This window comes from Zea mays, chromosome 8 (genome assembly GCF_902167145.1).
Source record: "Zea mays cultivar B73 chromosome 8, Zm-B73-REFERENCE-NAM-5.0, whole genome shotgun sequence".
Taxonomy (NCBI): Eukaryota; Viridiplantae; Streptophyta; class Magnoliopsida; order Poales; family Poaceae; genus Zea; species Zea mays.
In genome coordinates this window covers 127,652,838-127,724,493 of record NC_050103.1, presented here as the reverse complement: position 1 = coordinate 127,724,493, position 71,656 = coordinate 127,652,838, and the positions used below count along the sequence as shown (strand labels likewise).

The 71,656-nt window shown below is 45.5% G+C and overlaps 2 protein-coding genes across 6 annotated transcripts; both read left to right on the top strand.

Annotated features, from left to right (window-relative positions):
* Positions 1-54,893: 54,893 nt before the first annotated feature.
* On the top strand, positions 54,894-57,237 carry LOC118473137 (uncharacterized). 2 transcript variants are annotated; one of them, XM_035961798.1, is made up of 3 exons: positions 54,894-55,063; positions 55,194-55,382; positions 57,048-57,237. In XM_035961798.1, the coding sequence occupies exons 1-3, from the start codon at positions 54,947-54,949 to the stop codon at positions 57,093-57,095; spliced, it is 354 nt and encodes a 117-aa protein (XP_035817691.1). In that variant the 5' UTR covers positions 54,894-54,946; the 3' UTR covers positions 57,096-57,237. The 2 variants fall into 2 exon arrangements, with proteins under 2 accessions (XP_035817691.1, XP_035817690.1); XM_035961797.1 differs by having other exon boundaries at positions 54,894-55,084.
* Positions 54,931-61,881, top strand: LOC100217045 (uncharacterized). Of its 4 annotated transcripts, NM_001143417.1 has the most exons (7): positions 54,931-55,084; positions 55,182-55,382; positions 57,048-57,238; positions 59,409-59,741; positions 60,962-61,033; positions 61,340-61,412; positions 61,477-61,848. In NM_001143417.1, exons 4-7 carry the CDS (start codon positions 59,584-59,586, stop codon positions 61,528-61,530), a joined length of 357 nt encoding a protein of 118 aa, NP_001136889.1. In that variant the 5' UTR covers positions 54,931-55,084; positions 55,182-55,382; positions 57,048-57,238; positions 59,409-59,583; the 3' UTR covers positions 61,531-61,848. The 4 variants fall into 4 exon arrangements, with proteins under 4 accessions (NP_001136889.1, XP_020397522.1, XP_008654507.1 ...); XM_008656285.4 differs by lacking the exons at positions 54,931-55,084; positions 55,182-55,382; positions 57,048-57,238 and adding an exon at positions 58,291-58,966 and having other exon boundaries at positions 59,409-59,539; positions 59,673-59,741; positions 60,977-61,033; positions 61,477-61,881; XM_008656284.4 differs by lacking the exons at positions 54,931-55,084; positions 55,182-55,382; positions 57,048-57,238 and adding an exon at positions 58,783-58,966 and having other exon boundaries at positions 59,409-59,539; positions 59,673-59,741; positions 61,477-61,881.
* The last annotated feature ends 9,775 nt before the right edge of the window (positions 61,882-71,656 follow it).

The window sequence follows — 71,656 nt, the reverse complement described above, 5'->3', positions numbered from 1 at the left end:
GACATCTCGAATTTTTGAATCATGATCCTACTAAACTCTTCACAAGTAGACTTGTTAGTAGACCCAAATATGATATCATCAACATAAATTTGGCATACAAACAAATCTTTTGCAATAGTTTTAGTGAAGAGAGTAGGATCGGCTTTACCGACTTTGAAGCCATTAGTGATAAGGAAATCTCGCGGGCATTCATACCATGCTCTTGGGGCTTGCTTGAGCCCATAAAGCGCCTTTGAGAGTTTATAAACATGGTTAGGGTACTCACTATCTTCAAAGCCAGGAGGTTGCTCAACATAGACCTCTTCCTTGATTGGTCCATTGAGGAAGGCACTTTTCACGTCCATTTGATAAAGCTTAAAGCCATGGTAAGTAGCATAGGCAAGTAATATACGAATTGACTCAAGCCTAGCTACAGGTGCATAAGTTTCTCCAAAGTCCAAACCTTCGACTTGTGAATAACCCTTGGCCACAAGTCGGGATTTGTTCCTTGTCACCACACCATGCTCATCTTGCTTGTTGTGGAATACCCATTTGGTACCTACAACATTTTGATTAGGACGTGGAACTAAATGCCATACCTCATTCCTCGTGAAGTTGTTGAGCTCCTCTTGCATTGCCAGCACCCAATCTGAATCTCTTAGTGCATCCTCTACCCTGTATGGTTCAATAGAGGAGACAAAAGAGTAATGTTCACAGAAACGAGGAACTCGAGATCTAGTAGTTACCCCCTTATGTATGTCACCAAGGATGGAGTTGACGAGGTGATCTCTTTGAATTGCTTGGTGGACTCTTGGGTGTGGCGGTCTTTGACTCTGAATTTCTTGATCATCTTCCTTGTCTTGATCAACTTTATCTCCCCCTTGATCATTGTCCTCCTCTTGAGGTGGCTCATCCTCTTGATCTTCATCTTCATTGTCCTGAGCCAGATCCTCATCTTGACTTGGTGGAGATGCTTGATTGGAAGATGTCGGTTGATCTTGTGCTTGAGTGGGCTCTTCGGATTCTTTAGGACACACATCCCCAATGGATATGTTCCTTAGCTGAAAGGGAAATGTGCCCTTGGGCCATTTCTAAGTATTTTGGTGATTTAGTGTCCAACACAAGTGCTTAAGTGATAAACTATACCAAATGATGGATAAGGTGCAAATCAATACAAAGGTATGATTTTGGACTTAGTACATTGGTTTTTGTGTACTAACATGTTTGTCTAAGTGTTAGAATTAGAGAAAATACAATTGGAAAACTGTGGCTCGAAGCAGCCAATAGTCTGCTCAGTCTGGGTGCACCGGACAGTGTCCGGTGCGCCAGGCTGGCTCTAGCGAACTGGCTGCTCTCGGGACTTCGACGGCGGCGTACGACTATAAATCACCGGACTGTCCAGTGGTGCACCGGACTGTTCGGTGAGCCAACAGTCGGTCGGGCCAACGGTCGGCCGCGGAATCCGCGCGCGACACGTGGCAAGTGCCAACGGTCGAAAGGGGCACCGAACTGTCCGGTGTGCACCGGACAGTGTCCGATGCGCCAACGGCTCCAAGACTGCAACGGTCGGCTTCGCCAAATAAGGAAAGAGATCCACACCGGACAGCGTCCGGTGGTACACCGGACTATCCGGTGCGCCAGGCGACAGAAGGCAAGAATTGCCTTCCTGGAATGCTCTCAACGGCTCCTAGCTGCCTTGGGGCTATAAAAGGGACCCCTAGGCGCATGGAGGAACACACCAAGCATTCTCTAAGCATTCCTAAGCACCAAGACTTTGATTCCGCGCATTTGATTCTTTGTGATAGCAACTAGAGCTCCATTTGAGTTGTGAACTCGTCGGGTTGTGTTGTGAGCTCTTGTTGTGACTTGTGTGCGTGTTGGTACTCTGATTTTGTGTCTTGTGTGCGTTGTTCATCCCTCCCTTACTCCGTGCTTCTTTGTGAAAATCAAAGTGTAAAGGCGAGAGGCTCCAAGTTGTGGAGATTCCTCGCAAGCGGGATATAGTAAAGTGAAAGCAAAACACTGTGGTATTCAAGTGGGTCTTTGGACCGCTTGAAAGGGGTTGATTGCAACCCTCGTCCGTTGGGACGCCACAACGTGGAGTAGGCAAGTGTTGGACTTGGCCGAACCACGGGATAAACCACTGTGCCATCTCTGTGTTGATCTCTTTGTGGTTATCGTGTTGTGCAAGTTTTCCTCTCTAGCCACTTGGCTTATTCGTGCTAACTCCTAATCAAGTTTTGTGGATTAAGTTTCAAGTTTTTACAGTATCACCTATTCACCCCCCCTCTAGGTGCTCTCAATTGGTATCGGAGCCGTTCTCTTCAAGAAAGGGACCAATCGCCCAAAGAGATGGATCCTAAGGGCAAGGGGATGGTGGTCAACGATAAGGAGAAGGAGTCCTTTGTCAATGATCCAAAGGAGGACAAGCCTACTGACTCGGGCTCGAGCCACAAAAGAAAAGATGGGAGGAAGAAGAAAACAAGGCGCATCAAAGAGATAATCTACTACGACAGCGACGAATCCTCTTCTTCCCAAAAGGACGACGACAACGACTATGAGAAAAAGAAGACGGTTAATTCAAACTTCTCTTTTGATTATTCTCGTATTCCTCAAAGTACCAATGCTCATTTACTCTCCATTCCACTTGGTAAACCTCCTCATTTTGATGGATAGGGCTACAGATTTTGGAGTCACAAAATGCGTAGTCACTTGTTCTCTCTCCATCCTAGTATATGGGAGATAGTGGAGAGTGAAATGAAATTTGATAGCTCGGATACTCCTTTGTTTATCAATGAACAGATTCATAAAAATGCACAAGCTACTACTGTGTTGTTAGCCTCATTGTGCAGGGACGAGTACCACAAGGTGAGCGGCTTGGACAATGCCAAGCAGATCTGGGACACCCTCAAGATCTCACATGAGGGGAACGACGTCACCATGCTCACCAAGATGGAGTTGGTGGAAGGCGAACTCGGGAGATTCGCGATGATAAGAGGGGAGGAGCCAACCCAGACTTACAACAGGCTCAAGACCCTCGTCAACAAGATAAGGAGCTATGGAAGCACGTGATGGACGGACCATGACATCGTCCGCCTAATGCTAAGGTCCTTCACTGTACTTGATCCACATCTGGTAAACAATATTCGTGAAAATCCTAGGTACACCAAGATGTCGCCCGAAGAAATTCTTGGGAAATTTGTAAGCGGGCGGATGATGATCAAAGAGGCGAGATACATGGATGATGCATTGAATGGCCCAATCCACGAGCCTCAAACCGTTGCTCTCAAAGCGACAAGGAGCAAGGAGGCACTACCTAGCAAGGTGGCTCAAGTTGAGGCGGCCGGGATTAATGAGGAAGAAATGGCCCTTATCATCAAATGGTTCAAGACGGCGCTAAAGGGTCGCAAGGAGCACCCCAACAAGAACAAGACGAAGGGGAAGCGCTCCTGCTTCAAATGTGGTAAGATTGGTCATTTTATCGCTAATTGTCCCGATAATGATAGTGACCAGGAAAAGAAGAGTGGAAAGTGGGAAAAGAAGAAGAACTACAAGAAGGCGAAGGGCGAGGCACATCTTGGAAAGGAGTGGGATTCAGATTGCTCCTCGTCTGACTCCGACAACGAAGGACTCACCGCCACCGCCTTCAACAAGTCATCTCTCTTCCCCAACGAGCATCACACATGCCTCATGGCAAAGGAGAAGAAGGTATGTACTCGAAACAATACTACTTATGCTTCTTCAAGCGAGGATGAGTCTAGTGATGATGATGAAATAGACTATTCATGCTTATTCAAGGGCTTAGATAGAACTATGATTGATAAGATTAATGAATTGATTGATGCTTTGAATGATAAGAATAGATTACTAGAAAAACTAGAGGACCTTTTATATGAAGAGCATGATAAATTTGTTAGTGCACAAAATTCTCTTGCTCTAGAAGTTAAAAGGAATGAAATGCTTTCTTGTGAACTATCCACTTGTCATGAAACTATTTCTACTTTAAAAGGTGTTAATGATGATTTAAATGCTAAACTAGAAGTAGCAAATAAATCTAACTCTTGTGTAGAACATGTTATGATTTGCGATAGGTGCAAAGATTTTAATGTTGATGCTTGTAGTGAACACCTAGTTTGCATTTCTAAATTAAATGATGAAGTGGCTAGTCTTAATGCCCAACTTAAGACTAGCAAGAGTGAATTTGACAAGCTAAAATTTGCAAGGGATGCCTACACGATTGGTAGACACCCCTCAATTAAGGATGGTCTTGGCTTCAAGAGGGAAGTCAAGAACTTAACCAGCCATAAGGCTTTCATCTCCGCCAAGGAGAAAGGGAAGGCCCCTATGGATAGTAATGCTCAAAAGAACCATGCCTTCATGTATTATGATAGGAGACATACTAGAAATGTTTATAGAAGTTATGATGCTTTTAATTCTCATGCCATGGTTGCTTCTAGTTCTTCTATTATGCATGATAGAAATTTAGCTAGGAGAAATGTTATTAATCACATGCCTAGAAGAAATGTTGTTCATGTTTCTAGGAAAATAATAAATGAACCTTCTACAATTTATCATGCTTGCAATGCTTCATTTGCGATTTGTAGAAAGGATAGGAAAGTGATTGCTAGGAAACTAGGGGCAAAATGCAAGGGAGATAAAACTTGCATTTGGGTCCCTAAGGATATTGTCACTAACCTTGTAGGACCCAACAAGAGTTGGGTACCTAAGACCCAAGCCTAAATTTGCCTTGCAGGTTTATGCATCCGGAGGATCAAGCTGGATTATCGACAGCGGATGCACAAACCACATGACGGGGGAGAAGAAGATGTTCACCTCCTACGTCAAGAATAAAGATTCCCAAGATTCAATCATATTCGGTGACGGGAATCAAGGCAAGGTTAAAGGCTTAGGCAAGATTGCAATCTCAAATGAGCACTCTATTTCTAATGTATTCTTAGTTGAGTCGCTTGGATATAATTTGTTATCCATAAGTCAATTATGTAATATGGGATATAATTGTCTATTCACAAATATAGATGTGTCTGTCTTTAGAAGAAGTGATGGTTCACTAGCTTTTAAGGGTGTATTAGACGGCAAACTCTATTTAGTTGATTTTGCAAAAGAGGAGGCCGGTCTAGATGCATGCTTAATTGCTAAGACGAGCATGGGCTGGCTGTGGCATCGCCGCTTAGCACATGTGGGGATGAAGAACCTTCACAAGCTTCTAAAGGGAGAACACGTGATAGGTCTAACAAATGTTACTTTCGAAAAAGATAGACCTTGCGTAGCTTGTCAAGAAGGTAAACATGTGGGAAGCTCTCATCATGCCAAAAATGTGATGACAACATCAAGACCCCTGGAGTTACTTCATATGGACCTCTTCGGACCCGTCGCCTATCTAAGCATAGGAGGAAGTAAGTATGGTCTTGTTATAGTTGATGACTTTTCCCGCTTCACTTGGGTATTCTTTTTGCAGGATAAATCTGAAACCCAAGGGACCCTCAAGCGCTTCCTAAGGAGAGCTCAAAACGAGTTTGAGCTCAAGGTGAAGAAGATAAGGAGCGACAATGGGTCCGAGTTTAAGAATCTTCAAGTGGAGGAGTATCTTGAGGAGGAAGGAATCAAGCACGAGTTCTCCGCTCCCTACACACCACAGCAAAATGGTGTGGTAGAGAGGAAGAACAAGACACTACTAGACATGGCGAGGACGATGCTTGGTGAATTCAAGACGCCCGAACGGTTTTGGACGGAAGCCGTGAGCACGGCTTGCCACGCCATAAACTGGGTCTATCTTCATCGCCTCCTCAAGAAGACTTCATATGAGCTTCTAACCGGTAACAAACCCAATGTGTCTTACTTTCGTGTATTTGGGAGCAAATGTTACATTATAGTGAAGAGGGGTAGAAATTCTAAGTTTGCTCCCAAAGTTGTAGAAGGGTTTTTGTTAGGTTATGACTCAAATACAAAGGCGTATAGGGTCTTCAACAAATCATCGGGTTTGGTTGAAGTCTCTAGCGACGTTGTATTTGATGAGACTAATGGCTCTCCAAGAGAGCAAGTTGTTGATCTTGATGATGTAGATGAAGAAGACGTTCCAACGGCCGCAATGCGCACCATGGCGATTGGAGATGTGCGGCCACAGGAGCAAAAGGAGCAAGATCAACCTTCTTCCTCAACAATGGTGCATCCCCCAACTCAAGACGATGAACAGGTTCATCAAGAAGAGGCGTGTGATTAAGGGGGAGCACAAGATATTCATGTGATAGAGGAAGAAGCACAACCGGCACCTCCAACCCAAGTTCGAGCGACGATTCAAAGGAATCATCCCGTCGACCAAATATTGGGTGACATAAGCAAGGGAGTAACTACTCGTTCTAGATTAGTTAACTTTTGTGAGCATTACTCCTTTGTCTCTTCTATTGAGCCTTTCAGGGTAGAAGAGGCCTTGCTAGATTCGGACTGGGTGTTGGCCATGCAAGAGGAACTCAACAACTTCAAGAGAAATGAAGTTTGGACACTGGTGCCTCGTCCCAAGCAAAACATTGTGGGAACCAAGTGGGTGTTCCGCAACAAACAAGACGAGCACGGAGTGGTGACAAGGAACAAGGCACGACTTGTGGCAAAAGGTTATGCCCAAGTCGCAGGTTTGGACTTTGAGGAGACTTTTGCTCATGTGGCTAGGCTAGAGTCAATTCGCATATTGTTAGCCTATGCTGCTCACCATTCTTTAAGGTTGTTCCAAATGGATGTGAAGAGTGCTTTCCTCAACGGGCCAATTAAGGAGGAGGTGTATGTGGAGCAACCCCCTGGCTTTGAGGATGAACGGTACCCCGACCACGTGTGTAAGCTCTCTAAGGCGCTCTATGGACTTAAGCAAGCCCCAAGAGCATGGTATGAATGCCTTAGAGACTTTTTAATTGCTAATGCTTTTAAGGTTGGGAAAGCCGATCCAACTCTATTTACTAAGACTTGTGATGGTGACCTTTTTGTGTGCCAAATTTATGTTGATGACATAATATTTGGTTCTACTAACCAAAAGTCTTGTGAAGAGTTTAGCAGGGTGATGACTCAAAAGTTTGAGATGTCAATGATGGGAGAGTTAAGCTACTTGCTTGGGTTCCAAGTGAAACAATTCAAGGATGGGACCTTCATTTCCCAAACGAAGTACACGCAAGACCTGATCAAGCGGTTTGGGATGAAGGACGCCAAGCCCGCAAAGACTCCAATGGGAACCGACGGACACACCGACCTCAACAAAGGAGGTAAGTCCGTTGATCAAAAGGCATACCGGTCTATGATAGGGTCTTTACTTTATTTATGTGCTAGTAGACCGGATATTATGCTTAGCGTATGCATGTGTGCTAGATTTCAATCTGATCCAAGGGAGTGTCACTTAGTGGCCGTGAAGCGAATTCTTAGATATTTAGTTGCTACGCCTTGCTTCGGAATCTGGTATCCAAAGGGGTCTACCTTTGACTTGATTGGATACTCAGACTCTGATTATGCTGGATGTAAGGTCGATAGGAAGAGTACATCAGGGACGTGCCAATTCTTAGGAAGGTCCCTGGTGTCGTGGAGTTCTAAGAAACAAACCTCCGTTGCCCTATCCACCGCTGAGGCCGAGTATGTTGCCGCAGGACAGTGTTGCGCGCAACTACTTTGGATGAGGCAAACCCTCAGGGACTTTGGCTACAATCTGAGCAAAGTCCCACTCCTATGTGATAATGAGAGTGCTATCCGCATGGCGGATAATCCTGTTGAACACAGCCGCACAAAGCACATTGACATCCGGCATCACTTTTTGAGAGACCACCAGCAAAAGGGAGATATCGAAGTGTTTCATGTTAGCACCGAGAACCAGCTAGCCGATATCTTTACCAAGCCTCTAGATGAGAAGACCTTTTGCAGACTGCGTAGTGAGCTAAATGTCTTAGATTCGCGGAACCTGGATTGATTTATAGCATACATGTGTTTTATGCCTTGATCATGTTCCTTAATGCATTTTGTTGTTTATTTATGGTGCTCAAGTTGTACAAGCACTCCCCGGACCTCACAAGTCCATTTGCAAGTGATGCACATATTTAGGGGGAGATGTGCTACAACTTGACCCTTTGAGACTAACTGTGTACTTGAGTTTGCTTAATTTAGTCTTAAAGGAGGTTTGAAAGGAAAAGGTGGACTTGGACCATGCAAGACTTCCACTGCACCCCGATGAAAGAGTAACTACTTCCAAGTTCATCTTTATACTCTTATTGCCTTTATACTCTTAGTTGAAGATTTTGGTGAGGCAATGGGGTTAATGGGCCAAGATTGATCCCGTTTTGGTGCTTGATGCCAAAGGGGGAGAAAATAAGGCCAAAGCAAGAAAGGGATTAGCTACCACTTGAGAACTTGAGAATTTTGAAAAAAATAGAGTTAGAGTTTTTGTTTGTCAAAATACTCTTGTTTGTCTCTTAGTGTCAAAAGTTGGCCTCTTATGGGAAAATGGTTGATTATGGGAAAAGGGGGAGTTTTTGAAATTTTTGATCAATTTCTCTTGGAACAACTCTCTTTATCTTTCAACAAGTGTGTTTGACTTAGAGATAAAAAATTGAGTTTGATTTGCAAAAACAAACCAAGTGGTGGCAAAGGATGATCCAAATATGCCAAATTTGAATCTAAACAAATTTGAGTTTTCATTTGCATTGATGTTGCACTTCTTTTAGTTGCTTTATATTGTGTTGGCATAAATCACCAAAAAGGGGGAGATTAAAAGGGAAATGTGCCCTTGGGCCATTTCTAAGTATTTTGGTGATTTAGTGTCCAACACAAGTGCTTAAGTGATAAACTATACCAAATGATGGATAAGGTGCAAATCAATACAAAGGTATGATTCTAGACTTAGTACATTGGTTTTTGTGTACTAACATGTTTGTCTAAGTGTTAGAATCAGAGAAAATACAATTGGAAAAGTGTGGCTCGAAGCAGCCAAGAGTCTGCTCAGTCTGGGTGCACCGGACTGTCCGGTGGTGCACCGGACAGTGTCTGGTGCCCCAGGCTGGCTCTGGCGAACTGGCTGCTCTCGGGACTTCGACGGCGGCGTACGGCTATAAATCACCGGACTGTCCGGTGGTGCACCAGACTGTCCGGTGAGCCAACAGTCGGCCGGGCCAACGGTCGACCGCGGAATCCGCGCGCGACACGTGGCAAGTGCCAACGGTCGGAAGGGGCACCGGACTGTCCGGTGTGCACCAGACAGTGTCCGATGCGCCAACGGCTCCATGACTGCAACGGTCGGCTTCGCCAAATAAGGAAAGAGATCTGCACCGGACAGTGTCCGGTGGTACACCGGACTGTCCGGTGCGCCAGGCGACAGAAGGCAAGAATTGCCTTCCTGGAATGCTCTCAACGGCTCCTAGCTGCCTTGGGGCTATAAAAGGGACCCCTAGGCACATGGAGGAACACACCAAGCATTCTCTAAGCATTCCTAAGCACCAAGACTTTGATTCCACGCATTTGATTCTTTGTGATAGCAACTAGAGCTCCATTTGAGTTGTGAACTCACCGGGTTGTGTTGTGAGCTCTTGTTGTGACTTGTGTGCGTGTTGGTACTCTGATTTTGTGTCTTGTGTGCGTTGTTCATCCCTCCCTTACTCTGTGCTTCTTTGTGAAAATCAAAGTGTAAGGGCGAGAGGCTCCAAGTTGTGGAGATTCCTCGCAAGCGGGATATAGTAAAGTGAAAGCAAAACACTGTGGTATTCAAGTCGGTCTTTGGACCGCTTGAAAGGGGTTGATTGCAACCCTCGTCCGTTGGGACGCCACAACGTGGAGTAGGCAAGTGTTGGACTTGGCCGAACCACGGGATAAACCACTGTGCCATCTCTGTGTTGATCTCTTTGTGGTTATCGTGTTGTGCAAGTTTTCCTCTCTAGCCACTTGGCTTATTCGTGCTAACTCCTAATCAAGTTTTGCGGATTAAGTTTCAAGTTTTTACAGGATCACCTATTCACCCCCCCCCCCTTTAGGTGCTATCATTAGCGCGACGCACGGAGCCTCTTCATCATCTAGCTCATCAAGATCAAATTGCTCCACTTGGGAGCCATTAGTCTCATCAAACACAATGTCACAAGAAACCTCAACTAATCTAGTGGATTTGTTGAAGACTCTATATGCCCTTGTGTTTGAGATATAACCAAGTAAAAAGCCTTCTACAGGCTTAGAAGCAAATTTAGATTTTCTACCTCTTTTAACAATAATGAAACATTTGCTACCAAAGACTCTAAAATATGAAACATTTGGGTTTTTTACCGGTGAGGAGTTCGTATGATGTCTTCTTGAGGATTTGGTGAAGGTAGACCCGGTTGATGGAGTAGCAGGCGGTGTTAATCGCCTCAGCCCAAAACCGGTCTGGAGTCTTGTACTCATCAAGCATGGTCCTCGCCATGTCCAATAGAGTTCTATTCTTCCTCTCCACTACACCATTTTGTTGAGGTGTGTAGGGAGAAGAGAACTCATGCTTGATGCCCTCATCCTCAAGAAAGCCTTCAATTTGAGAGTTCTTGAACTCCGTCCCATTGTCGCTTCTTATCTTTTTGATTCTCAATCCGAACTCGTTTTGAGCCCGTCTTAAGAATCCTTTTAGGGTCTCTTGGGTTTGAGATTTTTCCTGCAAAAAGAATACCCAAGTAAAGCGAGAATAATCATCCACAATTACAAGACAGTACTTACTCCCGCCGATGCTTATGTAAGCTATCGGGCCGAATAGATTCATGTGGAGTAGTTCCAGTGGCCTGTCCATTGTCATTATGTTCTTGTGTGGATGGTGGGTACCAACTTGCTTTCCTGCTTGGCATGCGCTGAAAACCCTGTCTTTCTCAAAATGAACATTTGTTAGTCCCAAAATGTGCTCTCCCTTTAGAAGCTTGTGAAGATTCTTCATTCCAACATGGGCTAGTCGGCGATGCCAGAGCCAACCCATATTAGTCTTAGCAATTAAGAAAGTATCGAGTTCAGCTTTGTTAAAATCAACTAAGTATATCTGACCCTCTAATACTCCCTTAAATGCTACTGAATCATCACTTCTTCTAAAGACAGTAACACCTACATCTGTAAATAGACAGTTGTAGCCAATTTTGCATAATTGAGATACAGAAAGCAAGTTATAATCTAAAGAATCTACAAGAAAAACATTGAAAATGGAATGGTCAGGTGATATAGTATTTTTACCAAGTCCTTTGACCAAACCTTGATTTCCATCCCCGAATGTGATAGCTCTTTGGGGATCTTCGTTTTTCTCGTAGGAGGAGAACATTCTTTTCTCCCCTGTCATGTGGTTTGTGCATCCGCTATCAATTATCCAACTTGAGCCCCCGGATGCATAAACCTGCAAAACAATTTAGGCCTTGTTCTTAGGTACCCAAACAGTCTTGGGTCCTTTCACGTTAGAAATAAGCACCTTGGGTACCCAAACACAAGTCTTTGACCCCTTGTGTTTGCCCCCAACATATTTGGCAACTACTTTGCCTGATTTGTTAGTTAAAACACAAGATGCATCAAAAGTCTTAAATGAAATGTTAGGCTCATTTGATGCAGTAGGAGTTTGGTTTTAGGCATTTTAACATGAGTAGAATGCCTAGAGCTAGAAGCCTCATTCTTATACATAAAAGCATGGTGAGAAACAGAATGAGATTTCTTAGCATGAATTCTCCTAATTTTGTGTTCGGGAAAACCAACAGGATATAAAACATAGCCCTCGTTATCCTGAACCATGGGAGCCTTGCCCTTAACAAAATTAGACAATCTTTTAGGGGCATTAAGCTTGACATTGGTTCCCTGTTGGAAACTAATGCCATCCTTAATACCAGGGCGTCTCCCACTATAGAGCATGCTTCTAGCAAATTTAAACTTTTCATTTTCAATTTCATGCTCATTGATTTTAGCAGTTAATTGAGCTATATGATCATTTTGTTGTTTAATTAAAGCGAGGTGATCATGAATAGCTTCTACATTAACATCTCTACATCTAGTACAAATAGTGTTGGGGACTTGTTCTCAAATGCTATGAGTTAAGAACAAGGCAACACAAAATGTTAAAGGTTAATGCCCTTCGTCCTTCGAAGCATTATCTCCCTTAGGATATAATGATCTTTAGACGAAGATCATGAAGGACGTACCTTCATCATCGCAGTACATGTTAATGAAAGAAGAAGCATATGAAATGTGAGAGATAACATGAATAATCATATGACATCATTGATATATCTTTATTATATCATCATAAATAAACATGAACAATATTGAATTACATTTGTACCTTCGGCTTGACAGAAGGCAAAAGACCAAGCGTGAAGCACGAGCGAATACAAGTCAGCGTGAACAGTACGGGGGTATTGTTCATCTATTTATAGGCACAGGGCGCAGCCTGTGTAAAATTACATTCATGCCCTTCATGTTTACTATTGACTTAAGGACAATCCAACGAGGACTAGATAGCCTTTTCCCCTTTAAGTCGGTTCCTTTTTCCGCCGTTGAGCCGAAGCTTCCTTGCGCGTAGCTTCGGAGCTGGTTCAACCTTCGTCCCGACCATGCTTTTTCATATTGTGTACAACTTTATTCTGTGTCTGAAGGTTCCTGTACATATATTACACTTGGGAAACATTGTTAATCATGTTTTTGAGGACCTTCGGAAGACGAAGGCCCTGAACAGTAGCCCCTCGCAGTATTAATTTGTTATAACAACGAATTCAGACTGCGACGTGAACGAAGGCCTTAAGATGAAGGTCCGAAAAACACCTTACCTTTGCTAGAATAGCAATAGTCAATGACAGACGGGGCCCTCCAAGTTGCAACGCACTGGGCGTATAAATATGAACCCACACCGACAACATTTGATACGCCATTTCTGCCATTTGCTATTTTCTCAAACTTTTTAGCTCTTGCTCACTAGCTCTCGCCTGATTTTCAAACTTTTCAAGCTTCGGTTTAAAGACGTGTTTGCACCATGTCTGGGGAAAAGATGACTGCGGAAAAGAAGATGACTGAGTAGACGAAGCTAACTGAGAAGACGAAGTTGTTTGAAGAAAAGAAAGCTCTGGATCCTTTTATCGCCGGATTTTTTGAGTCTATGTCAAAAACGAACATAGAGAAGATTACTAAAGAGATATTGGAGGGTTTGTCTGAAGATACTAATGACAGTGATAGTTATGATGTGGAGAGTGGATATGAAGATTCTGAAGATTGGCCCTGGCGACCGAGCTAGTCTTCGAAAAATCAACTATTAAATAGAGTCATATTGACAACATGAGAGGAAGGTACTTTCGTGACATGTCTATCGTGAGAGTTGGTGGAGACAACATCGTCCCTGCTCTTGAGGAAAATGAAGTTGTTATTTATCGAAGCTTTTTGAAGGCTGATCTTCGGTTCCCTTTGAGCAAGTTTGTGGTTGAAGTGTTGAAGATATACCAGATCTTCTTTCATCAAATCACCCTCGAAGCTATAATTAGGATGGGGATTTTTGTCTGGGCTGTAAGTAGTCAGGGGCTGGAGCCAAGCGCGAAGTGTTTCTGCAGTATGCACGAGCTTTTATATGAGACGAAGGCTACTGGCAAAGAATAGTACCACAACAACTTCGGTTGTTATGGATTTATTGCTCGCCGTAATGCAAGCCACCCAGTGCCAACATTCCGGAAAAGATGGGCCGAGGCCTGGATGGAGGAATGGTTTTACGTTAAAAATGATTTAAAGAAAAGAGAAGACATTAAGGAAATTATCCATCTGGTCTCGCTTCTGCCTCCGAAGGCCGAAGGTGAATATTGATAGTGATGTTGAAGCGTGCCAGAAGGCCTTTAGTATTGTGTGCGCCTTTATTGGCACGAGGGATTTAATTCAAGAACACATATCCTTCAGGGTGTGGCCACTTGTGGAGAGTTGGGATGTGCCGAAGGAGGCTATTGTCGAGTCCAATGACAGAGGCCTAGTCCGATTGAAATATACCTTCAGATTTAGGGAAAAGTTTGATGAGCCAGATGATGACTGGTTGAAGTGTATTGAAGCTACCAGCGACGAGCTACTTGGGACATATTCCAAGGCTGAAGATAATGCTCTGTCCGCGGCCTTCGGAGGTCGGGGCAAGAAAAGATTGAATAGGGTATTTGATGCGATTGGCTTCGTATACCCTGACTACCATTACCTGCTACAAGGGCAAGGGAAAAAGAGAAAGACTGCCACTTCGGCCACCGCAGCTGCGCCGAAGAGCAAAAAGGTGAAGGTTCTGACCCACCGGCCGTGCTATATTGAACCGACCGTAGTGCCTAAATTTGGCGAGGGTACTTCTTCTGCTACCGAAGCAAAGCAAGTTGCTTCGATTATGTAGAGCATTGAAGAGCCGACTGTGGTGCTAAAGGTACCTACAGTCGCAGCAGCCGAAGCTAAGACTGCTAAGGCCGAAGAGCCACAGACGGAAAAATAGAGAAAATGCCTGAAATTTTGAGCCCACCAGCTGAGGCAAGTTTGCTGAAGGTGCAAAAGGCTCCTACCGCAACTCCCAAGAGGAGGAGAATGGCCAACGTGTTGGACGCTATCCTAGAGACTACGAAGGCCTTGAGCCCTGGAGCTACTAAGAAAGATGCTGAAGCTACCAAAGTCCAAGATGTGACCGAAGCTGGGCCTTCAGCGCCTATTAAGACGAAGGCCATCGCGCCTGAAGATAAAACTGATCCACAGGCTTCAGACGCTGGCATGGTAGAAGGGCCAGATGCGGGAGAAAGGGCAAAATCTCCTGCCCCCGAAGCCTCTAGCGAGGACGCTGATTATATTTATCGTCATGCTTCGGGGAAAAAGTTGTCCGAAGAAGAAATTCTGGAAGCCAGACACTATGCGCGAAAATTGAAATATCCAAAGGGAGCTTTAGTGTTTAACGGTACTAACGATGGCGACTTCTTATACTGTCTCCCGGACAACAAAGAAATATCTGTCTGCCGGGAGATAGCTAAGAGTATGGGATTCCCGAAGCTGGAAGATGGCCTTTCGATTTTGTCGAAGGATGATCTTACTGATAGCCTAGCATAAAACAGTATAAAGGTATAAAAAGTTAACTCTAAAGTTGGAAACGAAGTACTTCATTGTCATACTCAATTATTTCTTCTTCTTTATAGGGCTTGATTCTTAGTAATGCCTTGAGGGTGCAAAAGAATACTAAAGACGAGAGATGTGCCATAGCACTCAACAACCTTCGGACCGAAGTGATTGAGCTAAGAAATGAAGGTCTAGAGAAAGACAAGATTTTGATTTTATTGGTAGAAAAAATAAAAGAAGACGAGACTAAATACAATGCTCAAGCCAAAGCTCAAAAGGCTGAGGTTGAAGACCTTCGGAGACAACTGGCCGAACCTAGTGAGAAGTGCGCTCTCGTAGAGCATAAGCAAGAGATCAGTGAATACTGGAGAAAAAAGCTAGAGAAAAATGTTGAAGAGCTTCGCAAGTCCAAGGAAAGGTGTTTTGAAAAATCCTTGGATTGTGTGAAGAAAATAAAAGGTAGCTTCTCCAAAGTGGGCGCCTATTCTTCTGAAGAAAACTTCATACGAGGCGACCCCGAAGGCGTTGTTGAATGGATAAATGGAGAAGCTGAAGCCTTCGAGGAAATTTTGAGTGATTGTGGGGATGTTTACACGTTTTCTGGTGCGCGGGGAATCTCAGCTATTCTGGAGAAGGCCGGATGTGATCACGTTAAGGCCATAGCCCAAGCCGAAGCTGCCTTCTCCATAGATGATACGAAGGATCCTTCGGCCGAAGCAACTTTAATGGGCGGGAAATTTTATAACAATATCGGGGTGAACGGTGGCCGAGAGCTGGCCCACGAGATTATAAAAAAGAGTGAAAAAGACACCCACGACGCTCGAGCAAATGCAAAACGAACTGAAGAAGCTGTAGAACGCGAAAGGCGTATAGGTATTTGTCGGTACCCTAAATCAGGGGTACCCTCTCCTGCAACATGAAGGCATCGCACCCATGCGACGTCCCCTAGCCGCACGGAGGACCGCGCCTAACCCCACCGGATGGACAGGCCAAAGGACGCCACGTGGCAGGAAAAGACACCACACCCCAGTAAGGCCGGACCCCCACGAAAGAACACTGGACCCCTATATACGAGTCCGAAGCCTTCGGGTAAGTCCGAACTCCAGCAGGGTCCCGGAGCGAGGAGGACCCTGGTGTGTGCAGGGGTCCGGCGCTGACACGTGTGCAGGCCTCGCCTCCGCTTCCCACTCAGGCGGAGACCCGCTGCTTGTGGCCCATGACATAAGCTACCAGGCCGACCCTGACGAAAAGCCGCGTAGCCCCTGCATTTATTGAGGAAAAGACGCGCCGCCTGCCACTGCGCTGATGGGCGATGTGCCCTCTCAGCATTAAATGCGTCTCGTCCCATCCGCTGGCAGGCGGCGTCAAGGTCATCCAGCAGACAGCCCGTCTGCTGGTTCTACTGGTGAACAGTATGCCTGTGCTGGGCGGCGCGCTATACTCATCTACTCTTCCACCAGAAGCTTCCCCTGTACACCAAGGATACGCAGATCTTGGGCGTCAGGGCGCAAGAGGATGGACTCGACAACAGATATTAAAGGATCCAAGCACTATGTTCTTTATGTCCCTGGGCCCACATGTCGGGGCCCAGACCCTTTGTGCATGCCCCCCTTCAGCTATAAAAGGGGTGGCATGCGACGTTACACACACACGCAATCTCAGACTCGCAAGCTCATACAAGCCCTCAAGCAATACATCTCACAGTGGAGTAGGGTATTATGCTCCGATGGCTCGAACCACTCTAAATCCCCGTGTGTTCTTGGCCACTGCACCTTCTCTCCATCGATCAAGCGAAACGCCTAAGCCCCTCCTCATCTCAGGACTTAGGGCGGGTGCACTCCGCCACCCGGCCGAAGATCTACTCTCCGACATTTGGCGCGCAAGGTAGGGGCCTGGGCATTAGGTTTTTGCTTGATTTCTTGCCCAATCATGATGGTGCAAATCGTGGAGCACCGCGCCGAGACTTTGATAGATCTCACGGTGGAGGGAGAAGCTGCTTCCTCCACACCGCAGGCTCCCAGTCGTCCGGCACCAGTCACTCCTGTCGTGCACGCCGCACGGCAGCACACGGTGGTGCAAACATCCCGGACTCCATCAAGGGCGTCTCCGAGGGCGTTGTCAGCAGCCAGGGAGTTATTGTGACACCCTCCAAGCTCCACTGCATCACCAGGAGCCATGAAGCAGTGGCGGGACGACGTCGACCGGCTGCTCAGTATGGCGCATTCTACCTCGACCCGGTCGAAGTCGCGGTCATCACGACGCCAACACGAGGCATCAACATCGGTGTGCTCGCCCTCAGTGAGGGGCACGCAGGCCAATGATCTCCGGGCAGAGCTCAACCACAAGCGTGCGAGAGAGGATGCCCGGGGTATCTTTGGAAAGGGCGCGCGAGCGCCGTCAAAACATCAACGGGCGCGACCTCGATCAAGACTTCGCCGCGGTTGCACCGCAGACGCCAATGGGCACTCGGTCCCAGATGGGTGTCCCCTTGGCCGGAGTAGGCTGCGCCGCTCTGGCGGATCACCTCCGCGCGACATCCTGGCCACCCAAGTTCCGGCCACACCTGCCGGAAAAATACGACGGAACATCGAACCCGTCGGAGTTCCTGCAGGTGTACGTTACCACCATCACAGCGGCAGGTGGAAACACCACTGTGATGGCAACATACTTTCATGTGGCCTTGTCTGGACCTGCCCGGACCTGGCTCATGAATCTCATCCCGGGATTAGTCTATTCCTGGGAAGAACTCTGTGCGCGGTTCGTAGCGAACTTCGCCAGTGCTTTCCAGCGGCACGGTGTGGAAGCCCACCTCCATGCAGTGAGGCAGGAGCCCGGGGAAATCCTCCGGAAGTTCATCTCCCGCTTCACCAAGGTACGAGGTACGATACCTCGTATTTCTGATGCTTCTATCATCACGGCTTTTCGACAGGGAGTACGTGATCAGAAAATGTTGGAGAAGTTGGCCACACATGACGTGGAAACTGTCCCTACGCTCTTCGCCCTGGCCGACAAATGCGCTAGAGCCGCCGAGGGCCATGCATGGCACTCGGCCCCGCAAACTGGGGCTGCCCAGTCAGGTGGCTCGGGGGCCGCCCTCCGGGACGGAAAGAAGAAAAAGAAGAAGGACCGCGACTACCAGAGGCCACGGTCCACTGCTCTGGTGGCCATAGCAGTGACTAGAGGCTAGGGCGACCGCAACAAGCGCCCACGACCGCAGAAGAGTGGCAGCGGTCCATGCCCTGTGCACCCATATGGTCGCCACAGTGCAGTGGAGTGTCACGAGATCATTGACCTCACAAAACGCGTCAGCGAGCGGCGCGAGCAGTCTTCCAAAGACGGCTCCCCGCCTCGCCGTCGGCCCGACAAAGAGAAGGAGGACGACGGCGAGGAAGTCGCGGCTAAGCGGGACCTCGGGTAACAGTCGCCCGAGGGGGACCTGAAAGATATCTTCACCGGAGGCTCCTACTCCGGTGAAGACAACTAGACGAACCCCAAAGGGACTCCGTGTTCCCCGGTCTATGGAGCTGGAGCACGCCTTTCCTCCGGAGGCCCTTCCGGACCCCCCACGGGTCCGAGCTGCAGACAGGTATATGCAGAAGTGATCACTGCCAGAGGCAAGGGCTCCCGCGTCGAATACAGATGGGAACCCTGGGTCGGGGCTTAGCCCCACGGCAGATACCATACCAAGAGGGGTTCTGCAACTCTCCCCCAGCTAGGAAGGACCCTTCAAGGTAACGGGAGTGCACCGACCCAAGGGGAACCATCTAGCTACGACTGGAGGAGCACCTTACCCCGTGACCAAGTATCTCTGTAAGTTCTATCCATAGAGCAAGACTAAGGGGTCGAGTCTGTTTCCTTTTCTTGTGACTAGATAACGCATACGTGTACGACGACCCGGTGGGGCCTGCCCCCATAAACCCAGACTATTGGTCTGCACACATGTACGACAAGTTATAAAGAGAAACTACCCCCTCAGCTGCGCTCTTAAGATAGTTCCATCTTGCTGCTCCATGGTCCTGCCTCGCAGTTTTCCAGATAATACTTTTTAGCTAACCCACCCGTACGGTTCCCATCTGTCTGACATGGCGGCGTCCGAATTGAGCAGCCAGGCTTGCAGTTTAGGACCCCTGATGCGAAAGTAGGGAGGTCCGACAGCCTGGGGGCCGGCTCTGGAGAACGGGACTCCGTTCCATATGGTGGTCCGGAGCCCATGTAGCCGCTCAGCCAGGTCTGTACCGTGGGCCTGCATGCTCCGCCACCCGTGACAAGGACTTAGTATCTAGAGTTATAAGTCCTGCGGGTCCGACAACCTCAGGACCGGAGCTAGAGAACGGACAGTAGTCTCCTGGGGTGGTCCAGAGCCCATGCAGCCGCTCAGCCTGGTCCCGTACCGTGGGCCTGCACGCTCCACCGCCCTGCGACAAGTGTCCTAGTATCTGGAACCGCGACCCAAGGGGGTCCGGACACGCAACATGGCCACCCGAACTAAAACCTGCAGGTCTCGAGCATGTATCAAAGGGCGACTAATGTCAGACGGAGAACCCTATGAGGTGTACTACTAATGCTTCCTACCTAAAAGTTGTGTACAGATCCAGATCTCGGCGAGTCTGCCTCGCGAGGATTGTTGATGACCTTTTCAGGAACGCTAGCATCCAACCTCAACACATCAAGCCTGCATCCCAGGCGGGGGGCTAGGTACTAAGGAGGAGTCAACAACATCGCACACAACCGGAACAGGCGTTACACAGATAAGTGTTAAATGCAGTTCAAAAGACAATATTTATTTATTTACAAAAACAGGGGAAGGCTTGGGGGCCAGTTCTAAAGAACGGATGCCCGCTCCATAGGGTGGTCCGGAGCCTGTGTGGCCGGTTAGCCTGGTTCCGTACCCAAAATCCTGCACACTCCACCACCCTGTAGTGAGTGTCCTAGTATTTAAAACTAAAGACCTATGCATCCAACAACCTAGAGGTCCGGCTTTGAAGAACAGGCACTCGTCTCCTGGGGGGTCCGGAAACCATGTAGCCGCTCAGCCAGGTCCTGTACTGTGGGCCTGCATACTCCACCGCCCTGTGGCAGGTGTCTTAGTACTTGAAGTCACCATCTAGAGGGTCTGGGCACATAACTGGGCTTCCCAGGCTAAAATCCTGCGTACATACGTTATTACATTTTGCTTTCAAGCAGATGTCATTCCCTTACAAGCGGGACCCCAGCTTCATTTCTGCAGGAATGAACTACCTCCAAGAGCCACGCTGGAAGCTGGCTCCGGACAGCCCCACCAACGACGTTGACGACCTCTGCACCAGCAGCGACAACGACCTCTGTCTCGGGTGGCTAGACAGCAGCAGCGATCGCCTCAGGGCAAGCGCTGCTGCGAAAAGGACCTCGCCCCCGTCCTCCTATGGGGGGTAACAGCGAGGCCATTAAAGCCAAAGAGCTAAAGGACCGACAGCAGGTGGCACTGACGGTCTCGCCAGCGGAGGCAACCACCTCTGCTGTGGGTAGCCTCACCAGCGGAAGCAACCACATCAGCCCCGCTAGGGGCGGCGATCACCTCAGCACCGGTGGGCAGCGGCTGCACCAGTGTGCACGAAGAGGTCTTCGCTCCCGTCCTCGCTACGGGAGTGAAGGCAAGACCATCAAGAACGTCGTCGCCACCCCCCGCGACGTACGACGTCCTGTACAGCCTCCCAGTGTAGCCGGAGGGGCGGGAGAAGTCGTGGATGTGGCCGACCCGCGCACAGCGCCACCATCGCCCGTGCAGTGGACGGGCAGCCACGCTCCACCCCAGCAGCAGGATGCAGTGCCGAAGGCGGTGCCAGAGCCACCCAGGCCGAGAAGCCAGGCACGTGGCAGCTGACAGCGCCACAAACGGCGAACACCCTTCTCCCCCGGACACTGAGGGAAGAAGCGAGTCGCTACCCACGCGAGGGTGGAGCCTCAACCCGGCACACCCCCCTCCCCAGCACGGATGATGAACATCCTTGAAGCTGAGGGCAGGAGGGAGGCCGCAGCCCGGTTTGCTTCTACCCACCATAAGGCTGGTAGTCATCCTTCTGGATGACCACCGGCGGGGGACTGCAGCCGGGCTGCATGATGAAAATCCTTGAAGCCGAATAGTGGCGAAAGGATGCCAACCCCCATGGGGTTGCACTCCTCCAATGGCGGCAGGAAGAAGACAAGATCAGCGACACCACCACAAGCGCACACTCTCCGACGGTGAAGTCGCCGGAAGAGACGGCCTTGACACAGATCCTTCTAGAGAACACCGACGCACCCCATCTGGAGGCCCGAAAGGCGGAAGGGCGTAGTGGTCGCAAGAGGAGCGAGACATGCCTACTGCCCGGGGGATCGACCCCTTTTTAAAGGCAGATCCCCACACTCGCGCCCCTGAAGCGTCACGAGTGAAGTCTCCCCCAGCGTGCACCAGGGGTCTCACCTTATGACACGGGGGCCAGGCCCCGCATGTCATAAAAACCAACCCAAAGGAGGAGCGTGCGACTGTCCCGCGGTTACGCGCCCCTCCATTTCCGGAGCAACCAGCGGTCAGGAAGGCGAACTGCCGCGCAAGGGGCATGCAACTGCCCCACGATCAAGTGCCCCTTCATCTTCGCCGTAACCAGCGGTCAAAGAGGCGAACCGCCGCGCGAGAAGCGTGCAAACGCCCTACGACTGAGCGCCCCCTCTGCTCCGCCACAACTGGCGGTCCAACTCAGGGTCCAGGCCCACACGTCATGTAACCGGTGCGCCGGTTATCGTGTGCAAAGAAGCTGCACCACCGCCTGCGCCAATGCCTTGTCTTCTCGGGACTGTCATGGATTCTGAAAAGGTAATTTTTCAGAACCAGTGCAACGACTCGAGGCAGCCCCGCGCATGGCCAAACAGTACCGTTAAGTACGACGGACACGGGTCAGTCAGTCATGGGAATAGGCATGGTAGTTGGCATGGTCATAGGTGGGCCAGCAGTAATTGCAGCAGCAGGCGCACGGAAGCAGCGGTCTAACCACCAATCAGACTCTGGTCCCACCTGCAAGCTCGCATCCTCCCTTGAGGCGGGACCGGGGGCCACTGTCGGTACCCTAAATCAGGGGTACCCTCTCCTGCAGCATGAAGGCATCACACCCATGCGATGTCCCCTAGACGCGTGGAGGACCGCGCCTGACCCCGCCGGATGGGCGGGCCAAAGGACGCCACGTGGCAGGAAAAGACACCACACCCCAGTAAGGCCGGACCCCCATGAAAGAACACTGGACCCCTATATACGAGTCCGGAGCCTTCGGGTAAGTCCGAACTCCAGCAGGGTCCCGGAGCGAGGAGGACCCTGGTGGGTGCAGGGGTCCGGCGCTGACACGTGTGCGGGCCTCACCTCCGCTTCCCACTCAGGCGGAGACCCGCTGCTCGTGGCCCATGACATAAGCTACCGGGGCGACCCTGACGAAAAGCTGTGTAGCCCCTGCATTTATTGAGAAAAAGACGTGCCGCCTGCCACTGCGCTGACGGGCGACGTGCCCTCTCAGCATTAAATGTGTCCTGTCCCATCCGCTAGCAGGTGGCGTCAAGGTCATCCAGTAGACAGCACGTCTGTTGGGTCTGCTGGTGAAGAGTATGCCTGTGCTGAGCGGCACGCTATACTCATCTACTCTTCCGCCAGAAGCTTCCCCTGTACACCAAGGATACGCAAGAGGATGGACTCGACAATAGATATTAAAGGATCCAAGCACTATATTCTTTATGTCCCTGGGCCCACATGTCGGGGCCCAGACCCTTTGTGCATGCCCCCTACAGCTATAAAAGGGGAGGCATGCGACATTACACACACACGCAATCTCAAAATCGCTAGCTCATACAAGCCCTCAAGCAATACATCTCACAGTGGAGTAGGGTATTATGTTACGGCGGCCCGAACCACTCTAAATCCCCATGTGTTCTTGGCCACTGCTCCTTCTCTCCATCGATCAAGTGAAACGCCTAAGCCCCTCCTCGTCTCAGGACTTAGGGCGAGAGCACTCCGCCACCCGGCCGGAGATCTACTCTCCGACAGTATTATTTCTTGATTATTTAGCTTCGGTACTTGCTTCAAGGCTTCGTATTAATAATTTTCCTATTACAGCTGAACTATCCCTGCCACCAGAGCCGTATGATCCTCTAGCTGATTCAGAGATGAAGGAATCATTGGACATCCAAGTATGGCTGAATCCATTATTGATGAAGATGTCAATAAATTATTGAACGAAGTTGCGGAGAAAGTTCTTAGAAAAGAATAGATTTTATTGTAATAATATTGAAATGCTTGATGTATGGGACAATGAACATTAAGCTTCTATTGTAACAAAACTATGTGACATTTGATGTATGTAACATTGAATCGAGAATGTAAATTATTGTAATTTATTTCTTTGCGATGCATGAGACTTACATACATACCATTTTTGAGCCTTCGGTGAAAAAACGCCTTCCCTTCTTTTCATGCTTCGTAAAGAAATAGGTCCCTTCTTGTGACAAGGCTGATAAAACTGTATTTCCTGAAGCTTACTTCGTGCCTTAGCACATTTTCATTTTGACGAAGCATTTGCCGAAGATTGACTTCGTATTCGATTCTTGTGTCGTTGATGCAATATGATGTATGATGTAATGTTATGCGAAATGATGTGATGATATGATGCAAAATGATGAGGATGCCGAAGACACACAGCCACACGCCCACACTGGAACACACAAGCTCTGCATCCCCTTAGGAACGACTTTTGAGCTTCTTCACCTTCTATTTCAGTGATATAAGTTCTGCATCCCCTTAGGAACGTCTTTTTAACTTCTTCGCCTTCTATTTCAGCGGTATAAGTTTTGCATCCCCTTAGGAACGACTTTTGAACTTCTTCGCCTTATATTTCGGCGGTATTTGGCTCTGCATTCCCTTTGGAACGACTTTTGAGCATAAAATTTATACTGCACTCCCTTAGGAACGACTTTTTGTAGCTTCGTCAATTTTGGCTCTGCATTCCCTTAGGAACGACTTTTGAGCACAGAACTTACGCTGCACTCCCTTAGGAACGACTTTTTGTAGCTTCGTTTATGTTGGCTCTGCATTCCCTTAGGAACGACTTTTGAGCTTCGTAAATCTGTAAAGAAGATATATTTCATTCTGATAGAAGCAAAATCATTACAAGAAATTAAAACTAAGTTTTCATTGCTTGTTCCTTATTCGAAAAGCAAAATGGCATAGAAGATAAAAGTATTTCAGAAGTAGGATATTGCTCAGTATATGTGCTTTGATTCTGGTACAGTGCTATTGACTGTACAAGCTACAGACTCCTCCCTGAAGTCATGTTGTTGTTAGGAGTGTTGGCGCCCTTCTGGCTGCTGGCTTCGGGTATAAGTGGGTTGCAATGGTGGTGGAGGTGGGAGCTGAGGCCAGGAAGCTTGTGAATGGCTTGTCGAAGCGACAGAAGCTGTAGGTTGATTGCCTACATATTTTGGTATGTAGGGAGAGTGGCACGAAGCAGTATGTAGGACCTGCTTCGTCTGATTCTGCCGGGCTTCTGCTTCGACGATCTCTTTTTGCTTTTGAATGGTAATCTGGCATGTTCTTGTCGTGTGGCCCTTGTCTTCACCATAGAATAAGCAATAGATCTTTCCAGGCTGATCCCCATGTCTACCTCCGAAGCCCCTGCCGCCTCTGCCCCTTGGAGCTGGTGGCCTGAAGGAGCTTGGCTGCTGTCCCGAAGACTGTGAGGTGTGTTGTGGCCTCTGAAGCTGGCTTCCTTTGTCATCATTCTGACTGGAGCTATGGGATTGATCTAACATGCTAGGTTCGATTCTTCCTTTGAAGCCCCTAGTCATCTCAGAAAATCTATAAGCTTCCTCCCTTCTTTGTCGGAAGTCATTATCAGCCCGGATGTACTCATCCATTTTCTGAAGCAGCTTCTCCAGAGTCTGGGGGGTTTCCTGGTGAAGTATTGGGTCGTAGGCCCTGGTCGAAGACCCTTGATCATGGCCTCAATAACGATTTCATTGGGCACTGTGGGCGCTTGTGCTCTCAGACGCAAGAACCTTCGGACATACGCCTGAAGGTATTCCTCATGGTCTTGTGTGCACTGGAACAAGGCCTGAGCTGTGACTGGCTGAAAATTGCCTAGAGGGGGGTGAATAGGCAAGTTAAAACTTTTTTAACAAAAACTAGAAGCAAACTGGGTAAAACCAGTTCAACCGGTGTCAAAACCGGTTCAACTGGTTTGCACGAGCTCAACTAAACGATGAGATATAAAACTGAAATGATCTCAAAATTCACCTAGTTAACTTTGGAAATGAGATGTTCTAAATGATCCACAGGGTTCAAAGTAGTAGATCTGAGAAGGGCACTTCTCAAAATCCACACACCAAAAAGATATGAACAAATCTTTCACGGAATGGTGAGAGAACGAAGAACACGAATAAGCACAATGAACAAGAACACAAGAGAAACAAGATTTATCCCGAGGTTCGGTCACACCACCAAGGTGCCCTACTTCCTCGTTGAGGCCCCCACAAAGAGTCGGGTCTCTTTCAACCCTAATCCTCCCTTTACCGACCACAAAGGTCAAGCTCACACACTAATCTTTGCTCAAACGAGCGGGTAATACAAACTTTCTTGTGGTCTTCCACAAGATTTGAAGACTCACAAGAGACACCTAGTCATCTAGGAGCTAGAAGCTCCAAGAGTAATGAATCCACAAAGAACTCGATGTAGTACCAAAGCTCGAATGAAGAAGAGCAAGAGAGATTTGGAGATGAAGCACAAAACCATAGCTCTCAAACTCTCTTAAAGATTTCTCTCCAAATATTTGAAATGGGAGAGGCAAGAGATGTGTGTGAGAGAGTGGGAGGTGTTCTTCAAGTTAGAAATGGAGTTTGGGTCATGCTCTTATGTGGGGAGAGAGGTAGGAGTGAATATATATAGGTGGGGCTTCAAAACTAGCCGTTGGACTGATTTTGGCAATGGAGGACCAGTTGAACCACCCCTAGGACCGGTTCAACTGACTGGGTCAGGCTGACACTCAGACTGGCAGACTGCAGGTCAGACTGCAAAAACAGGTCCTCACACCGGTTGAACCGCCCCTAGGGCCGGTTCAACTGCCTGGGGGTCAGACTGGCAGTCAGTCTGCTAGTCAGGAGGTCAGACCGGTCAGGTGACCCTGACATCGGTTGAACCTCCCCTAGGGCCGGTTCAACCGGTTTTGACCAGTGAGGTCCGGGTAACAAACCCCGGCTGAACTTTCCCTGGAACCCGGTTGAACCTCTCTGGACCCCGGTTCAACTTGCCCTGGACCCCGGTTGAACCTGTCTGGACCCCGGTTGAACTTGAAGTTCAGCTGGAGTTGAGAAAGCTCAACTCAGCTGAAGTTCAGCTCAACTGAAAAGCTCAGCTACAGCTAAAGAAGCTCAACTCAGCTGAAAAGCTCAGCTGCAGTTGAAGAAGTTCAGCTGCTTTTCAACAAGAACACTCTAGGTTTCTCAAACCTAACCATGGTCAACCATAGAACGTTCAAGAGATTTGGTTTTTTGAAATAGCTTTTGAATATAGAGGCTTGAGCTTTGGCAAACATCAACCTTCTTTTTGGATCCCCCTTGATAGTATGACGATTCCTATACTCAAGTTAAATAAAATATAATTAAGTAAACTCCTTGAGTCATTGGTGTCTCATGTGTGATTTCTCCATGGCGTTGCTTCATAAGGATCACAAACATCTTTGTCTCACCTTTTGAAGCAAACACAACTCAAACCCTGTGACCTGTACCATATCACCATATATGAGTTCAAATCATGGCTTCAAGTCACCTTACTGATGCATCAACATGTTATAACTCTACATAGCTGATTAGTTCATCGACTTAGTGCAAGTACTCTCCTCTTCACCTTAGCCATGGTACCTCGGTCTACAAGCCGTCGCTTAGCCTTCACCTTCGCTTAGTTCCTCAAAGCTCTTTCCTTGCTATCTTTACCCTATCAAGCCATTCTTGAGTCACATCATTTTGAGCATCCATTAAGAGAATCATTTCTTCAATATTGTGAACCTTGCTTGAATGTCTTCTAGATATAACTGTTAAGATTAATCAAGCTCTAGTTTGATTCTCATAGAAGCATATATGGACTGATAGTAATATGGTCAAGCGAATTCATGATTCCTCATATCTTATTCACTTTGGCTTGACCAATCCTCTTAACCACTTCATTCTCTATTCTGATCATATGTATGTAGTGATTTCTCAGGTCTTGTACATATATTCAAACCAATATAGAGATCATATTATATCCATTTGCATTGTCTCACTGTTATTTAACCTTGTGTTGAACCTTTGTTCACTGTCATTATACACTATTCAAGTATGTTCATCATACTGAATTTCCTGTTCAACACTTAGCAAATTTGTTAGTCTTTTAAAAGTGTTGTCATCCAAATCACCAAAACTCAAAAAGGGATGAATGCACTTTCAATCTCCCCCTTTTTGGTGATTGATGACAACACATTTAAAGCTTACATAAGATTTGATAAATAAGATTTTGAATCCTATGATATAGTTTCCTCCCCCTAAATATGTGCATTTCAGAAAATAACACTTTTGTACTCAAATGAAAAAGCACATATTTGGGTCAAAGTATGGAGACAACTTATATCATACTATTCGTGGGGTGCAGTGTGTCATAAAATAAACGTGATGCTCATGACATAGTATGCACTCATCAAGTTTCTACATCTTATGTTTTTCTTATGACTTCCCCTTTTGTTAATTATTTCTCCCCTTTTTAAAGTCTTCTAACACTTAGTTACATAAGACTAAAGGTAAGCTTTAATGCAAAATTTCTCCCCCTTTGTCATAAATCTCCAAAAAGGATACAAAGAATATAAAGGGTAGAAATTATGATTAAGCAAGATGGGAACACACTATTATGAAAAGGTCCTTAGATGGCACAAAGGTAGTGGAGAAGTGACATGAAGTGATGTACCTTTGCATTTTACCTTTTCAAGGGGAGTTCCAAACTTGTGTTGGATTTATAATTCATTTGCAAGCTATTGTTGGTATAGTTGTGACATAGGTCCAAGATATTAAATGAAGATTGTCATACTAAATCGAAGGTGAAACTTGATACCTAGAGTCTAGGTGACAACCTAGCATTTTCTTATCACAACAAGAGGCAACATGAAAATTGCACAAGTATGGATTATGCAACTAGTGATCATGTATGAAAAATATCAATTGAAAAACACCAATTGATACAATTTGATAGATAAGTAGATCACTAATAGCATATTACACTAAGTTCTCCTCAAGTTTTAGTGCACACATATATATGAATTCAATTGATATCTGTTGAGAGTACGTATTTGCAACTTAAAGTACCATTGGCATAAAAGGAGTATCAATTGAACATAATCATGCAACATAAGAAACATGTGCACTATTTAATCAATTAAGTTCTAGACAGGAGAATTTATAAGCTATGCTACTTTATACATTTGCAATCCAAAAGGATATGATACATGTTTACCAATTTTAGATGACGTTGGAGTAGCATATAAAAGAGAAACTCATTCCCTTATGAATTGTATAAAAGATACATTTATTGGAGCAAAGAATCTTTGATACCCATCAAATTTGCAGTGGAAGCGATTGTCTTTGCCCAAAAATTCCTTTCTAATTTGAGACTACACACATAATAGACTTGGAAATGAAGTTAGTTTCAAAGATTCAAATTATAGACCATTCTCCCCCTAAATGTGTGCATACAAGTGATGAATACTTGTTTTAGTTATGCGCTTGGACTTGTGAGGCCAGGGGAATAAGTTCTACAATTTAAACCTTGGTACAAATAAACTATGAAATTGTACCAATTGAAGGAATTACTCATAATCAAAATATATACTAATAGACATGATATGCAATATTTTAAGCCAAGATTCTTGAGAAGTTAGCATGTTTGACTCATACCTCACTAAGATGACTCAAGACAAACTTATGACATCACCACAAGAGGTATTAATCAAATATCTAGAGATTCTTTAATCGTCACCACAAGTGCAACCTTATGGCGTGACTTAAGATATTGCATATACATGCACACACTAGCATGTGAGAGCCTAGATAGATAGATTTAATACAATAGTTCATGGAGTGACACACCTTTGTTCCACGCCACATGGTCTCCATTATAATCATGAATTTCCATCTTAGCTTTTGATAGGCTTGACATTTTAAAGAGAAACTTATCCTCTTCAAACGATCAAGAGAAACTCATTTTTTGATAGGTTCAAGATAAATTCATTTTCATTTCTATGGAACCATTCATCCTCATTTGATGTTCTCCAAGGTGTGAGACTACACAACATGAACTTGAAAGAAATCATTAGTTTCACAGGATATAGGCTAAATTCTCCCTCAATTTGTGCATATAAGAGTACACAAAGTACACTTATGCACATCAACAATACGAGGTTAAAGGAGAAGTTTGCACTATATCTTGGTTGAACATAACATGTTTTACATAGATGATGAAAACTAAACCAATTGAAAGTTTAAGAACTGAAAGTATATCAATTGAAATCCTGAAGGGTAAAGCATGCAAATATGAACCTCAAACCTCATAATGAAGGATATTATATGATTATGTCACTACTTCTTCATTATTTGGTTTACAAGATAGTTCAACTTCCTTCTTGATTCACTACGATCTCTTTTCTCTTTATGATTTCATCCAACCAAGTGATCTTGAACTTCATTCATTTTTTGTAGATTTTGAATCCATCTTGAAAGCACTTGGAAGGACCTTGCTGTAACACTTAGAAAAGAGAGCATTAAAAACAAAAGAGAGGGTTTCACAAATGATGATCCTTATATGTGGATGGCAAATGAATCATCATTATTGAAACCCAAAAGGATAGACTAAATTCCTTTAAATTAGTGCACACATATATTTGATGTCAAAGTTATATACACTATTGAACATTCTATATTGCAAGGAATTTAACATATACTATGGTACATCCCACTAAGGATAGAATACTAAAACAACTGAAGGAGATGAAGTTTTCATACCTTGGCCTCTTATCAACTTCATCTTACTTTAGTTGAATAGTATCCTTTAAGTTTGTGATTTATCCAATTTAAAACAGGCACCATCTCTTAACATGGATTTCTATGGATAAACTCAACACAAGAGATGGCATTAGTAGCACAAGCACTAGTTTCTTGTTTAGCAACCCTTTAAATGTGGAAGGCAAGCGAGTAGCTAAAATAGAGAAACCTAATAATATGGACTAAATTTCCCTTGAGCCCTCATACACAATATATTTTGAATGACATAGATAATATGCATGATTTTTCAATGAAGTCTAAAGAGCTAACTTAATCCATATTATGGTGAGTGTCTAATATAGAAGAATCAAATCCAAATTAACTAGATAGATAATACGTCACATAATTTTGGATTGTTGACCATATGATAATATTCATTCATCTTCCAATTGGACCTTTATTTCATGATCAACAACTGATGTATATCCTCAAGTGCTTCTTTTTCCTTAGTGGCTACACAAGTCACAAAAAAGATAAGATTTGAAAATAATATGCACTTGAGATTCAGTTGTTACCGCCCTTGCTACTATCTCCAAAGATGATTTATACATTCATTATCGAGCACCCAACTTGATCCATTGAAGGAGTGATCCTGCAAAACAAGTTTAAGCTTCATATCTTGGTACCCAATTTGAATTGGGTCCTTTGAGATTAGTAGTAAGAGCCTTAAGTACCCACACAATCCTTATTGTGGCCTTTCTCTTTGTGTAGGCACCCACATATACTTGACAACCATCTTACATGGTTTCAAGTCAATATTTAACCACACAGATAAAAGCTAGAGTTAGGAATAGGAGCCTTTTCTCCTTTTCATGGTACATCATTGTTTTGCCTTCTTGATGATGAACCTAGCTTGACCTTGGGTGCACCTAGCTTATCAAGGTTAGTCTCATAAGCATTCATATCATAGAGACAAGTTATGCATGGAATTTACAACTTAGTGATCCAATTCAATGTGAAGCATATGGATACCGATTGAAGTAGATTTCTAAGATATCAAAATATGGGTTTCCAAAAAAATTTAGAGAGTATGGATCACTAATTGTACCTTTTACAGTTTAAAAATCATATCCATGTTAGTGCATATGTATGTGATGAATATCAACAAAAAGGATTCTTATGCACTTTTAGTTTTAACGATAAGGAAATTTTAAAATGCATCAAGAGTAGCTATTTAGAAAACAAAGATTACAATCCATATGAATGAAATACAAATTTACCATTTTTGGATTGTCTTAGTATAGCTTACTCAAGGGAAACTTATTCTCTACGACACAAGATATATAATGTTCACCCACTAGATATGTGCATCAAGTATTTGAATGACTTGCCACATGCACTTTCAATTCAGCTAAGAGTCTCATGAGGAGTACATTACATATCATGGTCAAGGCATGACAAATTTGCAATGAATTAACTTATCTTTAAGAATACTTACCACCAAGTAGAGCGTACCATTTGTTATACCAATTTAAAAGATCTTACTATCTGTGGCGGTGTCATCGTAGTATTCTTCTTTTCATCATTTGTGGAGACTTCCTTCTTTAGCTTGTTATCTCTTTTCCTTTTAATACTAGTTGAAAAAGAACTTTGAAAAGAGATATTAGTAGTACAAGGAAGTATTTAATGAATGGTGATCTTTAGATATGAATTGCAAACAAATCATCATTTATGAGGCATAAAGGCATATGTTAGATTCCTTTTAAGTTAATGCACATGGAGGAGTGAATTAACAATATGCACCAATTTACAAATTTAAGCCAAAAGGAATTTTAACCTTTATATTGACATTTCTTTCCATGGAATAGATTATTACCAATTGAAAGAATGCCACTTGAAAGGAACTATTATTGGTCTCATACCAAATGAAACAACTAGTTCCATACCTTTGCCTTGAGCATTCCTAATCTTTCTTTTAGGTGAAGATTAACCTTTAATGCTTGTGATTTTACCAATTGAAAGAGCACAATCTCTACTTATGAATTTCCATGAAATATCTTAAAAGAGATTGCATTTGAAACACAAGCAATAGTTTCCTATTTAGAAACCTCTAGTATATGAATGACAAGGTCACTAAAATAAGAAAACCTCATGATATGAACTAAATTACCCTTACAAGCATCATGTGTAACATCAATTGACATAAGATGAAACTAGCATGATTATTTAATTAAGTTTATAGGGCAAGTTTAATTCACAACATGGTGAGTGATTAATGCAGAAGACTCAAAACCAATTTAAACAAGAATGAATACATGACATAGTATTGGTTCGGTCTTCTTTGAATGTTTAATGGCACACTCCATTTGGGAAACACATTCTCATGTTGTGAGACTACATAAACACTAAGATAGAAACATTAGTCTCACAACTCTAGTCATATATCATGTGTTTGGTTCCCTTCCCTGTGGGTGCAAGTGTATCTGCATATACAAAATGCAGTGTTTGTTTGGTTCGTTGTATTGCAAGAGACATGCCAGCACGAACCCCAAAGCGCCGTGAGCTAGGCCCGGTGGAACGCCCGGCGCAGTCGCACGTGCGCGGCCAGGCTTGGCTGAGCGGACTGTTTACTCAGGCACGCAAATCCAGATGTTGGTTTTGTTGGTATTTTTGTTATATCTTGTAATTAAAAGATTTAATTATCGAACCGATTTCATATCTGTGTTTTTGATATTTTTACGAACGAAACTAGACCACACATGCTATATATATTTTAAATAAAAAAATTACGTGATTAAGATTAGTATATAATTAGTGTTTATTAACATGTAGTTAGCGTCTATTAAATAATTTTAACATATAATTATTTTCTACTAATACAATTTTCATTTATTTAATAACATTTTTAACTCATACAACAAATATTCATACCAGCAACCAAACAACATCTCACATAAACCAGACTGATCACATGCACACAACCAAACACAAGAAGTTGCATGTGTCCAATCAGACCAGTCAAAGCTAGGCTCACTAGATACGAGCCAGGCTCAGCCATGCAGGCAACCAAACAGGCCAATAGAGAATTCCCTTTTAGGTAAGTGCTTCAAGAATTTGAATTTCTTACTTAGCACTCTATTCATTTAAGAACATGCGATAATCCTCTTTATGTCTAGGTTATGGCAATAATACGATAATAAACATGAGATAATCATCAATTAAAGTATGTAGGTTGCCACATATAAGAATAACAAATATACAATCTACCATATGATTGGAACTTTTCCAAGACAAGGTAAAATATTTTAAGTTCATTCTCAAGTGCTTCATTTTTTCTATGTGGCTACAAAAGACACAAAGGAATATACTAATTAAAAACAATGTGCACTTAAGATTTAATTGTTACCATCCTTTGGATATCACTTGGTTGTAGGCCTTTTGCTTGATTCCCACAATGGTTAATCCTTATTCCCTACAACACAAGTTCTTGCTAGAGATGAATATGAAGTTAGTGATATAACAACTCAATTCATCTTTGGGCCAATCTTAAAAGAATAGTCAATGTAAGATTGATAGCTTGAGATAAGGATTGAGTTAAACTGCTCAAGCACCCCAAAGCTTCATATTATCTCTAGGTACCTGCAAAAACTTATTAAGTATATTTTGGTACCCATCGCATGATGGGTCCATCAAGGTTAGCCAATAAGGACTTAGGCACCCAAATAGCCTTGGTCCCAGAATGTGGTGAACTCATCACCTTTCTAGCACAGGAGTCAAATTTGGGTCTCCTAAGCAAATCTGAATGTATTGACAATTTAGGCTTAGGAGTTTTACCCTTTGGACAAACCTTGAATAGATGACCTTTTTTACGGCAATTATAGAAAATGTGGTGCTTGTCCTTGCAATGCATTTGCCTTTTGCTTTCATCTTTCTTGATAGTCATCTTTCTTGATAGTGCAAGGTCTTGGTTCTTCATGTGGGGGCATGAATCAATTTCATGACCCTTCTCCTTGCATCCATAGCACCTTCTATCGCTTCTCTTTGATCTTTCTTTGTTGAAGCACATAGGTACATTGTTAGAGCAAATAGTATGAGCATTAATTTTCTTACCATGAATTTTTCTCATGCCCTTATTGGAAAGCTTGGTATTCTTTTGAAGGGGTTTTGTGCATGCTATGGTTGTCTCCTTCTCAAGCTTTTTCACCACATTATCACGGTTATATTGAGAAGGTTGAGCATGACACTTTCCCTTCAAAAGAGTTAAGCTCCTTCTTAGCCTTCCAACTTCTTCCTTGAGCTCTTTATTTTCTTGTGTGATAGAAATATCACTAATTCTTGAAATTTCTAGCTCAATGTAAGATTGGCTTTCTTGAGAGCAACATTTGTTAGCACATGATAATATAGTTTCTACTTGAGTACATGTGCATATGTGAGGTTGGTATGATTTCAAATTAGTTAACACAACCTCATGAGCCATTTCTAACATGATATGTGAATCCATAAATTTATTATGAGAGCACACAAGCATATCATGTTTTTCTTGCAAAGCTAGATTTTCAATATTTAGCCTTTCTATCGTGTTCTTGAACATAGCATTTTTATTTTCTAATTGAGCAATATATGGTGAATGATTAACAACTTTAATTTGCTCAATTGAAATGTCATCATACCTTTGGACCAAATCATCATGAGAGCACTTTAGCTTCTCATGCTCTTTGGTCAACTTCTCTAAGTCTTCGATTTTTCTGATGAGGAAGTCTTCTTGCTTATGAAGCATTTCTTTTTGTTCTTCCGCTCTTTTCATGAGTTTGAGCAAGCTCATCCAATTTTTCTTGCTTAGCTGAGTGAAGAATTATTGAAGATCATCATCATCTTCACTATCACTTTCTTGCTCCTCCTCATCCTCACTTTCGCTTTCACTATCACTCCCATTAGCGATAAAGCACATATGAGAAGTGGATTTGAAAGACGAACCTTGTGAAGAGGTGGATTCGTCGTTTGGTCTCCATCGATCATTTTCTTCTTCAATCTTGTTCTTCGCCTCATCTTCCTTCATTTTGAGGAACATCCCTTCGGCGATTCTCATGGCAAGATCTATTGCCCTAGGATCAACATCTGCACCAAAAGATGAAGTCAAGGCAACCTCAACTTTTTCAAGCATAGAAGCACTTTCGTTTCTTAGTCCCCCCGACATGATCTTTTCCTCACGCGGTTAAGCGTTAGAACGAGGATTAGGCTCTGATACCAATTGAAAGTTGCTTAGAGGGGGTGAATAGGCAAGTTAAAACTTTTTTAACAAAAACTAGAAGCAAACTGGGTAAAACCAGTTCAACAGGTGTCAAAACCGGTTCAACTGGTTTTCACGAGCTCAACTAAATGATGAGATATAAAACTAAATTGATCTCAAAATTCACCCACTTAACTTTGGAAATGAGATGTTCTAAATGATCCACAGGGTTCAAAGTAGTAGATTTGAGAAGGGCACTTCTCAAAATCCACACACCAAAAAGATATGAACAAATCTTTCACGGAATGGTGAGAGAACAAAGAACACAAATAAGCAGAATGAACAAGAACACAAGAGACACAAGATTTATCCCGAGGTTCGGTCACACCACCAAGGTGCCCTACTTCCTCGTTGAGGCGCCCACAAAGAGCCAGGTCTCTTTCAACCCTAATCCTCCCTTTACCGACCACAAAGGTCAAGCTCACACACTAATCTTTGCTCAAACGAGCGGGTAATACAAACTTTCTTGTGGTCTTCCACAATATTTGGAGACTCACAAGAGACACCTAGTCGTCTAGGAGCTAGAAGCTCCAAGAGTAATGAATACACAAAGAACTCAATGTAGTACCAAAGCTCAAATGAAGAAGAGCAAGAGAGATTTGGAGATGAAGCACAAAAACCGCAGCTCTCAAACTCTCTCAAAGATTTTCTCTCCAAAGATTTGAAATGGGAGAGCCAAGAGATGTGTGAGAGAGAGTGAGAGGTGTTCTTCAAGTTAGAAATGGAGTTTGGGTTGTGCTCTTATGTGGGGAGAGAGGTAGGAGTGAGTATATATAGGTGGGGCTTCAAAACTAGCAGTTGGACTGATTTTGGCTGTGGAGGACCGGTTGAACCGCCCCTAAGACCGGTTCAACCGCCTGGGGCAGGCTGACAGTAAGTCTGCTAGTCAGACTAGCAAACTGCAGGTTAGACTACAAAAATAGGTCCTAACACTGGTTGAATCGGCCCTAGGGGCGATTCAACCGCCTGGGGGTCAGACTGGCAGTCGGTTTGCCAGTCAGGAGGTCAGACCGGTCAGGTGACCCTGACACCGGTTGAACCTCCCCTAGGGTCAGTTCAACCAGTTTTGACCAGTGAGGTCCAGGGAAAAAACCCTGGCTGAACTTTCCCTGGACCCCGGTTGAACCTCTCTGGACCCCGGTTCAACTTGCCCTAGACCCCGGTTGAACCTGTCTGGACCCCGGTTGAACTTGAAGTTCAGCAGGAGTTGAGAAAGCTCAACTGAGCTGGAGTTCAGCTCAGCTGAAAAGCTCAGCTGCAGCTGAAGAAGCTCAACTCAGCTGAAGTTCAGCTCAGCTAAAAAGCTCAGCTGCAGTTGAAGAAGTTTAGCTGCTTTTCAACAAGAACACTCTAGGTTTCTCAAACCTAACCATGGTCAACCATAGAACGTTCAAGAGATTTGGTTTTTTGAAATAGCTTTTGAATACAGAGGCTTGAGCTTTGGCAAACACCAACCTTCTTTTTGAACCCCCCTTGATAGTACGACGATTCCTATACTCAAGTTGAATAAAATATAATTAAGTAAACTCCTTGAGTCATTGGTGTCTCATGTGTGATTTCTCCATGGCGTTGCTTCATAAGGATCACAAACATCTTTGTCTCACCTTTTGAAGCAAACACAACTCAAACCCTGTGACTTGTACCATATCACCATATATGAGTTCAAATCATGGCTTCAAGTCACCTTACTGATGCATCAACATGTTATAACTCTACATAGCTGATTAGTTCATCGACTTAGTGCAAGTACTCTCCTCTTCACCTTAGCCATAGTACCTTAGTCTACAAGTCGTCGCTTGGCCTTCACCTTCGCTTAGTTCCTCGAAGCCCTTTCCTTGCTATCTTCACCCTATCAAGCCATTCTTGAGTCACATCATTTTGATCATCCATTGAGAGAATCATTTCTTCAATATTGTGAACCTTGCTTGAATGTCTTCTAGATATAACTGTTAAGATTAATCAAGCTCTAGTTTGATTCTCATAGAAGCATATATGGACTGATAGTAATATGGTCAAGCGAATTCACGATTCCTCATATCTTATTCACTTTGGCTTGACCAATCCTCTTAATCACTTCATCCTCTATTCTGATCATATGTATGTAGTGATTTCTCAGGTCTTGTCCATATATTCAAACCAATATAGAGATCATATTATATCCATTTGCATTGTCTCACTCGTTATTTAACCTTGTGTTGAACCTTTGTTCACTGTCACTATACACTATTCAAGTACGTTCATCATATTGAATTTCCTGTTCAACACTTAGCAAATTTGTTAGTCTTTTAAATGTGTTGTCATCCAAATCACCAAAACTCACAAAAGTGGATGAATGCACTTTCACTAGCTTCGTCTGAAAGCCTTGAAAACTGGTAACCAGCATGTCCTTGAGCTTCTGCCATGACGTGATTGTCCCTGGCCAGAGAGAAGAGTACCATGTCTGGGCCACATTTCGAACTGCCATGACGAAGGACTTTGCATGACAGCTGTGTTGCCTCCATATGAGGATATTGTTGCCTCATAGCTCATCAAAAATTGTTTTGGGTCTGAGTGCCCATCGTACATGGGCAATTGAAGTGGCTTGTAGGATTGTGGCCATGGAATAGCCTGCAATTCTGCTGCCATGGGAGAAGCATCATCAAAAGTAAAGCTACCATGATAAAAATCATTGTACCATTCATCTTCGTTGAATGAGCCCTCTTGATGAAGCTCCCTGTGTTGGGGCCTTCGGTCATGATCATCTTGAGTAAGATGACGCACTTCCTCAGCAGCTTCGTCGATCTTCTTCTAAAGCTCGGTCAGCCGGCCATCTTCTCCTTTTTTTTCCTTTGCACCTACTGGTGAATGACTTCTAGGTTCCTGATCTCTTGGTCCAACTCCTCCTCCTGAAGTGTTGGACTGGTGGCCTTTCTCTTTTAGCTTCTAGCCTCTCAGAGAGAGAGAGTCTCCTGGTTTGTGTCCAGTGGCTGCAGTGCAGCCCCTGGCGCTGTTGTCTTCTTCGATGGCATGACAAAGGTTGATGCTTTGCCGAAGGTTGTGGAAGTGAGTACACCGGAGGTGGGCGCCAATGTTGGGGACTTGTTCTCAAATGCTATGAGTTAAGAGCAATGCAACACAAAATGTTAAAGGTTAATGTCCTTCGTCCTTCGAAGCATTATCTCCCTTAGGATATAATGATCTTTAGACGAAGGTCATGAAGGACGTACCTTCATCATCGCAGTACATGTTAATGAAAGAAGAAGCATATGAAATGTGAGAGATAACATGAATAATCATATAACATCATTGATATATCTTTATTATATCATCATGAATAAACATGAACAATATTGAATTACATTTGTACCTTCGGCTTGACAGAAGGCAAAAGACCAAGCGTGACACACGAGCGAATACAAGTCAGCGTGAACAGTACGGGGGTACTGTTCATCTATTTATAGGCACAGGGCGCAACCTGTGTAAAATTACATTCATGCCCTTTATGTTTACTATTGACTTAAGGACAATCCAACGAGGACTAGATAGCCTTTTCCCCTTTAAGTCGGTTCCTTTTTCCGCCGTTGAGCCGAAGCTTCCTTGCGCGTAGCTTTGGAGCTGGTTCAACCTTCGTCCCGACCATGCTTTTCATATTGTGTACAGCTTTATTCTGAGTCTGAAGGTTCCTGTACATATATTACACTTGGGAAACATTGTTAATCATGTTTTTGAGGACCTTCGTAAGACGAAGGCCCCCCAACAAATAGTAATATGATCAACAATAGATGTAGAGGGTTTGCAAGATTTGAATTCTTCTATCTTAGAATTTAAAATTGCATTCTCATCTCTAAGACAGGAAATAGAATCATTGCAAACATTTAAATCTTTAGCCTTAGAAATTAAGCTAGCATTTTCAGTTCTAAGGCTAGAAATTGATTCATTCAATTTATCAATCTTAGCAATTAAGCTAGCATTTTCATTTCTAAGATTGGTAATTGAATCATGGCAAATGCTAAGCTCCTTAGTCAAGTTTTCATTTTTCTCTACTTCCTAAGCATAATCATTTTTTACTTTAACATGCCTTTTGTTTTCTTTAATAAGGAATCCCTCTTGGCTGTCCAAGAGTTCATCCTTCTCATGAATGGCACCTATCAATTCATTTAATTTTTCCTTTTGTTGCATGTTAAGGTTGGCAAAAAGTGTAAGTAAATCATCTTCATCATCACTAGAACTACCCTCATCACTAGATGTAGTATACTTGGGGTGGTTCTAGATTGTACCTTCTTCTTTTTGCCGTCCTTTGCCATGAAGCACTTGTGGCCGATGTTGGGGAAGAGAAGTCCCTTGTTGACGATGATGTTGGCGGCATCCTCGTCGGAGGAGGAGTCGATGGAGCTCTCATCGGAGTCCCATTCCCGACACACGTGGGCATCGCCGCCCTTCTTCTTGTAATATCTTTTCTTCTCCTTCTTCTTTCCCCTCTCGTCGTTGTCCCTGTCACTATCACTAGACATTGAGCATTTAGCGATAAAATGATCGGGCTTACCACACTTGTAGCACACCCTCTTGGAGCGGAGTTTGTAGTCCTTCCCCCTCCTTTGCTTGAGGATTTGGCGAAAGCTCTTGATGATGAGCGCCATCTCCTCATTGTCGAGCTTGGAGGCGTCGATGGGGAACCTACTTGATGTAGACTCTTCTTTCTTCTCTTCTGTCGCTTTGAAGGCGACGGGTTGCACCTCGGGTGTGGAGGTGCTGCCTTGCTCCAAGCCGACGATGTGTTTGGAGCCTTTGATCATTAGTTCAAAGCTCACAAACTTTCCTATCACTTCCTCGGGAGACATTAGCTTGTATCTAGGATCACCACGTATTAATTGAACTTGAGTGGGATTACAAAATACGAGGGATCTTAGAATAACCTTGACCATTTCATGGCCATCCCACTTGGTGCTCTCGATGTTGCGTACTTGATTGACTAAGGTCTTAAGCCGGTTGTACATAGCTTGTGGCTCCTCTCCTTGGTTGAGGACGAATCGACCGAGCTCCCCCTCGATCGTCTCCCGCTTGGTGATCTTGGTCACCTCATCCCCTTCGTGCGCGGTCTTTAGGACATCCCAAATTTCTTTGGCACTCTTTAACCCTTGCATCTTATTATACTCCTCTCAACATAGAGAGACGAGGAGTATAGTAGCGGCTTGGGAGTTAAAGTGTCATATTTGGGCGACCTCGTCCGAGTCATAGTCTTCGTCCCTCACATTGGGTACCTACGCTCCAAACTCAACAATGTCCCATATGCTTGCGTAGAGTGAGGTTAGATGATGCCTCATTTTATCACTCCACATACAATAATCTTCGCCATCAAAACATGGTGGCTTGCCTAATGGAACGTAAAGTAATGGAGTGCGCTTAGAGATACGAGGATAACTGTTGGGGGCCTTCGTCCTCCGAAGGTCCTCAAAAACATGATTTGACAATATTTTCCAAGTGAAATGTATGAACAGGTATCTTCGGACTTAGATTATGAACATGAAGTACGATCAGGACGAAGCTTAAGCTAGACGAAGGAGGATTGAGATGGATGGGCTGATCACCAAGCTGTACGAAGGATGGTGCATAGCCGAAGCTATGCGCAGGGGAGCTTCGGCATGGTGGCAGAAAGGGGAACCGACTTAAAGATGAAAAGACTACTTAGGCCTTGACAGATCCCCATAAGTCATTAGCAAATGTAGTGGGCATAAATGTAATTTTACATGGGCTGCGTCCCACGTCTATAAATAGATGAACAGTACTCCCGTACTGTTCACGCTGACTTGGCATTCGCTTTTTGCGTCACACTTGTATTGTCATTTCCTTCCGATTGAAGGTACACTTGTGATTCAATAATATTTTTATTTATGCTCAATAATAAATGATTGTTCATGTTTTCTTTTATATTATTTATATTTTATCACCTTCATCATTGTCTGATGAGTTTATGAAGGTATGTCCTTCATAACCTTCGTCCGCAAGTCATTACATCCTAAGGGAAATAATGCTTCGGAGGACGAAGGACATTAACGATTAACATTTTCTATGTTGCCTTGTTCTTAACTCTTGAAGTGCTTGAGAACAAGTCCCCAACATTGGCGCCCACCTCCGGTGAACTCACTTCCATTTCTTGAGCTTTTCAACATCTTCGGCAAGCATCACCTTCGTCATGCCGCCGAAGAAGGCTTCAGCACCAGGGGCTGGCACGCTGCAGCCGCTGGACCCCAATCAAGACGTCCTTTCTCTTAGAGAGGCACGAAGCCAGAAGAGGAAGGCTACCAGTCCAACACCTCCGGAGGATGATCTAGATCAGGAGATTCAAAATCTGGAAATCCTTCAGCAGCAGGTTCAACGCAAGAAGGAAAAGATGGCCAGGGTAGCTGAACTGCAGAGGCAGATAGACGAAGTCTCTGAAGAAGTTCGTCATCTTGCTCAGGACGAGCAACACCGAAGGCCTCAGCATCAAGACCTTCATCAGGAGGGTTTTCCCAACGAAGATGATTGGTATGACAATTTCCATCATGGGAATTTTGTTTTTGATGATGCTTCTCCTCTGTCCGCTGAGCTGCAGGCTACACCTTGGCCCCCGTCCTACAAGCCGCCTCAGCTCCCTGTATTCGATGGCCACTCAGACCCGAAGCAGTTTTTGATGAGCTACGAAGCAACAGTGTCTTCGTATGGTGGCAATGCTTCAGTCATGGCCAAATCTTTCGTTATGGCTGTCAGAAGTGTTGCTCAAACCTGGTATTCCTCCCTTCGACCAGGAACGATCACTTCATGGCAGAAGCCGAAGGATTTGTTGTTAACCAGCTTTCAAGGATTTCAGACGAAGCCGGTCACTGCTCAGGCTCTTTTCCAGTGCACTCAGGACCACGAAGAATACCTTCAGGCATATGTCCGAAGGTTCTTGCGTCTGAGGGCACAGGCACCAACGGTGCCCAATGAAATTGTCATCGAGGCCATGATCAAGGGGCTTCGTCCTGGACCTGCAGCTCAATATTTTGCTAGGAAGCCCCCTCAGACTCTGGAGAAGCTGCTCCAAAAGATGGACGAGTACATTCGTGCCGACAATGATTTTCGCCAAAGAAGGGAGGAGGCTTTCAGATTTTCTGAGTTGACCAGGGGCTTCGGAGGAAGATTCTATCCGAGGCATGTCAGGTCCATCCATAACTCTACTCAAAGTGATGATAAGGGGAATCAGCAGCACAGGCCGCAGCCCTCCTCACAGGCTTCGGGGCAACAACAAAGCTTCTTCCGGCCACCAGCTCCAAGAGGAAGAGGCGCCAGGGGCTTTGGCGGAAGATTTGGAGATCAACCAAGGAGAATATTTTGCTTGTTTTGCGGTGAAAACAAGGGCCATACCACCAGGATGTGCCATGTTACCATCCAAAAGCAAAAGGAGATAGCCGAAGCTGCAGCACAACAAGCTCAGCCGAAGCAGGTCATGCATACTGCTTCGTGCCATGTGCCTTACATCCCAGAATACGTAGGTAACCACCCTGCAATTTCTGTTGCTTCGGCAAGTCAACCTCAAGCTTCCTGGCAACAACCTCCACCTCCACCACCGCTGCAACAAGGCCAACAGCCAGAAGGGAGCCAATATGCTCCACACCAAAGGGACTTCAGAGAGCAGTCCGAAGCTCGTACAGTCAACAGCACCGTGCCGGAGTCAAAGCACATTTATTGACAAGTATCCTACCTTGATAGCAGTCTTTTCCATTTAGTTCTATTTTCTGTATAATAAAGAACATTTCGATTTTCATGTAATGGTTTTGTGGTTGGTCATAAGGGAAATCTATTTTCTCCGAAGGCTTAAGTTGCTGAAGCTTGAAAGTTTGCGGAGGACCTTCGAATTATTAAAAATCCTTCGAAGTAACAAAAAGTCGTTCTAAGGAACGCAGAGTAAGTTGCTGAAGTTACAAAAAGCCGTTCCAAAGGGAGCGCAGTGTAAGTTTTTTGCTCCAAAGACGTTCCTAAGGGAATGCAGAGCATACAGCGAAAAGTCAACGCTGATACCGCCTAAGTAAAAGGCGAAGAAGCTCCAAAGACGTTCCTAAGGGAATGCAGAGCTTATACCGCCTAAGTAAAAGGCGAAGAAGCTCCAAAGACGTTCCTAAGGGAATGCAGAGCTTATACCGCCTAAGTAAAAGGCGAAGAAGCTCCAAAGACGTTCCTAAGGGAATGCAGAGCTTACAGCGAAGAATCAGCGCTGATACAAAAATATTGTGTGGGGATATGTGTGTATCTTTCGGAACAAATGTCATCTACGTAACATAACATCATCACATCATTTTGCATAGCATAAGCATCATACATCATGTTGCATATGGCACAAGAAGGGGACACAATATTGATCTTCGGAAGTATGCTTTGAAAGAGTGAAAATCGTGTTAAGTCACAAGGAGACACAATCTTCATCTTCGGAGTATAGCTTCGGAGAATGTTTTCACGAAGCTTGGGTATTCTTCATCTGAGCACTATGGACATTGTTGTGATACATAAAAATTTTTTCTTCACGAAGCATGAAAAGAAGGGAAGGTGTTTTTTCGCCGAAGGCTCAAAAGCGGTACGTATGTAAAGTTTCATGCATCGTAAAGAATTGAATAATGAAAAGAGACTTGTATATTACATTCAAATGTACCAAATATTACATAAATCACACTTCAACTGTTTTTCCTAATAACACCTAGTCTTCTCTTAATACTACTTCGGCAGCCTCATTTAGAAGCTGTTCAACAACTTTATCCACGATAGTTTCGGCCATTTGTTTAATTTCGTCATCCCCTTTTGTGTGAAGGTCAATAAACGATCCAGCAGGTTCTGAGGGAAGAGAATATTTTTGCATTACTATTACAAACCGCGAACAAAGTTTGAAATAAAAATTACAACACGATACAAGCTATTAATTAATACCTAATTGACCTTCGGGCTCTGCGCTCTTTTCAGCAGCCTTAGCCACCTCTCTAGCATCGTGAATGCCCTTTTCACTTCTTTGAATAATTTCTCCTGCCATTTCTCGGCCACCATTATCCCAGACGTCGGTGAAAAATTTTCCACCAACTTGGCTAGCTTCGGTCGAGGGGCCTTTAATATCTTCAGCGGATAAAGTGGCTTCGGATTGCGCAAGCAGCTTAATATGATCACAACCTTTTTTCTCTAGAACAGTAGCAATTCCTCTGGCGCCCGAAAATGCGCAGATATCACCGCGGCTGCTCAGAATTTCCTCGAAAGCTTCTGCTTCATGTCTAATCCATTCCAATGGACCTTCGGGATTGCCTCTGGAGAAACTTTCTTCACTAGAAAATGCGCCAACGCTGGCGAAGCTGGATTTTATCTTTTTGACGCATTCTATAGATTTAACATAGCATTTCCTCTGGGATGCACGAAGCTCCTGAGCACTTAACTCTAAATGATTAACCAACTGATCACTAAGCTCTCGTTTTGTTTCTTCAAGCACACGTTCCTCTTTAGCTCTAGCTAGCTGTTTCTGAAGATCTTTAATCTCACGTTTTTGGGCTTCGGCCTGGATCTTTGAGGCAGCTTCATCCTTTTTTACCTTGTCTACCAATGTAAGCAAAATTTTATCCTTTTCCAGAGCTTCGTTTCTCAGTTTAATAACTTCTGACCGAAGGTTGTTGAACGCAATTTCATAGCTCTCATCTTCGGCACTCTTTTGTGCTCTTAATGCGTTGCTTAGGATTAAGCCCTACATGTCAAGATTTGGTATAAGAATAAAAGAATGAATTACGTATTGTAAAATTTTTTCAAAACGTCTAATTTCCATACCTTTAGGCTGTTATACGCAAGACTGTCCGCGAGATCCTCCTTCGTCATAGCACATAATCCAGCTTCGAGCTTCGGGAACCCCATACTTCTAGCCATCTCTCGGCAGACAGATAATTCTTTGTTATCAGGGAGGCAGTATAGGAAGTCATCCTCATTTGTCCCATTGAACACCACTGCTCCCTTTGGATATTTTAGCTCTCTAGCATAGTGATTGGCTTCATAAGTCTCTTCTTCAGATAATTTTTTCCCCGAAGCATGTCGTATGATATAATCGCATGTGCTGGCAGGAGCTTCGGGGACGGCAGTGTCAATCTTCTCAACCAAAGCTGGTTCTGATGTTTTTTCGGTTTCCAAAGATTGTTCCTTGGTGGGCTCTGAAGGCCCAGCTTCAGCTTTAGCTTCAGCTTCAGCTTGTTGCTTCGAAGTTTCAGTAGACGCTTCAGCAAGTTCAACAGTCTTCTTTGGAGTTGTGCTTGAAGACATAATTGTTTCCAAGACATCTAGTACGTTCACCATTCTTTTTCTTTTTGGGGTCACCAATGGGCCCTTTTGGATTTTTCCTGTTTCAGCATTCGCTGAAGGACTTAAGATTTCCAATATTTTTTGTCCTTCAATTCTCGATTTTTCCGCCTTCTCTGCTAAAGGCGCTTCAGATTTCTTTTCTATCTTCGGCACTGGAGCTGGTTCTGTAGCTTCAGAGGCCAAGGAAACTTCACCAATAAATTCCGGCACTGTGGCCGGTTCAATAAAGCGCGCTCGGTGGGTGAGCACCTTCATCTTTTTCCTTTGCGGTGCTGGCTCATTAGTGGCACTTGTGGTAGTTTCTGTTGCAGGAGAAGTATTCTTTCTTTTGCGACCTAGTACCGGATAGTGATAGTCAGGGTAAACAAACCCGACTGCGTCAAATACCCGGTTGAGTCTTTTCTTCTTTCGGCCTCCGAAGGCTGCTGATAATGCAGTGTTCTCGGCCTTCGAATATGCCCCAAGCAGTTCGTCACTTAATGTTTCAATGCTTTTCAACCAGTCGTCATCAGGTTCAACAAATTTATCCCCGTATTTGAATGTGTATTTTAGTCTGACCAGTCCGCCTTCGTCGGACTCTTTGATGGTCTCCTTCGGCATTTCCCACTTTCCTGCAAGTGGCCACACCCTGAAGGCAATATGTTCTTGAATCAAGTCCCTTGTCCTAATAAAAGAGCAGACTACGCCGAAGGCTCTTTGGCATTCCTCGGCTGCTTCATCCATTTTAACCTTCGGCCTTCGGAGTCCGAAGCGTTGCCAGATGGGGCGCATAATGATACTCTTGACATCTTCTTGCGTTGTCAGGTCATTCTTTACATAGAACCATTCAGTCATCCAGGCTCCGGGCCATCTCTTCCGAAAGGTCGGTACAGGGCAGCTTGACCCGGAGCGGGCAACGAAGCTGTAGCACCCAAAGTTGTTGTGATATTGTTCTTTCCCCCAGGGCTTCGTCTCATATAACAACTCATGAATGTTGCAAAAGCTTTTGGCATTTGGTTCTAAACCTTGGCTTCTCGCAGCCCAGACAAACATCCCCATTCTTATGATAGCTTCGGGAGTAATTTGATGAAGGTAGATTTGAAATGTTTTCAGAACTTCAACAACAAAGTTGCTTAGGGGAAATCGAAGCCCAGCCTTGAGAAAGCTTCGGAAGATTACGACTTCATCTTCTTCGGGGGTGGGAGAAGTTTTTTCTCCAGCATCAGCTCTCACAATAGATATATCTCGAAAATACCGCCCTTTCATATTATCAATATGACTCTGCTTAATGGTGGTTTTCCCGAAAACCGCGTGACTTGGCCGCCATGGCCGGTCTTCGGACTCTTCCCCACCACTTTCTACATCGTAGCTGTCGCTGTCACCAGTATCTTCAGACAAGCCTTCCAGGATCTCCTTGGTGATTTTTTCCGTATTGGTCTCCGCCATCGCTATAAGGAACCCCAGGTTCTTCTCTTCAGAGAGACTCAGCTTCATCTCGGGACCAGCCTTTTTGTCTTCAGACATCTTCGGAAATGCTAAAAACTGTTTTCAATGCCGAAGCTTCAAAACTAAAAGCTCAGTAAATTTTTTGCGCGCAAGAGCTAAAATTGAGTAAGCGGGGGCAGATAGCAAGTGTGCGTACCAAAATGAGTTTGGGGTATGATCTTATTTATACGCCCAGTGCGTTGAAAGTCGAAAGACCTGCTTGTCAGTGAATGTTGCTATTCTAGCAAAGGGAAGGTGTTTTTTCGGACCTTCGGCTTAAGGCCTTCGTCCATATCGCAATCTAAATTTATCGCTAACAAATTAATATTGCGAGGGGCTACTGTTGGGGGCCTTCGTCCTCCGAAGGTCCTCAAAAACATGATTTGACAATATTTTCCAAGTGAAATGTATGAACAGGTATCTTCGGACTTAGATTATGAACATGAAGTACGATCAGGATGAAGCTTAAGCTAGACGAAGGAGGATTGAGATGGATGGGCTGATCACCAAGCTGTACGAAGGATGGTGCATAGCCGAAGCTATGCGCAGGGGAGCTTCGGCATGGTGGCAGAAAGGGGAACCGACTTAAAGATGAAAAGACTACTTAGGCCTTGACAGATCCCCATAAGTCATTAGCAAATGTAGTGGGCATAAATGTAATTTTACATGGGCTGCGTCCCACGTCTATAAATAGATGAACAGTACTCCCGTACTATTCACGCTGACTTGGCATTCGCTTTTTGCGTCACACTTGTATTGTCATTTCCTTCCGATTGAAGGTACACTTGTGATTCAATAATATTTTTATTTATGCTCAATAATAAATGATTGTTCATGTTTTCTTTTATATTATTTATATTTTATCACCTTCATCATTGTCTGATGAGTTTATGAAGGTATGTCCTTCATAACCTTCGTCCGCAAGTCATTACATCCTAAGGGAAATAATGCTTCGGAGGACGAAGGACATTAACGATTAACATTTTCTATGTTGCCTTGTTCTTAACTCTTGAAGTGCTTGAGAACAAGTCCCCAACAATAACGAAGTGGCATCTTACTATACTTCTTGCGCTCATAGCGCTTAGAAGTGACGGACGCTGCGTCGGAGCCGGATGTGGAGGGCGACGAAGAATTGGTCTTGTAGTCGACCACTTTCTTCATCTTCTTCTTCTTGTCGCCACTCCGATGCGACTTGACGCGGGGAGGGGATTCCTCCTTGCCTTTGGCGCTGGACTCCCTTGATGGAGCCTTCCCGTGGCTTGTGGCCTTCTCACCGGTTTTCATCTCCCTCTTGGCGGATCCTCCCGACATCACTTTGAGTGGTTAGACTCTAATGAAGTATCGAGCTCTGATACCAATTGAAAGTCACCTAGAGGGGGTGGATAGGCGGAATCTGAAAATTATAAACTTAAGCACACACTACAAGCCGGGGTTAGCGTTAGAGCGAGAATCAAGTCCGGGGGAGAGCGGAAAATAAATCAACCAAGAAATAAAGCGGACGAACACGATGATTTGTTTTACCGAGGTTCGGTTCTAAAGAACCTACTCCCCGTTGAGGTGGTCACAAAGACCGGGTCTCTTTCAACCCTTTCCCTCTCTCAAACGGTCACTTAGACCGAGTGAGCTTTCTTCTTACTTCTCACGGGTCACTTAGACCCCGCAAGGATCACCACACAATCGGTGTCTCTTGCTTTGCTTACAAAGCACTTGAGAGTATCAAATGAAAAGAAAAGAAAGCCAACCAAGCAAACAAGAGCAACAAGAAACACAAGTGATCATCTCACAAGCCCTAGTGCGCTAGAGTTGAATTTGGGACTTTGAGTGGATCGATCGCTTGATTTGTGTCTTGGAGTGAAGTATATTGCTCTTGTATTGAATGCAATGTGCGAAATGCTTGGATGGTTGGAGTGGAGGTGGTTGAGGGGTATTTATAGCCCTCAACCACCAAACAACCATTGGGGAGGGGCTGCTGTCGATGGGCGCACCGGACAGTCCGGTGTGCCACCGGACACTATCCGGTGCACCAGCCACGTCACCCAACCGTTATGGTTCGGGAGCAGTCGACCATTGGAGGCTTTGTCCTCTAGTGGCACCAGACAGTCCAGTGTCGCACCGGACATGCACTATTCAGTGTCCGGTGCGCCTCTGACGGGCGGCTCTGACTCTGCGCGCACTGTTCTTCACTGTAGTTCGGAACTTTAGCTTTTGCAGACGATCATTGCGCGAAGTAGTTGTTGCTCCACTGTCACACCGGATAGTCCGGTGAACTATAGCGGAGCACGCTCTAAGAAACCCGAGAGTGGCCATTTAACTCTGGTATGGACCTGGTGCACCAGACACTGTCCGGTGGCACACCGGACAGTCCGGTGCGCCAGACCAGGGAAACCTTGGTTTCTTTGCTCCTTTATTTTTGAACCCTTTCTTCAATCTTTTATTGGTTTGTGTTGAACCTTTATGCACCTGTAGAATATATAATCTAGAGCAAACTAGTTAGTCCAATATTTGTGTTGGGCATTCAACCACCAAAATTATTTATAGGAAAAGGTTAAACCCTATTTCCCTTTCATGTTGCTATCTCTACCGCAATGGCTAAGTTTCAATCCTAAACAATATAGGTATGAATACAAGATTGAAATTTAAATGCTTAATGTAAATGCGGAAGCTAAAGAGCAAGGTAGAGATGCAAACTCTCGTGGATGACGCCAGTATTTTTATCGAGGTATCCGGAACCACGCAAGGTCCTGACTAATCATCGTTGGTGCCCCTACACAAAGGGAAGCCTGATAGTCGCCTAGAGGGGGTGAATAGGCGAAACCTGAAAATTATAAACTTTGAACACGCAATATGCTCGGGGTTAGTGTTAGAATTAAATCGGAGTGCGGAAGATAGTTCTCCTTGCTTAGAGTTGCTCAATCAATACAGATAACTTTGGGAGCCAACTCAAATCAATATGAGCAAGAGAACTTTAGAGAGAGGAAAGAGAGGAGACAAATCAAGTGAAGATCAATAAGTGAACACGGTGATTTGTTTACCGAGGTTCGGTTCCAAAGAACCTAGTCCCCGTTGAGGAGGCCACAAAGGTCGAGTCTATTCCAACCCTTTTCCTCTCTCAATCGATCACTTAGACCGATTGAGGCTTCTCCTTAATCACTTGGGTCACTAAGACCCACAAGGATCACCACACACTTAAGCATCTCTTGCTAGCTTTACAAAGCACTTAGAAGAATAAGAAGGAGAAGGAAAAGCAATCCAAGCAACAAGAGCAACAAAAGAACACAAATGATCCTCTCACAAGTCTCTAAGTAATAGAGTTGATTTTAGACCTTGGAGTGGATTGAATGCTTTGATTGTGTCTTTGGAGTGTTTGCCTTTGCTCTTGCAATGAATGTGAAGTTCAGAAAACTTGGATGATTTGAATGGAGGTGGTTGGGGTATTTATAGCCTCCAACCACTTCCTAGTCGGTGGCTGTCGATGGCACATCGGACAGTCCGATGGTGCACCGGACAAGGTACTGTTCATATCTGATGCCTGCCACATCAGCAGACTATTGGGGTTTGGAGCAGTTGACCGTTGAAGTCCTTTGTCTTCTTGCTGCACCGGACAGTTTGGTGCATTCTGACTTCGCATCTTTGACTTCTGACTTCTACACTGTGCACCTTTTTACTGTTCATGCAGTCGACCGTTGGCGTATCTGACCGTTGCTCCATTGGCTCACCGGACATGTCCGGAGCACACAGTACAGTCCGGTGAATTATAGTGGAGTGGCTCCCTGAGAAACCCGAGAGTGGCCAGTTCGGGAGGAGCTCGGCCTGGGCACGGGACCGAGTCCGGTGCGCCACTGCAGCACCATTGCTAGTCTTTGCTCCAAACTTGGTTGAATTCCCAATTTAATTTATTTCTTGGTTTATTTTGAACCTTAAGCACCTGAGATAAATGACAACTAGGCAGACTAGTTAGTACACGTGGTTTGTGATGGACGTCAAACACCAAAATCGATTATAGAAAATGTTTTAAGTCTATTTCCCTTTCAAAGCCCATGCGAGGGCCAAGCACCTTGGTCGAGTAACTCCATAGAGAGCCGCAGGCCTTCTCCACGGGCAAGTGGTGCTCCGCTTCCGGTCCATCTCGGATGCTCCCCGTTGTATCCACTATCGAGCTTCCAACCGAAACGCCGTGGGCCTCGTTCCCTCCAGTACACGGTGGCGGTCGTGACACAAACTTGGTTGTCGCGGTCTTGCAAGACTCTCGCCCCACTCGGTATAATTACAACGGCTCGCGCAAGAGCCGAGGGGTTGTGTGGTTTTCTAAACTCACTCAACTAACTAGAGTTCACCTAGAGCAAGTGCTAAAGCGGTCTAACTAACCTAAGCACTTCGCAAAGAACCTATGCTAATCACCAAATGATTCTATTAAGCACTTGGGTGTATGAGCACTTGGGAATGTCTAATGTATGCCTTGGTATGTTGCTTGGGCTCCCACGCATTGAAATGGCCGGTTGGGGTGTATTTATAGCCCCCAACACAAAACTAGCTGTTGGAGAAAAGTTGTGCTCTCTGCGGCACGCCGGACAGTCTGATGGTGCACCGGATGTTGCACTATCCACTGTCTGGTGCGTCTAGTCGTTGGTCTGATACCGTAGGCGACCGTTGGTGCCTAGCCTTTTTACATCGTACACTCCGGACTTCACACCAGGCAGTCCGATGGTCTTCTCTCCACAGTACCACCTAGAACTAGCCGTTGGGCTACTGTTCCCTGGCGCACTGGGAAGTCCGGTGTGTGGCATCGAACAGTTCGGTGTGCCACCGGACAATCCGATGCTCCATACTAGACAGTCTGCATGCAACACTTCCTTTGTTTCTTGGACTTCGCTTGGCCTTCATAGTGTCTTATTTTGAAGTGTTGCTTTCCTCAATGACTTGGTCCAAGTAACTTTAGCATCCTGTGAACTACAAACACAAACATTAGCAAATTCATTAGTCCATAGGTTATGTTGATCATCAAACACCAAAACATATTTAGCCAAATGGCCCAGTGTCCATTTCCCTTACAGCCCCTAGGACCGGGGTTGACTAGCCCCACGAGTGAGTGAGGGTATATCTGTGGCCACATGCGGGGGTGTCCCATCGTGTCTGTTGGTACTGTATGTACAGTTCAGATGTGTTTTGGCGATGTTGCATCTTATCGCGGTAGTCGTGGGTCGACAGCGTCGGCGTGTGTTCCCTCCTTGTAGATCCACTCGACGGAGATTTGGTCGTTCGCCCCGCCTCGCAGACTTTCTCGGCGAGGGTTTGGTCATTCGTCCCACCTCACACACTTGCTCGGTGGGGATTGGTCGTTTGCCCCGCCTCACAGACTTTGCTTGGTGGGGACTTGGTCGATAAATGAGCAAAAGAGAGGTTGAATGGAAAATGACCTTAACCATTTTTTATAAATGTTTTTGGTGCTTGACGACCATCACAAATCTTATAGACTAACTAGTTTGCCTAGTTGATTATTTCTCAGGTGCATAAGTCCATCTATATCAATTCTAAGTCGACTGTCCGAAATACCATAGATTATTCCGAACAGGAGAAGCCTTTTGGAAATTACACCTGTGTGCAGACCGTTTGGGCCCTTCTAGCGGACCGTCCGCGACACTAAGGTGTGCCTCGGACAGGAACTATGCAAAACACGCATTTACACCACGTACTATCCGAAGGAGAAGAGAGCACCGTCCGGGACCAAGCTCGGACCGTCCGCTCGTTGAAAAACTACAAAAACCCGAAGGTGTCGGGTTCCATGAAATGCATTTTTAGCGTCCTCGCGGACCGTCCGGGGTAAATGAGCTAGAGAGAGGTTTATGGGCCTCGCCTTGGGTACCCTGTTTCTGGGTACCCGACAACAGGTATGGGTGTGGGTGGGTACTACCCATATCCGTGGATAAATTATACCCGCATCATACTATTATTGCAAATAATAAAGCACGTCTTAGCTAAAAGAAAATTCTTCTTTAGCTATTATTTGTTTAACTATTAAGTTATGTAATCATATGGTTTGCTATATTTTAAGTTGAACTAATATATGTGTGTTTATTTGACATTTTGATTGATTGAAATATTAGAATTTGAGGCCTTCCTAGTGGGTACGGGTTACCCAACGGGTAAAATTACCCGTGTGGGTATAGGTATGGGTAAGATTCCATACTCGTGTACATATATGAGTAATCTGACGGATATAATTTTTATGGATGGGTATGGGTATGGAATGGTAATACCCAATGGGTATAAACTCGTTGCCATCCCTTCCTGAGAACGAGAATTGATAGCAAATGCTTGGTACTCATAGCAATTCCCACTTGGGCAGTTATAGGAGATGAGTTGAGCCTCGTTATCATCCAGTCCTGCAATATGGAGCCCAACACGATAAGTATTAATGGTTCGTTTGGACCCTAGGAGCTAAAACAAAAGTAATTAAAGTTTAGACACTTAGAAGCTAACGATCTAAACAAAAAGAACTAAAAGTGACTAAAATAGTAAAAATGTATCAATTTAGTTACTTTTAACTATCCTTGTTTGGATCTTTAGCTCCAAAGGGACTAAATTGTAGTCACTTTTATTTTAGCTCATAGAATCTGACAGTCCCTGAGAGTGTATTTGGGTGAGTTGTGGTCTTTGAAAAAAGTGGTTGTGGGATATGAGTTGTAGGTTATAGAAAAATAATGGTAAGTTATGAGCTATGTGGAAGTTGAAATCCGTTTAATTTAACATCAGTGTCTTTTAAAAAAACTATTGTCATTTATCTCAATGACAAGCAGACTTTGTGTGTCTACCTCATCTTCTTTCTTCGAATGGATCTATGGCCAAGGTCGTGCTTGCCTACTAGTAGATCCACACTCGCCTGTATGATGTTCTAGGTTGTTTAGTCATGATCACGGTGAAGTTTGAGGACGCCATCGTAATGAACTAACAAAAAAATCTATCACACTCATACATGATTTTGACTACACTTAGTTTCCAAAATTGTTCGCTTTAGATTAAAACTAGTTATTCAGATTACCGCAAAGAGATAAAATATTGTAGAATCAGTAGAATCGATACGAATTAAAGCTAAGTGAATCAATACAAAGTTCACGTGAAAAAAATGAGTACGCGCACTACCGGTCCGCAACTTAAACAGGTACCTCATGTCGCCTAATCATAAACTGCATTATTTTAGTCCTTGTTAAAGGTATGCCGTACCGTCCATATACTGACAAAGTGCACTATTTTTATACTTGTCAAGATGTGTCACATTGATCCTCTGGACAAACGGATCTGACGTCATGCTGATGACATACTAAATATATACTGATATGGATCCAAACGGGTGTCGGCAATGGTCATCTAAACTTAAAATTAGTTTTTGAATCTTATCATTGTAAAATATAGTAGAAAAACATATTTAAAATTTATTCTTCACATAATAAAATTAATCAAACCAAGATAAAAAGCAGCACACCTAGAAAATCAATTTCATAAAGTTGTAAAAAATAGTATAATTAAATTGCAAATAACTTAATAAGATGTAAAAATATATAATTTATAAAATATCTCGTTTCTTAGTTAAGTCATTGCTAATTTAACTAAATAAAATTTCTTTATAATTTTTCAAACCAAATTTCCTATAGGTTTTACTTTTATTCTTTCATCAGGCCCACGTCTTCACGGCCCAATCATCACTCGTCCTATCCTGGCAGCCCGATTCTGTGGCCCGCCCCCTCTCAGTAAAACAAATCGCGGCCTAGCTGTCCTCCGCGGCTCCGCCACAGTGTCCATCCGCTGCGGCGCAGTCCCATGCGCGGCGTCCACTCGCCGGCGGCCCAACTTCTCAAGCCTTCACTCCTACGCGCGCTTCGCCTTCCCCTCTCCTGGAAGGGAGACGGCCATTCTCACCCGTGCTCCGGATTTGTGGTAGTTCAACTTCAACCGTGTGTAATCACCCCCCCCCCCCCCCCCCCCCGAGCATTTGTGTGATTATTTCTTCGAGATTCCAGTGCTAAGTTGCATTTGCGTCCACGCTGATCTACAGTAAACTGAGCAGGTGACGGACGTATTGCTCGGAGTTTGGGGACCAGTCAATTATGGAGGTTACTGGAGGCCCCGGTCCAAGAATCTTGTGTTGCCTGTACAGTGTAGCCATCGCTGCCGCTTTGCCCCCAAATATGGATGCCACTGGAGAGAATGTGCTGTGTGCCTTCACATCAACCAAGGAATCAAGATATCTAAAGAGGTAGTGTATTCACTCGACACACACTGTCAATACCAACACGACAAGATTGCCCAACTTGGGTATTCGTTTGCATTTTGTTGATGAATTCATTTTGCATTTTTTTTCCAGTTAAATAGACCATCGAGGTAGCCTTTCAATGCCACTAGAAGCACGTCACGTGCATCGCTGAATAGATTCTCAACTTGTGTCGTGTGCTATGCAGCTCCTTTTGGTGATGCTTGGACATGGACGGTCTGAGTTCTTACTAAGCGATACAATTGCATGATACAATACTACTTGTCTGCGGAACATACACCATTTCTTAGTATGGCTGCAGATTCAATTAGGCTTTAGGATTGAAATCTTAGTCTCAAAAGGCAATTCAACAATATATACGAAAAAAACAAGGATCTCCCAAAGGCAAAATAGATTGGAAATTTTTTCCATATTAGAGTGTGGTGCCAATCCAATCTTCAACTGTAAAAATCTTATGTCACACAATCGCACTAAGTGATGTTGTTTAAGCTACAGAAAGTTGCATTTGTGGTTATGAACCTGCTATGAAGGGCATGCTGCTGGTAGAAGCCATTGCTAATTTGCTATAGATAGAGTGATAGACTTACTCGTTACACGTACACATGAGGATATGTATGCCATGTCTATGGTGCTTCAGGCCACGGTCAGAGAATCTCATCATATGACAGTGGTCCAGCATCTATGATATCCTGCTCATTGGATGCAACAAAAAAAAAACCTTTTAGTCCCAAGCAAGTTAGGGTAGGCTATCCTGCTCAATGGGTGCAACAAGTAAAATCTTATATGAAGTGTGTAACACTTAACACTTCAATAAAGCCATCCAAGTAAACCATTCTCTTACAATTTTCAGAAAGTTGAAATGAACAAAAGAAAAACTGAGCACTATTTCAAGGGGTGAATAGTCGACAGATTATTATTTCAACATACAATAGGCAGCAGCAATTACCGGTTTACCACATGGTGTCAATATTTCAGTATGATGACCATGAGTCTTTATCACATTTATTATGATTAATCATACGTTTCATATCAGGCCACACCATAAATGACATGTTACATACTCTAAATCAAGCTACTAATTTTCATCTATTTCTAGGTGTAAATACAAAGCATTGGTGTAAGCATGTATCATAATGGTTTTGCTGCTGCTTTTTTAGAAACACAGCAGATGGATGTTACACTTTTCAAATCTTTAGTGTGAATGTATGTATATAACTACTCCCTCCATTATAAACAGTAAGTCGTTTTGGCTTTTTAAGATACATAGCTTTTATGATGTATTTAGACATAGCGTATATCTAGGTACATAGCAAAAGCTATGTAAGTAATAAAAACACAAAGAATACTAAACTACTATAGTTTGCTCATTCAATTTCGACCGATATATTGCATTACCTATTGTATGATGAGGTTGGCACACTATTATAAGAATGTTGCCATGAGAATGTTCCATTGATAAAGGAAAAGCGATATCACTGTCGGGTTGTATAGGGAAAACATCTTTATTGTTTTTTTATAAAAAGATTTATCATCCAAGGTCGATTTCAACTTCATAGTTTGCATTCAGACAATTTTGTCCGTTCATTTCAACCTTCATTGTCATGAATTTGATCTAATAGAATTTGCTTTTTTGATCTGTTCCATCAGTAGGCTTTCTGGTTGTTTCACTCCACATCAGATTCTCTTATCAAGATGTGAAGATGGTTGAAGGTGGGAAGGCCACTCGCTGTACCAATCAAGGCAATCATTGAGTGAATCTGTTTTAGCCCTTCTGCTATGTGGTCCAGTTTCAAGTGATCTGAGAGAGTTATGGTTCCTAACTACTGAAAGCAACTACTGAGGTCATTTTCTTTGTCCAACTTTTTTTGTCAGTGCAAAAAGTAGGCATCTCTTGGTACTATTCTAATTCTCCACCATTGTCTTGGATTTTACTGCAATATTATTCTTGAACTTGGAGGAGGAAAAAACTCAAACCTCCTTGTGTTGTTCAAACAACATATTCATTGCAGCAATATGTCGCCCTATAGATGCTAGAATACTTCATAAACTTAGATATACAAACCATTTGAATCTAAAAGGACATCATCTGAAATATGAACACTTTTTCTGATAATTGTTTTTTTAGAACTACGCAGGAAGTACCACTTCAATTCACCAGCTTCACAATACAGACTCCATCTTCTAAGCTCCAAACCTCCAACACCATCCACATTTATCAGTACCACTTCTTGGCCATGTTCTGCTTCCTGCTGGTGAAAATGCCTTTCACAAAGCTGCAGCATCTCCTCTCATGGAATGTGCCTGTCCCATAGCCACTAGGTAGCTGGGCAGGGTCGTTTTCTAGAGGTGTGTTGTAAGTGCTGTTGCGAGTTCAGGGAGGTCTGCTCCTCCCTTTGTACGTGGTGTTTTTCCATCTTAATGAAATGACACGTAGCTCTCATGCGTTGTTCAAAAAATATGCAGCGCCAACCCTTTCGGTACCTCTGCTTCAAGTTCCAGCATCTCCTTGTTCTCCAGTGATCGAAGACCTGTCCAGTGCAAAAAAAAGATAGAACAAGTAGAAACTAAAATAATAATTGAGGTAAAAAACTTTGCCGATGAAACATCAGAGTTTGTGAAAGGCAGAAAGCTAGATTTGATGAGGAATAGAGTACTACGGTACTACCTGAGATGCTAATGCATTATTGACCATGTGAAATTTTATCAATTTTTCATCACAAGTGATAATAAACATTGGCCAGGAGGGTTGCTTATGGATAATTAACGAAATGGCAGTCTTCTTGGATCGTGTACTTTTTTTCTCGAACACGCAGGAGAGCTGTGCATCATTTAATTAAAGGGAGAAAAGGTCCAAAATGGACTAAGGTACAAAGCCTAAAAAGGCAGGGAAAACACACCCACTAACCACCTGCCCTGCAACAATGTTCCAGCCTCCTCCAAAGCTGAAAAGAACAGCAGGAAATACACAAGAGGCAACAGCACAAAAAACTGCAGGCAGACCCCACTCGCCACCAACACTACGCAACAAGAGTCGCCCTGACCATATTAAGGGCAGCATCTAGGCCTAAATTCTCTAGATGTTTAGCTCCAGCTTGGTTCCAGCACACCATCTCATTTATTTGAAAGAAGAGCATCAGCTAGGCCTAAATTCTCTTGGATCGTGTACTAATCAGTCTGTTTAGTTGAAAGAAGAGCAGTTATTGCTTCTTCAGGCCAACTGTGCACAACATGCACCTCAAAGGAGCATCAGATACACAGCAGTTTGAGTCATTGTCCAAAATTGTGGATAGACGTTGCACACCTTGGCAATAAAATCTCATCTGTACGTGTCATGCTAATATCTATTGTTTATACTTTGAAATATCTTCACTTTTACTCATGTTGGACGATAGCAATAGCCTCCTCAGCTATATAAATGGATCTCGTAGCCAACTATTTTACAAGCAAGGTGACCAACCAGTTGCATATGCATTTTGTGCCTACTCTACCTTTAAGGCATTCATTTATAAATGGAGTATTCTAATTTGCAGCAGCAGGCAGCGTCCTTGAAAAAGAACCTCTTTGATCAGGTTTATGTTGGCATTTTGGTCCAGTCAATAGTGTGTTTCCTGTTTGTTCAAGTGTTGCAGTATACCTACCAATATACTGTGTACCACATGAACTACTCACTTTGGAGGCTGTGCAACTCTACTCCTCAATCCTTTCTTTGTATAATTACTTTGTGTTATTTTCTGTTCAGCATTTAGCAGGGATTACAAAAGAGTCTTGTGGAAATTGTTTACATCATTTCATATTAGTTGACAGAAAGCTAAGAACCTGAAAAAATGTTGAATTAAGTGTGTCAACTTTATTTATATAGAATTTTACTAAATGTGAGTGTGGACCTTTATTAAGCAAACTGATGCTAAGGTTTTCATGGCCACATTTGTTTTTTTAATCAAATTCTGCTATCTGCCTTACTTTAATATGTGCTGTTAAAATGTTTGCTGATTTTCCATATTGTAATGACAGGGATACTTGGATGAGCAATTTTGTCAGATTGAGGACTTGCAGGATGAAGCAAGCCCTAATTTTACAGAAGAAGTTGTTTCCCTGTTCTTCAAGAACTCAACCAGGCTAATGACAAATATTGAGCAAGCTATGTAAGTGTTGGCAATGTCTTTTTTCTCAAATACGCACAGGAGAGATGCGATGTCATAAACTAGAACAACACTTTGTTATGTTTACATGTTTAGTGACATCAAGTTTTGTTGGAAATCTGACAACACTGTGCAGGGACAGGAATCCCAGAGATTTCTGTAGATGGGATGTAAACATGCAGCAATTAAAAGGAACCTGTTCTAGGTTGGTCCATCTACATAGTTGCTTCTGTCTTGTTTGAGTGCATACATCATGCATGGCTATGTGACAAAACTATTGACAATAGACTTAGGTTGTTTGAACTTGTTTGCCCTTTTAGGCAAGTTCATTATAAATGTTGGTCACCTCTTTGGTGGAGATAAATCCCACTTTCTTTAACAACTGATCCAGCTTAGGGGATGTTTGGTTTATAGGAACTAATTTTTAGTCCTCCATTTTATTCCATTTTAGTTCATAAATTTAGTTTTCGTATTTGACAATTTAGGGACTAAAATGGAGGCACTAAAAATTAGTCCCTAGAAACCAAACACCCCCTTAGATTTGAAAAACACTGCCACGTGGAGTAGAGCCTGAAAGAGAATCACAATATTTAAACTACCAAATATACTATAACGCATATGATAGTCTACAATACATAATATCTAAACTACTAAATATACTCTAATAGAGCCACATGTACCAGGTCGTTTTCATGGATTGAAAATGACAATGTTTAGGTTTTGTACTGTTGTCCTTGTTCATGTGTTACCTATACGGTTAATTCTCAAATATTGACAAATGCTCAACTAATTTATCATCAAACCTAATTGATTTTTGCCAAGAAACCAACACAGAAGACAAAACTAATCTGGATTATAAAACAGCTTCCCCCTACCTTTTATATAGCTTGGATAGGCGAAGAACCTGAACAGGTCTTTATCCCCATCTGTTACTTTTTACATTTGCCTGGACACTTAAATATTTGAAGGGCAGGCCTGGTACAGTGGTGAGAGCCTACCTCAGTGAGTCGCTAGGTCGCTGGTTCGAAGTTTCTCTCTGCATTTGCGGGAGAAGACTCGACTCAATTTATCCCTTCTCTATATCCCACTCATATGGGAGCCCCCAGTACTGGGTCTGCCCTTTGAAACGCATAGCCTGGCAAAATGGTAGGTAACGATACTTAGAAAATTTGCAACCATATTTTGCTTTGATGAGATCTGCTAACGTAGATGTGAATCCAGTTTGGTCAGTCCATCGTAAATATGTACGTCTTTACAAACTATTGGGTTCAGGCATATGCCAACGTTGTATAGTAGATATTGTGATATTACTGTCACAGCCATGTGAATGTGCGATACATAGACATTCTGACTGTGTGTTTACACCGAACGTCTTCATGGCTTTGTATGATCTGTTCATGCCTAACATAACACTACCGGTGACAGCATCGGTGCTTGCAGGATGAAGAACGAGTGCACCTCATTCAGAAATAGATGTGGAGACGAGAACGTTGAAGGGTCTCTCACTCTCTCCCTCCCAGGCTCATACTCTGTCTGTAATTTCCACTTTGATTTTTTTTTTTGGTGGGGAGGGGGAGGGGGGGAGCTCGTTTTGAATTGGTAACGTTGGGTCGTGAATCTTAAGATGACTGACTGCTGAAGCCAACTTCCCACTCCCTTGAGAAAAAAAGCATGTAAAATCGGGTTGGCTTTGGCAGTTCGGCTCTTCTTGGCTGTTGGCAGTTTCACGGGCTGGATGTCATCTCGTCTGAGCAAGACCTGTTAACCAGCCATTACTGATACGCCTGCCTTTCGTGTTCGCAGTTGTATGAGGTCCTTCCAGAACCTGAAGAGGGAGCATGGAGTCCTCAGGCAGAAGCTGGAATCCTACTTCCAGGTATTCATTCACGCCCAGCTCCATCCCTACCATTCATCGCCTTGCTAATCTCGCCTGTGTGCAGCTGCTGCGACAAGCCGGTCCTGCCGTGACTGCAACCAGGCCTAGAGGCATGTAAGGAACGGCTGTTGGCGTGCAGGGAGCAGTGCAAGGGACAGACAGCGTCATAGCGATGCTCCACTACGCCATTGTTGAGGCTAGCTGTAACGATGGGCCACGAATAAGAAGTTTGCCTATGGCCTGTGGGGGAGTTCCCTGCGGGTTTTAAAGTGTAACACCCTTCATAATCGATGCCTTAAGCTGGTGCTGCCGAGTGCCGACTAGCTAGGCCGGCATGTAAGAGCAGCCTAGACTGATGTTGATGTGGTCTGGCAGACGTCCTGTGCTGTGCCTGCCTCTGTATTTCGGTCAAATAAATAAACTAGATGGAGTTTGCATGTTTGCATCATGGGATCTCTGTTTTTTCGCACTGAATTTGTCCATTCTGTCACGCAGATTGCGATGTCCCAATGTTGTGTGATGTGCATCTGCTCAGAACTATCGGTAACCATTCCGAGTTTGAGACCGAATCGAAACTATTGGAATGTGAACCCATAACCCTAACAGGGGTTGGGTGATATATTAATAGACTGAGTGAACTGGGCCAGGCCCATTACAGAGGGGTGAGAAGGTCATTACACGAGGAAGACTCCAAACCCTAAACGGGTATTCTAACACCCCCCCGCAGTCACAACTCTATCCTGTACAGATGTTGAGACTGGATCGAAAGTCTAAAAATACACTCGACGGTAACCCCTTGGTGAAGATGTCGGCGAACTGCAGCGTGGTGGGGACGCTGAGAACCCGAACGTCACCGGCAGCGACACGTTCGCGGACGAAGTGCAGGTCGATCTCCACGTGTTTCGTGCGCTGATGCTGCACGGGGTTGGTGGAGAGGTAGACCGCGCTGACGTTGTCGCAGTAGACGAGGGTGGCACGCTGGAGGGGACTGTGGAGCTCGTGGAGGAGCTGGCGCAGCCAGGAGGCCTCTGCCACGCCGTTGGCCACGGCACGGTACTCGGCCTCAGCGCTGGAGCGAGAGACGACGGGCTGACGCTTGGCGGCCCAAGAGACGAGGTTGGCGCCCAGGAACACGGCGTAACCGGAGGTGGACCGGCGCGTGTCGGGACAGCCAGCCCAGTCAGCGTCGGTGTAGACCACGAGCTCCGACGTCGGGGATGGTCGGAGGAGGAGGCCGTAGTCGAGCGAGCCGCGGAGGTAGCGCAGAATCCGCTTGAGCGCGGTGAGATGGGGCTCCCGCGGGGTGTGCATATGCAAACACACCTGCTGGACGGCGTATGCGATGTCGGGCCTGGAGAAGGTGAGGTACTGGAGCGCGCCGGTCAGGCTCCGGTAGGACGTCGCGTCGGCGACCGGAGGCCCGTCGTCCTCAGGGAGCTTCGCCTGGGTGTCGACAGGCGTGGAGCAAGGCTTGCAGTCAGACATGCCAGCCCGCTCCAGGATGTCGATGGCGTACTGGCGCTGGTGGAGGAAGAGACCCTGAGGCCGGCGTTCGGCGGTGATGCCGAGGAAGTGGTGTAGGGGCCCCAGGTCCTTCATGGCGAATTCCCGCTGAAGGGCGACGATCGTGCGGTGAAGAAGGTCGGCGGTGGATGCCGTGAGCACAATGTCGTCGACATAGAGCAGGAGGTAGACGGTGTCGTCGCCGCGCCGGTAGATGAACAGGGACGTGTCCGACTTGGCCTCGACGAAGCCGATGGAGGCCAGGTAGGAGGCGAAGCGACTGTACCATGCCCGGGGCGCCTGCTTGAGGCCGTACAGGGACCGGTTCAGCCGGCAGACCAGATCCGGACGGTCAGCGTCGACAAAGCCGGTGGGCTGGGTGCAGTAGACAGTCTCCGTCAGAGTGCCATGGAGGAAGGCATTCTTGACGTCGAGCTGGTGGATCGCCCAGTCGCGGGAGAGGGCGAGGGAGAGGACGGCGCGAACAGTGGCGAACTTGACGACGGGGCTGAAGGTCTCGTCGTAGTCCACTCCGGGGCGCTGGGTGAAGCCCCGAAGGACCCAACGGGCCTTGTAGCGGTCGAGGGAGCCGTCCGAGGTCAGCTTGTGGCGAAATAGCCACTTGCCGGTGACCACGTTGGTGCCTGGTGGACGCGGCACCAGGTCCCAGGTGTGGTTGGCCAAGAGGGCCGCGTACTCCTCCTCCATAGCACGACGCCAATGTGGGTCGGCGAGGGCAGCGCGTACGGAGGAGGGCACAGGGGATGCGTCCGGAGGAGTGCAGGTCGTATCCGCTGCGAGGACCAGCCGGTCGACGGGGCGAAGAACGCCAGCGGCGCGCCGAGTCACCATCGGGTGGACGTGCCCGGGGTCGCGGTGGATGGCGACCGGGTGGTACACTGACGACTCGGGGCGGGCCGCCGGAACGTCGGGAGCGGCGGGTGTGACCGGCTCGCGGCGGTGGTAGACGACGGCAGGGTCGGCAAAGCGGGCCGTGCTCGTCGACGGGCCCGAGTCGGCAGGCGCCGAGGTGGCGGCATGGCTGCGACGGTGGTAGACGAGCGCGGGGTCGGCGAAGCGAGTTGGGGTCGACGGGGCCGCGCGTGGCGCAGGCGTGATCGACGGGGCCGCGCGTGGCGCAGGCGGGGTCGTCGGGGCCGCGCGTGGCGCAGGCGGGGTCGTCGGGGCCGCGCGTGGCGCAGGCGGGGTCGTCGGGGCCGCGCGGGGCGCAGGCGTGAGCGACGAGGCCGCGCGTGGCGCAGGCGGGGTCGTCGGGGCCGCGCGTGGCGTGGTAGTGGGCGCGAGTTGAGGCGTCGTGGCCGCACGAGGTACGGGTAACGGCGCAAGGCGGGGCGCCGGGGGTGGGAGGGGAACCGGATCAGACTCGAGGAGTGAGTCGAGGTCGGTGGGTGGGGTGGAGCCGGCAAGGGGAAACACATCTTCGTCGAAGACGACATGACGAGAGATGATGATGCGGTGGGAGGTGAGGTCCAGGCACCGATACCCCTTGTGGTCAGGGGAGTAGCCGAGGAATAGGCAGCGAGTGGAGCGAGGAGAAAGCTTGTTGGGGGCAGTAGCGGAAATGTTAGGGTAGCAGGCACAGCCGAACACGCGCAGGTGGTCGTAGGAAGGGGCTGTGCCGTACAGGGCAAAGTGAGGTGTAGGGTGGCTCACCGCCTTCGAGGGAAGACGGTTGAGGAGATGAGTGGCAGTATGAAGGGCCTCTGCCCAGTAGGTGGCAGGGAGAGACGCCTGAAAGAGAAGGCAGCGGATCATGTTGGTGGTGGTGCGAATCATGCGCTCGGCCCGGCCGTTCTGAGCAGAGGTGTAGGGACACGAGAGACGCAACTGGACGCCGTGAGTGAGGAAGAAAGAACGAGAGGCGTTGTTGTCGAACTCGCGGCCATTGTCGCACTGCAGGGCACGGACCGGGCGCCGAAACTGGGTGGATACCCAGGCGAAGAAGTGAGTGAGGGTGGTAAACGTGTCGGACTTCAGCCGAAGGGGGAAAGTCCAAAGGAAATGGGAGTAGTCGTCCAGAATGACCAGGTAGTATTTGTAGCCGGAGAGGCTAAGGACAGGAGACGTCCAGAGATCACAGTGGACAAGATCAAAGGCCTGGACAGCCCTGGACGTGGAAGTGGAAAAAGGAAGGCGGGAGTGACGGCCAAGCTGACAAGCATGACAGAGGTGCTCAGAGGAGCCCCGAGTATAGGATATGTTAGAGTGGCCGGCAAGCTGGGACATGACGTCAGGTCCAGGGTGCCCGAGGCGACGGTGCCAAATGGCGGAGGAGGTGGTGGTAGTAGTAAGAGCATGTGATGTGGTGGTAGTAGTAAGGGCAGGAGATGAGGCTATTCTGGTGTGGGGAGTGGTGGGCAATTGAAGGGAGTAGAGGGGGCCGGAGCTATCACAGCGAGCGAGCACAGCACGTGTGGGAAGGTGGTGTATGGTGAGACCCCAGGGGTCGAACTCCATAGAGCACTGGTTGTCACTAGTGAAGCGACGAACCGAGAGGAGGGGATGAGTCAGTCCAGGAGCAACAAGGACGTCGTTAAGGCAGAATTGTCCTGGAAGAACCGATGCACCTACTGAGGTGACCGGGAGGGTGGAACCGTTGCCAACGACGATGGAGGAAGGATGTGAGGGGTGCGGTGGATGGGAGTGGAGTAACGAACTAGTTGTGGGGGTAGTGTGGAAGGAGGCCCCGGAGTCAACCACCCAATCGGTGGAGGGAGGAGGAGGTGGTGGTGGCGAAGGTACGGTGTGAGCGGAGAGGGCTAAAGAAGGTGCCCCGATATAGGTGCTAGGGAGGGAGGGAGATGACACGGGCTCAACCGCTAGGGAGGCGATTGCAGCACACGGGAAGACTAGCGGTCCAGGCACGTGACGACCCGCCTGAGGGTGGATCTCGACGCAGTCCTGAAGAATAAGGTTCCAGACAGGATCGAAGGACACGAACAGGCCCCGGATGAGCTGGTCGTTGTGGAGGAGGGCACGCACAGTTACAGGAGCGACGGGCGAGGGAAAGCTCATGTACAGCGGGGGTGACGCCATGGAATGGGTGGGGGTGGGGACAACACTGGTAGGAGAGGCGCAGCTGCGCGAGTAGCGAGGAATTGGCCGTCCAGAAGGGCGCACGCTGCCAGTAGGAACGAGTCGGGCGGTTTGGCTGGGAGTTGGGGCCGACAGCGCCAGACGACAAGTGAAGAGGAGGTGGCAGGGAGAAGCCGGCCGGGACGGATCCGGTGGCGCTGGCGCGGAAGGAGACAGATCGGGGCAGGCGCGACGGGAGGGGGTCCGGCGGCGCGGGCGCGACAGGACGGGGCGCGCACGGCACTGACGGCTGGAGAAGACGGCACAGGTGCGCGGTCCGGTAGGAGCAGAGGGAGGCGGCCGGCGCAGACAGGAGTTGGCCAACGGCGGGTTGAAGGCCGGTGGCTGGAAGCCCCAGCGCGCCGAGAATCGCGTCCACCACGCAGTGCAGCAGCACGTCGAAGTCAGAGTGAGCCGCGCAGTCGCGGACGTGGGGGATGTTGATGCCGCCGATGATGAGCGGGAGGTCGGACTCCAGGCGGTGGAGGTCGAAGCCGTGGCCCACGCGGGACGATAGCGCGGGTGGCTTTGGCGCCGCGGGCTGGTGCTCCGCCTGGACGGTGGCCGTGGCTGCCGGGGACGGCCTCGGCCGGAGCCGCAGGGATGGCTGGGCGGATGGAGGGCAGAGCCCGCGCGGTGGGGATGGGGGAGGGAGTCCGGCGGCTGGGAAGGAGAGGGGAGAGGGGAAGCCGGCGGCTGGCGGCTGGGAGGGAGGAGGCTGGAAAAAAAAACCTAATCTGATACCATATTGGAATGTGAACCCATAACCCTAACAGGGGTTGGGTGATATATTAATAGACTGAGTGAACTGGGCCAGGCCCATTACAGAGGGGTGAGAAGGTCATTACACGAGGAAGACTCCAAACCCTAAACGGGTATTCTAACAGAAACTCGAGGTTGGTGTTGTGATGGGTGCAATCAAACACCTGTTTGATGGACATTACTGAGCTTATAACCAGAACATGATGCAAACATAACAAAGCTTTTTTTGATAAGGGCCACTTAACAAGTTCAAGCACATAGAAATGTATTTTCCAAGTTCCTTGATCTAAATGGTATTCATTGACAAGTTTAGATGGCACACATGTATTTTACTCTATTCAGAACTTATTTCTCATAAAGGGGTGTGATTTAGCAAAACATAAGAGGAGACTTGAAAGCAATATTCTTTTTCACTCAATTTTAGTTCCCACTGATCTAAGTTCATGCTCAGCAAAGCGTCAATATGGTAGTATAAAACAATATTATATACTATAGACTGCATTTGTTTACATGGTGGAGTTTGAAATAGGGTGAATAGAAAGGTTGTTGGAGACAACCTTAACAAATCCCAAATATATGCTTAATTTTGGGAGGGGACGCCGCCTACTGTTGTTGTATTGTCTAACATTGCAACCACTTGCCACTCAGTATTAGGCCTAAAAAAACTCAAACTCGCCGGCTTGGGCTCGTAGCGGCTTGGCTCGACGCTCAAAATAAACTCGAGCGGAGCCTGTTTTTGTGGGCCGAGAAAAGAACGAGTCATCTCGACTCGACTCGGTTCAACGCTTAGAACGGGCCTGAGCCGAGGCTGTTTTGTGGCTCGAAAAAAGAGCGAGTTGGCTCGTGGCTTGACCCAACAATAATTTATTACATAAAATCCAAATTACCATATAGGGTGTGTTTGCAGACATGGCTCAGCGGTCGGGCTGCGCTCTCGGGATGCAACTCCCGTGTTTGTGTTGCCTGGCCAGCTTGGGAGCCTGGCTCTACGCGTGCAAAACTGGATTCTCAGCCTGGCTCCACAGAAACGAGTTCAAGGTCTGTTTACTGGGGGCCGGGCTGCTCGTGGCGTAAGAATAAATGATTTTAGGTAGTTCTGACCTCTTAGCCTAGCTGCCTACTGGTTGGCAAACTAGCAAACATCAGCTCGCCTAGACCGTATAAGTGCACAAACAAGGTGAATTGGCAGTAGCTAGGACAGGCTAGTCTCAGACTAGACCAGTTGGACGGACCGAGGTGGCCAAGTACAGGGTCACAAACACGACCATAGTGTTAGTTTATCATATTTGAGATTACTGTATAAAATTATTTTCTTTTCTATATTATATTAGTAATATATTTATTTTTGTAATTGAAAGTATGTTACTTAAAATATTTTGACATTTTATAATATAATTTTGAGGTCGAGTTCACACTTATGCCCAGGCTCGTTGGCTCGACGAGTCGACTTGTGAGCCAAGCCGAGCCTGCCTTTTAGGCTCGCTCGACTCAACTTGCTGCCATCCCTACTCAATACTATGATATGATTTTGTTTGTTTTGGCTTCTGGTCAGATTCTAGCCATTAGAATATACTTCTGCCAGCCAAACACTTTGCTTCTCAGTCCGTTTCTGTGAAAACTGTTTCTTTAAAAATCGTCTAAATCAACCTGAATGCAAAAATCGTCGAGTTGTCATGACGTAAGAAATTTGTCGTTTTAAAACCCTAAATTGACCCATTTATCTTATTCCGCACGCAAACGTCGCGATATCCAGATTATTGTGACAACTAGATTATCAAAACACTGAGATCGTCAAGCTATTCATGAAAAAAGTTGTCCCAAACAGCACATAGTTTTTCAGACAGAGAACAACCAAAGCCTGCACCTTAGGCCCTATCTGGGAACACAATTTTTTTTTAAAAATATGGTAGTATACTTTACTCGTGTCATTACTGTAGTTTAAAATATTTTAGTTTTCGAATACTACAATATACAATACATCAAGTTGTTTGAGGAAAACTTTGGTTGAGACCAATTGGCTAGAGTGGGACTGAGCATCAACGCTCTCTTTACACAAAAAAACTTTGGTTGGGACTAAAATTTCCAAAACTACAAAACAAGTGCAGTATTAAAAATACTATAATTTAGTATATAGAGATTTCAGATGAGTTTTAAACACCAAAAATATATAATACTACATTATTACTCAATACCTTCAATACTGCAAAAAATACTTTGTTCCCAAATACCCTAAGACAACCTTCATGAAGCGTGAGGCGATTTGGCTCAGCATGGCCGTCGGCCGGCTTCATTCGAAATGGAAAGAACAAGTTAACAAGCTGCCACCGGTAGGCGAGGTGGGAGTGCCGAACGTGCCGGGCTGCCGGCCACCAAATGGCCCCCACGTCTCTGCCACCGAGGAAAAATACCGAGGATACATAAAATATTATGATTAAGGGTCTCTTGATGAATCTGTAAGAGGTCAAGTGAAAAAATTCAAAAGACTTCACAATTTATATTTATATTATCTCTTAATTATATTTATGATAACACTCAGAGTTATATCATAGAGACTTTAGTTATATTTTATATTTGAAAAATCGATCTAAAGACTAAGGTTTACATGTCCTTAGAGCATGTATAACTATTAAATGAATGGTCTTTGAGAGGTCTTTAGAGGTTAAGTGAGAAAAAAATCAAGAGACGGTTATTCACGACCTTTGATGCATATTGTTTTTTAACTGTATCAATGATATAAGAGCTCGAAGTTGTATCATGTAATCTTTTAGCTGTCTTTTGTACCTAAAAAACCGTTCTAAGGGTTCTAGGGGGGTGTTTGGTTAGAGCGACTAAAGATTAGTCTCTAGTTTTTAGTCCCATTTAGTCCCTTTTTTACCAAACACTAGGACTAAAATATGGACTAAAATGATTTAGTCTTTAGTCCTTCACATAGGTGCTAAAAGAGACTAAAAGCCCACATATGAGTGTATTCCAATAGCATTTGAGTCTATTTAGTCCCTAGAACCAAACAAGTAGGGACTAAAGTTTAGTCCTAGAACTAAAGTTTAGTCCTAAGACTAATTGAAACCAAACATGGCTTAGGATGTACATGTTCTTAGGCAGGTGACTGCCAAAGCGTCACGAGCGCAAGTTGTGTGGATGTCGGTGTCGTCGTATACTGTAAGTATGGTTCGACTGGTTAGATTGTCTCTAAGACCGTCTCTAACAGTTCACTCATATGTTTATCCAAAACACTGTTTTGCGCCGTAGATTGCACTGTTTACTGAGTAAAAGTTTGAAATGGACAATGAAGATAGTTAAGCAAGATAGGCTAACAATTTTAATTATCTACATTTTATTTCAAGCTTTACTCAAACGATGAAGTTTACAGTATAAATATTGTAAGATAATATTTTGCACGACTAATAATAATGTGTTGACTTTGTTACCGTAACTCATCCCATACGAAGTTACGAACAACGTTGGAGTGTACTCAAGCATCTACCCATTCTGGGTATGATACCGCATCATTGCAGTAATCATCTGAAGGCGTTCACTTCACGATGATAGAGATTCTACTTGATGACATACTGATTATGAAACTCAAACCTACTTCGTTGAAGCATAGTATTCACGAGTTTATTTTGTTAACCGCGTTTTTTCTTGCAAAAACCAATAGAATTAAATCTAACCCGATTTTTCGAGGAAAAGAAAACAGAGTGGAGAAAAATAAAGAACGGCGTCGCTCTTGCGGCCCCTACTAGAGATAGCCAGATGGGCCGGGTTAGTCGGGCCGGCCCGAGGCCCGGCACGATTTGGCGTGCCTGAGCCCGGCACGGCACGATAGGATTCGGTCTAGTGCCGGCCCGGCACGGCCCGTTTAAAACGGAAAGCCCGATAGGCCCGACTAGCTATTCCTACTTCCTAAGACCCGAAGTTCGTAACCCTAACCCTAACCCCAGTCGCGCACTCGTCTCGTTCTCTCCGTCTCCGCTGTCCGCTCCGCCCTCGCCCAGTCGCCGCCTCGCCCCGTCGGTTCCCTCGTGGGTGCTCGCCTCCCCGGCCGTCGGTTCCCTCGCGGTGCCCGCCTCGGTTCCCTCGCGGTGCTCGCACCCGGTTCCCCGTCGACCGTCGCCTCGCACCCAGTTCCGTCGACGTCGAGGCGTCGGCCGTCGCGCGCCGTGCTTCCTAGAATCCTGGATGCCCCGTCCTCGGCACGTCGCCGGTAACAGAATCTTGTATCCCCATTCCCTAGCGCTTCCCCCTCTGCTATGGACTCCGGTGTACTAGATCTGTGGATCTGCCTCTCCTCTGTCTTATCCATCACCGATGGTCTGCAGATCTGGTAAGGTAAAGCTTCACACACACCTCCTCTCCCTATTTGGCCATCTATATCGTGCGCTTGTGCTCATAGTCTCTCTGTTCTTCTATCTGGCTCTATCTCTGTGTCTCTGGATCTGCTGTCGCTGGATCTTCTCTATCGCCGACGGAACTGGTGCTCCGGCCTAATCGGCTAAGGTATGAACTCGCTAAACCCTAATCCCCCTCTGTTTTTGCTTCTTTAACCCTAACCCCCCCTAATCCCCCTATGTCTTTGCTTCTTTGCAGGTCGAGGTTGTGGCCGTGAGGGACCAGGTGCCGGCGATGGAGCATAGGTATGATCCTACCTCCATTAATCATGATTTGGTGTTGATGGGTCAAACCCCAGACGATGTGGACGACGTGCACGATGGTTTGGAGGATCTCTTTGGTTCCACTGCCCCTACCCCTAACCACGAGGCGAGTCGAGCACCACGAGGGAACCGACGGCCGGCGAGGCGAGCACCCACGAGGGAACCGACGGGGCGAGGCGGTGAAAGGGAATTAGGCTTACACCTATTTCCTAAATGATTTTGGTGGTTGAA

Bases quoted from the DNA above. Each gene is read 5' to 3' on its own strand.
- LOC118473137 (XM_035961797.1), top strand. From the start codon at position 54,947: ATGCGCGGCGTCCACTCGCCGGCGGCCCAACTTCTCAAGCCTTCACTC. The intron at 55,085-55,193 runs GTAATCACCCCC...TAAACTGAGCAG, and splicing joins TAGTTCAACTTCAACCGTGT to GTGACGGACGTATTGCTCGG. The intron at 55,383-57,047 runs GTAGTGTATTCA...TTCCATCAGTAG, and splicing joins GAATCAAGATATCTAAAGAG to GCTTTCTGGTTGTTTCACTC.
- LOC100217045 (XM_008656284.4), top strand. From the start codon at position 58,907: ATGGAGTATTCTAATTTGCAGCAGCAGGCAGCGTCCTTGAAAAAGAAC. The intron at 59,540-59,672 runs GTAAGTGTTGGC...AACACTGTGCAG, and splicing joins ACAAATATTGAGCAAGCTAT to GGACAGGAATCCCAGAGATT. The intron at 61,034-61,339 runs GTCTCTCACTCT...TCGTGTTCGCAG, and splicing joins GGAGACGAGAACGTTGAAGG to TTGTATGAGGTCCTTCCAGA.